Source organism: Puntigrus tetrazona, chromosome 9 (assembly GCF_018831695.1).
Source record: "Puntigrus tetrazona isolate hp1 chromosome 9, ASM1883169v1, whole genome shotgun sequence".
NCBI lineage: Eukaryota > Metazoa > Chordata > Actinopteri > Cypriniformes > Cyprinidae > Puntigrus > Puntigrus tetrazona.
Window position 1 is genome coordinate 18,003,071 of NC_056707.1, and position 72,089 is coordinate 18,075,159.

Genomic DNA, 72,089 nt, shown 5'->3' on the forward strand with positions numbered 1-72,089 from the left:
CATCAGCAGTCCCGTAAAAATCCATCAGATGAAACCTCTCAGTATTTAATCAATGACATGGATTTGGGTCACTACTGTAAACGTCCATCGTTCTTCACTGGGGTTGAATCAGTGTCATTCCAGTAATAGGATGTTGGCAGCTTACACAGGCTGGTGTTTTATGATGATAAGTTGCAAGTTTCCAACTAAATTTTACAACAGACTTTAATAGAAATACAGTAGCCCTCTTCCATAAATGATTTGCTGATGACTCAGTTTTAGTCATTTTACACTGTCTGGCATGATGCCCAGATCAGAGAGGCATTGTTTCTTTATAGTGTACTTGGCATAGTTGATATTTGCATTTAAACTATTCATCATCCTTACTCTGCTTCAACCATATTGATTATTAAGCAGAGTATACAGACTGTTAGAGAATATTATGAATAATAGCATTTCTAAATATTAGATTAGAATGGCTAAAGCCACAAACTTTTATGTTTTACAGTAAACTAATATACACATACACACAAATATATATATATATATATATATATATATATATATATATATATATATATATATATATATATATATATATATATATATATATATATATATATATATATATATATATGTGTGTGTGTGTGTGTATGTATGTATGTATGTATGTATAAGTATTCAGACCCTTTGCTCAGTATTTAGTAGAAGAACCTTTTTCATCCAATACAGCCATGAGTCTATTTTGGAAAAAAAGCAAAAAGTTTTTCACACCTGGATTTGCGGATCCTCTGCCATTCCTCCTTGCAGATCCTCTCCAGTTCTGTCAGGTTGGATGGTAAACATTGGTGGACAGCCATTTTCAGGTCTCTCCAGAGATGCTTAAGTCAGGGCTCTTGCTGGGCCATTCTAAAACATTCACGGAGTTATTCACGACATGCAGTCGTTCTGTCTCTGCAGCTGAAAAACACCCCCACAGCATAATGCTGCCACCACCATGCTTCACTGTTGGGGTTGTATTGGACAGGTGACGGGCAGTGTCTGGTTTTCTCCACACATACCGCTTAGAACTTTTTGGCCTTAATTCTATCTTGGTCTCATCAGAGCAGAGAATCTTATTTCTCACCATCTTAGTGTCCTTCAGGTGTTTTTTAGCAAACTCCATGCAGGCATGTATCTTGCACTGAGGAGAGGCTTCCATTGGGCCACTCTGCCATAAAGCCTTGAATGGTGGAGGGTTGCAGTGATGGTTGACTTTCTACAACTTTCTCCCATCTCCCGACTGGATCTCTGGAGCTCGTCCACAGTGATCTTTGGGTTCTTCTTTACCTCTCTCATCAAGTCTCTTCTCCCTCGATAGCTCAGTTTGGACGGACGGACAGCTCTAGGAAGGGTTCTGGTCATCCCAAACGTCTTCCATTTAATGATTATGGAGGCCACTGTGCTTTTAGGAACTTTAAGTGCAGCAGAATTTTTTTGTAACCTGGGCCAGATCTGTGCCTTCAGGCAGTTCCTTTGACCTCATGATTCTCATTTGCTCAGACATGCACTGGGAGCTGTAAGGTGTGTGGCTTTCCTAATCAAGTCCAATCAGTGTAATCAAACACAGCTGGACTCCATTGAAGGTGTAGAACCATCTCAAGGATGATCAGAAAAAACGGACAGCACCTGAGGTAAATATATGAGCGTCACAGCAAAGGGCCATGTGATATTTCAGTTTTTCTTTTTTAATAAATCTGCATGTCAACAATTCTGTGTTTTTCTGTCAACGTGGGGTGCTGTGTGTGTTCATTAATAAGAAATTTTTTTCAAAAATCAAAATTTTTTGATGATTTTAGCAAATGGCTGCAATATAACAAAGAGTGAAAAATTTAAGGGGGTCTGAATACTTTCCGTACCCACTGTATACACATACACAGTAAATATAGTATAAATTATACAGTGTATATATATCTCATATACACAGCTAATATTAGTAATGCCTTATTTATAGCAGTAAAATAGCTAAACCATAGACTGAGAATTATCATAGTTTGAGTCATTTGCTTTGTTGGACATGTCATTTAATTTATGAGAGCAGAGGACTGCAAGCAAGTATCTATCAATCCTACTGATACATGTCAGCGCACGAGTCCACAGAGGCTAATGAAAGTGTTTGGTGGAGACTAATGCCAAACAAGAAACCCTGCTGGATCTATATATAGCAGTTTTGCATTTACCATCAATTCCTAATGTTTTCCAACTGGCCTTATTTCAGGACCCATTTGGCAACAACACCCGTACAAATATTGCACTAAATAAACAAAAATGTCTTTGAAAACAAACACTGAAACTAATTAATATTAGCATGAGCTATACAGTACAGGTCCATCAATATATGTATGAAAAGTTATTAACATGCATAGAAAAGCACCAAAAATTATATTTTACCTAAAGTTCCGCTCACATCAAGGTAACTAGCGATAATCACAACTTATAAAGTATTTTATAATCAACTTAATTATGTACAAATATACGGTCTACATCAAAACTTGTTTATTTTATTAACTTCATTTTGTACTGTACTGTATTTTGTTGTCTTAAGCAATGGCATTCAATCAAAAACACTAACTATTCAGTCAGAAAAAAAATATTACTGTAGCCATAGATGACCTGACAGAAGTTATTGCCAAAGTAACTCAAAGCTACTGAGCTTTTCATGCCACACATATTGTTCGGTCACATGAGGCTATAATCAATTTTGGTGATGGATCAGTATTGTTTAGCCATGAATTTTTACTTTTGGCTTCAGAGCAAATCTGCCTTGAGCCATTTGTTATTTCTATGTGTAAAACTATCAAGCCATTGTCTTCTTCTGGCACAGCTCACCCCTCTTGGAATTCAATTAGATTGACTTGTGGATAAAGAAAAAAAAGATGTTTGAACAAGGGGCATCCAGCTAATGAATGATTAGCAAAAAGCCATTTATGTATTTTTGAGTGGTTGAAATCACTGTAACTACAAGGCAAGAACAAATATTATGGAGGAAAAATACTAGAGAGATGTTAACATTAGCACCCATTTAGATAAAGATTACTTCTCATTTAATCAAAAGAATCTGCAAGATAAAAATGACTTACAATAAACATTTCAGTACTGCATTAATAGAGATTAGTAGGCTTCTGCTACATATATATATACACACACATATATATTTATATATATGGTTTAGATATATATAAATCATTCCATAAAATGAATATATATATATACATTTTTACATTTGTAAGGAGTGATTTTTACATATAAACACAGACAAACATGAAATATGAATATAAATGCATTCAGTTTCCAATGTTATGGCTAACTTTTATTAAGTTACCAAAATAAATGGTCAAAGTTTATTTAAATTTGTATAGTCCTTATACAAAAGGGTTACACAATAAACACTTTTTTATGCAACAGGTGGATATTGTATGCTTGAAGAATCTTACAATAACTAATTTTGAATGTTAAATGAGAGTAGAACTTTCCACCCTGAACCTGTCTCCTATGGAATCTCATGTAAAGTCGCAGCTGAAACAGAATAAAATATCCTTTTCTAATTTAACTTAACATTAATAGTGTATAAAAATTTTAAAATATTTGAAATATTCATATCTTTTTGCAGGGGTGGCTGCAAATTTAATTTAAGAGGCTGCAGTATGTGCAAAATTCAGCTGCTTGTGTTTTAACCTACACAGTGTAGCTTTCTTAACTTCTCAATCACGTATTGTTTTTAAAGTTCTCATCTTATATTCTGTATCAGCCTTGTTGTAAACTTAAAACCTATGGGAGGGGGATCATTGTCTCGTACTGCTCCCAGGTGGTGGAATTGTATGGCTTTAAGAAATTACTTAAAACATATATCTTTAGTGAAGCTTTAAGGTTATAATCTCATAGTTGTTCCAGTTATTGTTGTGTTGTTATTGCTATTATGGAGTAGTGTTGTTTCTTTTATAGTTGTTGTTACAAATAAAATGTATTATTATTATCATCATCACATGAAACAATCTTTGTAATGCATATATATTTAATATAATAAAAAATAAACTCAACAACAGACTTTTTGTGTTCACTGCATAATATAAAATGGTACTCCTTTCTTGAAACGACCCGCCTACCTGTGCCAGAGAGTGAGCAGATCTTTGCAGACAAATCCACGCTTTAGGCTATCACACTCTGGTTTATACACCGAACACTTGGCTGATGCACAGTAAAGGGGGAAAGACATGAATTTGCTAAGGAGCAGCCGGTAAAAAGCCCTGCAGTCCAATTGGGACACAAAAACTGTCCAGGCCCATTAAAAAAAAGACATGTTTTCACTTAAAGTGCTCTCACTACAGAACCGCTGCAGCCGCCTAAAGAGTTCACATATATGGTCGGCCGCATTAACCCTTAATAAAACAAGCTTTGACAAACTCACATGCGTTCAGGAAAACATCCACCTACCTTGTAAGACCATGCATTCATTATTGGTTTTTAAAGCCAGCATACTTCTTATGATTGCCAAAAGCTCTTTAAATCAAAATACTAAACCTTAACAAGCAAGAGATTGAAATCAAATTATTTGACTTGGATGATGATTTATGTTCTTCGTAAACCCATAAACAACTGCATTCAAAAGCCTACTGTGGAAATGAATAAAATAGAGCACATGGTGGTTTTGTGAAGAGGTCAACACATGCTATAAATCAGATGCCTCAAGCATTTAAACATTTCACGTATATACTCACATGACTGATATACTGGTAAGTCTTGTTGGATAAAAAACTCTGCGGATAGCAACTGAGCATTTGGATTGCATGGCCCTGATTTTTTTAAACCCTTCGCTATTTCTGCGGTGATTGGTCGATTTCATTTGAAGTAGTGTTTGTAAAACGACACATAGTGGCAAAGAATGAATTAGCTTTTTCATTCAGACTAACGCAAAAATCAAGCTTTCGCAACAAGTGGGAAGACTATATGCTAATGTTGTGAGTTGACGTCAACATGAAACACTTTGGTTTGGGATTTGTTTTAAAAACTACTCAATTCAATGTTTTTTAGAGTCAACTCTTGATTTTGAGAGACAACAACTTTACATTGGTGCACTTAGAGATTTACAGCTTTGTAAGATGTGAAATCCATAATAGGGGCAATATAACTAAAGTTACGTCATTGTAGCATCATCCCCCTAAAACTGCATTCATCATAAGTTTTTGTGCAAAATTGGCACTCTCTAGCAAACTCTGCCACTGCTCAATTTTTATTAGTTTTTTTTTTCTCTCTCAAAATGATGTTACACTTTATGGTTTATAGTTTCATTTAGTAGAAGGACGTTGCCTGTTTATTAACAACATTAGAAAATGTCAGTGTGGTTGCTCACTTAATTATGAGTTACATGGTTTTTCTATTATCTATAGCACAATGATGTTTGGTGAACTTGGGGATATTTTGCATAACAGCAGCAACGCCTCATCACAACAAGCAATGGAAATTGTCTTAGCAGTCTATGCAAATAGCCAGGCTTATGAAACATCCCAGGGTTCAGCATAATTGTTCACCAAGCACTCAGTTGACATCAATTTGTGTGACAAACTACTTGCTCCTCTCTCATCAGGAACCTGCCGATCCTTTGATTCCACAATAGAGGGCCGTCTGCATCAAATAGCTTCACTCTGGGTGTCTATCTTTTCACATCACTGATGAGCGCAGATGCCTACTGAATGCTACACTAGCTGTTAATTTATCTGACATTACTAAGATTTAGTAATTGCACGGTTGATTTGGCTGAAAATGGCAATCAAGGGCATAAAAAAACACTTGCAGAGCCTCGGTTCACTAATTAAAAGATGTTCCGTTGCGTTTTTGTAGCGTGACTCAACTATAGTCTATATCTTCAGACTTTGTGAAAAGAAACATTTTGATTGGCATTTAATTAAACATTTTATTATTTTGGTGACCAGAACATATATAAAGAAAGTAATGAAACTGAGACCTATGAGGCTGAAGTTACTTTTTTGTATTATTACGGATCTAGTATGCAGCATTCTTGCTTCTCAACATTCTTCTACTGCAAGTTCATGATGACATTGTGAGTTGGTAATTTGATAGTAATGAAATTCTCAGCTTCCAAAGTACAGTAATATTGTTTTTAAGAATGATTAAGTCATAAAACTTACCAAAATGTACCAATAGATTACCTCCTTGGTATGTTGTGTGTTCAAATTGAATTAAGAAACTAATTAAGTATCATCTGCACATTTTTTCTAATGAGACAGTAGTCATATCCAGTTATAATTTAGTTTGTCTGGTAACAAATTGCTTTTTCAAACAGGTAAAATTGGTTAGCTAGAAATTTATAAAAAATTAACCAAACACCTATGCAGAAGAATCTATAAAATTCGTAATGACTGGTTTATAATAACTGACGCACTAATGTTAACAAAGGGCCTGTTTACACCTGGTCACTTTATGTTTTCTCTGAACAAACAGATGTCTGTATAAAAGGCCATGTGCAAATGCCCTCCAAAACACTTTCAAAATGGATTTAAATCCAATCTCTAAAACCACTTCAGCATTCCAGACAAAAACGAACTCTGTAAAATTTGCGTATAGCGCAGGAAGATTTAGATTTGTTTTGCAAACACACATTTACGTGCCCAAAAGCTTTTTAACAAATCAGATAGCTATCCGATCAGAGTGACACATGCAGTGACAAAATGTAAAATGGCCTGTTCACACCAAGCACAATACTATAAAGATAACTATAAATTGAACGGTATTAGCTTACACACCAGAGAATAATTTATTCTAAGTGCGTACGTCTAGCGTTTTTTTCCAGCTCGTCATAGTAGGATGAATATGGATTGGAAGCCAATGTTTGTATCGTTCATCAGCAGGAAATAAATATTCCGAAAGTGATTTCAACAAGATCTCTCTGTACCTTTATTATTAAAGTGGTGGTGTGGACACTGAGAATGATTTTTAGAACTATATCTTTATTGTTATCTTTATAGTTATTGTGCTTGGTGTGAAATTCACATTCATCTAATACCATATTATAAAACACCTGAATTGGTCTAAACCAGCCCATGTCTGAATGTGTCGCTTAATATATAGTTTTAATAAGAATGGCAATGAATTATTCTTTAGAGCAAAGACATCAATCAAGAAAGCCTGAATTTTACACATCAACTCTCACCACAGCTCATTATACAATATCTGACCCGAGCCGTGAAAGACACGCCCCCTCTAAGTTTCAGGAAGCGTTTTTTAATGGTTGATTCTTAAATTTGGTCACTTCAATCATTCTGTGCGGTAACGTTCTTGTGTCTAATGTAGCTTGAAATTGTTTAGTACAAGATGTTTGATTTAGCTAAATCTTGCATCATTGAAATGTCTTCATAGGCTACTCTTCACAGACGACACAAATACACAGCTTCTCATTAATTAGCTAATTAGGTAGGTAATTTGTTTGTTTCTTTGTCTTCCTCACGCTCGTTCCATCGCTCCTAGACAACGAAACACACACACAAAAACACGCATACTCACAAACATAATGAAAAAAAGATTCAAGACGGTTTTCTGGTGTTGTCATGGCAACTGTGTCATTTTTTTTACACAGTTTAAGTGACAGACCTCAGGACTTGAACATGCAGACCTTCACAGGGACTGTGAAACCTCACGGATGATGCCATTCTCTGGGCACGCCACACAAGCCTTTCCCACAGGAAGGAGAAGCCTGAGCGTGATGTTGATTGACTTCAGCTCAGCATTCAATACCATAGTTTGCCTCAGGCTTGTCATCAAGCTCAGGGACATGGGTCTGAATTCTTCATTCTGTCTGCGAATCCTTAACTTGCTGACAGACAGATCTCAAAACGTGGACATGAGTGGGCAGGTGGGCAGTTGTTCTTTTGACGACTTTTATCTCATACCTCACACCCCTACTATATTAATACTGTAAAAGCACTATGGTCAATACAACTATGTGAATTTTTTAAATTCACGTCACTATTTGCCATAATCAAATCTTTTAGTAAGTTTGTGAATAAATCATTCAAACAGGTTTTATAAACTGGATCAAGCGCTTTACTGAAAGAAAAAAAAATGACTCAAAGGAATAATTTGATCATGAATCAGACATCTGTGCCTGAATTTTCACAAATGTACCAATTAGAACAAAGGCAACCCTGCTGGGGAAGAAAAAAGAAAGATGTTAAAAATTCTACGACAAATACCATTACAGTCTCTACAAACCATCCACCGTTAACCGTTCAAGCCATCCAGTACCAGTGTTCACCGTTGTTTAACTGAATAAGGCTACTTGCAAACAGTTTGCATAGATGAATATTTTTGCCCATGTTTTTCAAGGATTAACATATTGCATAAATTGTAATTGATTGTAATGTGTGCTTTGAAATATTTGATATATATTCAATGCTCAACTATGAATTATGTGAAGGCCTTTCATTTGTTTTATGAATACTGCTTTAATGTTTATAATTGCTACTAGTGAAGTTGAAAATGTGAATATTTTAAATTTTATACTCATGATAAAATATGTATGGGAATCGCATATATTTGAGTTTTTTTGTTGTTTGGATTGGATCATTGAGCTTATTTGGGGCTTTTGATTGGGCAGTCATGGCCTAATGGATATAGAGTTGGACTTGTAACCTGAAGGACGTGTGTTTGAGTCTCAGGTCTGGTAGGCATTGTGGTGGGTGGAGTGAATATTCAGTGCATTCTCCACCTGTATTACCATGACTGAGGTGAGAAAGGCACTGAACCCCCAACTACTCCCTGGATGCTACAGCATTTGCTTCAGGTGTGTGTGTGTGTGTGCACAGTTGGATGGGCTAAATGCAGGGCACAAATTCTGAGTATGGGTCACATCACTTTCACTTGATTGACCTTTGGGCTGGTTTTACTACACAGACACTGGCAACCTGTCAAGTGCTATTTTGGGCCAATTTTCCATTAGAATTTAGTACGAATAAATCATGCCAACAACAGAAGGCAACAAATTACCAGTAGAGACTAATACAATTCCCATTAAAATCATTACAAATTCTATAAAGTTTTCCAACAGGGATATATAAACATTTTAACAATTTAAATGTGAAGCTTTTATGTCAAAATACATGCTCTTAATTTGCTCACAGTTGTTCATTGGCTACTATCAAAATGCTATTTTAGCCATGGCTACTGTAGCAGGCTGAGAGTCTAGTCTGACTTTATTCTCCACAGGCAAGCTAAGCTTACATTTTGTTTCATAATTAGAGCATATCCTTTTTCCTTTATTTGCCCCAAAAGAATGGAAGCGAAATGTGACAACGTTGTAGCATTACCATATGAAAGCTTAAAGTGTTATCTAATCTAATGAAAAAAATATATACAAGACAAGCTAAAATATTTTGTCAAAATAAAAAAATTAACGTCTTTAAATAAATTAATGGTGTTTCTTTTATGAATAAAAAATACATTTTGGAGCCTGACAACGAACACGCAACAGAATGCTTTACATTTGTTTAAAAAAGTTTTTTTTGAAACTTTACTCTCATTCTTTATTCAACCATTTCACATGGTTTATCAATAAAATTCATGAAGATAAATAGAGTAAATTACATCACTAATGTCCTAGGATAGCTTAGTTTAATAATACCAGGGCATATTGTAATGCAGAAATACACTTTTGCTATGGTCAAAAAAATATTCAGTGATATCTTAAAAAAAAATTAGTAATACTTTATTATTTAACTACTTCCTTTATGAACCATATTACTAGAATATTCACACATATTAATGCCTTATTTCAATGACTTTATTCTAAATGTGTGTTACAACTAACCCTATGCTATATTTTTGCCCATTGCCCATCATCCTGTTTTTTGAAACCGAAGTTTGAGGTCCATTCCCATAAAGTCTCATAAAGGCAAAAAGTTAAAAAATAGCTTGCATTACCTTCTGATTTGACCACTATATTTAGCGATATGAGATAAATATTAGCCTTTTTGATATCAATGTAGTTTAATTAACACGACTGGCTGTCTCACAAGGAGTGCACTTCCTAACATGGAAGACGTGATCTGCCATGTGGACTAGGACAAAAGAGAATTATTAAAGCTGCCCAGACAATGGTCTCTTATTGCTACCGTAGCAGGGAAAACACTAGACCACAGCTTGAGGGCCAGCTTGGAGAGAGGCTCAGGAGGAATTACTAGCCTCAAGCCATCCGGAGCCTAAATAATGATGCATACTGCTCACTGACCTCAGCAGAGCAACACAGGCTACAATTTCATTCTTTTGCTGTTTATTACCATTTCTACCATTCTTAACAATAACCTTTAGACACTTCACACACACATTTTTTAAGACTCATTAAACCTTGAACCTTTAGGATTTTAGATCAATTTTACACAACACTAGTGTGCAAACTCAGTCAACAAGTATGTGAGTCAATCTACTACGAAAAAGAATATTAAAAGCAATAAGCCAGTTACATTTATTCATATTTATAACTATTTTACCAAGTGATACAGCGGACTGAATGCTGTTTATGGTGGACAGGCAATGTAGCAACACTGGCATAGAATGAGAGCTCAAAAATTAACATTTGTCTACTTATTTACAATAATTTATCCAATCAGAATGCAGATTACCCCAAACGTTAATGAGTTCCCTTGAGTTTTTAGACTAAAAATTTTAAATTAGAGTAAAATAAAATTAAACAAGGACAAGTTGGCATAATGAAATTCAGGTATTTTAGGAATATATGTGAACTCCTTTTTATTATTATTATCATCATCATGTTTTCGTTATTAATAAATTAAACACACGTGATATAAATATAATTATGTTTTTAATGTTCTGGAACCTGTTTATTTCGCTTAGTGCCTAAAGCAACAAAAAGTGAACTACTACTAATTTTACCAGAGCTACTTTATGATTTATGTATTAGGTCAAGCTGATTTATTGCACTGCCTTTCTGGCATAGATTCCTATTGGTCTATGGCGGCGTGCAGCAGCCAAATATTTCTAAATAATGACCACTGCCCAAGGCAACGCAATATAACTGACCACACATCTATATAACTGACCACTTCCTATTTATTTTGCGATAACGATCACCCGACTGTACATTATGCCACATATTTCATACTACAAAAATACAGTTTGTCCAGTTTTCCTACTGTGTTGAATGCACATCTTGAAATGAGCCGTCTCCGCTGTTGTTTGAAGCACACGGGCAACCCCTATTGGTAATCTCAGGAATAAAACAGAGATAGAGAAAGAGAGAGAGAGAGAGAGAGAGAGAGAGAGAGAGAGAGGTGCCATGTAGCAAGTGAGCAAATCAGGCAGTTATTCTTCATGCAAATACTTCCAGCACGAATTCAAAGTGCTCTGAATGTGTCAGTAAAGCCAGTTTGAAGTCCCTAATTACATTTGAACGCATGTACAGATAGCTCCCAAGACACATTCATAAACCCACTTTCAGATATCATGAAATCATATTATTGGATTAAAAAAAAGAGGGGACAAGGGTGGATGTTGAAGCACTTGGTGTAGTGATACATTTTTAAAATTTCTACAGGGAAAAGATCATGTCAGAAAGAAATATTCCCGCCAGGGTCAAATCTCACAACCGCTCACTTTGGTGTTAGTCATTGGTATGGAAATCACGATTTGCAAATATGCAAATGACTCTGCCTTCTATGAAATTGTGAAGGGCATGGCGACACCGAGAGAAATGCCAGAGAACTGGGTCCCTCATGATTAAGATCCGCATCTTTCCCCAGGTGAGTTGGTCTCTAGAGACTTTTCATCTTACTGATGCTTTCCTGGATGCTCATCGCCGGCAAATGACAAAAAGCATCCTGAAGTGGCTCTATGAGCGCCGCATTTATTTATTTCAGGGACGTGTTTATTACCACAGCCTTGGCTACTGCAGGTGTTCAAATTTCCTCTTTGTCCTCTAATGGATCTCCTCTCAATGATTTACTGACAAACAATTCCTACCGAGGGACATCCGTGATTTATTCTGAGATACTCCCTTGCAGATCACAAAAACAGAAAAAAAAAAAAGAATCGGCCATTCGCTGTGTGTTTTTCAAGACAGGAAGGCAATGAGCATGTCCGACGAATCACTGCTGAGTTTGCCAATTAGTTTGTTAATTCAGACCTAAAGCAGAAACCACTCACACTACGTGCCGACATAATTAGTATCGCTCTCTCTCAGAGAATAATTGTTTCCTAGCACCCCGGAGGATTTCTTTATCCCAATACTGAGTGACCTTTACGCAAATGCAAGTCATGTGTGAGACAAGGGCCGACTCAGAGCCATGCATTAGAAGACTCACAAAGCCTTTGTGTGAATTCAGCCATGCAGCAAATACAACCACGGCTGGTTTTCCTTATATCACACCGTCAGAGGAACCGTGTCAGTGTCAACCACACGCGTGGTGAGCTTTCTGTGATCACAAATGCTAGGAATGTCTAATTAGCACCAAAGAGAATAATTCAAGCGGAGCACATGACAGCTGATGAGTCCATTATGGATTCTTGGCTTTTATACACTCAAATAGGAAAAATTCCTGGTGAGAGTTTGATGAAAGGCATTCATGAACAGGCTGCGTCTATTAGTAACAGGTTTGTCAACTCAGGACTGATTTGAAAATGTTTTCTGAGATAATATACAGGATGTAGAGTTGTCATTTGAATTTAAGTTAATATTTAGTAACACTTTGAGAGTACATTTTACATTTCATAGCAAGTAACGTTGCAACTAGATGTCAACATGGTTTATATGGGTCCACAACATATAACATACTGACTAGTATATGAAAACCTATTCTACTATGCCTAAACCTAACCTAAATCTACTTAGTAGTAGCTAGTAGACATGTAGTCGCAAAATAGTTGGTAGTATGTGGACTAGCCAAATAAAATGTAATCAAATAATTAAAACAATTTTAATAAGAAAAGGAAGGCTTGGCTAGACAAACGTTAACATTTTGCAAGTTTTAAAAAAGAAAGGTTTAAACGGGCTTGGATGAATAAACATAGATCATAGATACTACAAAACTTAATGGACTTAATTTATGCAGTCTTAGTTTTAGATAATATTTAAATCATTTATTAGCCAAATGTATTTCTATAGTATTTTCAGCAAATTAATGATCACATAAATCCATTACTAAGTGGATTATAATTCTGTAAATACCACGTCCTGTAACTCCTAATCAAATTTATGTTGCAATTTCCCCTTTAGAAACTTTAACATTAAGTTAAAATGTGACAATGTCAATCATAGCATTTGCAGACTGGTAGGTTAGGGTTAGTAGAATTAGGTGACATACCAAGACTGTAATTACTAGTAGCTGATATGTAGTTAGTTACCTAAGTTACTAGTCAACAGAATATCTAAAGAGGACCGTCAAAATAAAGTGCTAGCCTAATTTCAATTCAGCTGTCTGTGGTACAGGACCAATAATACTGAAATTACAACTCAGTAATCACAAGCGAGGAAGCCATTTTAGAATTTTGTCCAACCCTAACAGACACTAAAAGCAGGATATGTGTACATGCAATACATTAAATTGAAATACACTCGTTTTATGACAAATATTGAAGGGCAAAGCAAAAGCAGGCCAACTAAACACCCAAACAAACATCTCTATTTAAGTTAACTTACTGATTGACAGCTCTAGTCTATGAATGATTATCAGTATACAGCACACTACCTGGAGCTCTACCCTTTCCGATTAAGTCAAAGCTGGTGGTAAAATATCAATCACTTCCAAACAAACACTATTAGTAAGCAGAGTAATGGAAAGCTAACACAGCGATGTGTGCATGTATCTGTCTGTCTGTGTATGTTATTACTGGTCATAATTTCTGTGTGATAACTCCCTCATCCCAGAGAACGTCGATTTGAGATTGCTTGCCATTGTTTGCTCCCCTCTAGTGATCTGCTTTTAAATTGACTCAGTTTGCCACGTGACCTCGGCCGACCTTTTGTCTTTCCTAAGTAGGAAATTCATGAAAAACACCAAATTATCGATATCATTCGCTGCCGTTTCTTGAACCCACAAGAAAATCGCGTGACTTATCGACAAAGGGGGCTGATTAGTTTTGCGAAAACATCCCTGCGTTTCATCACGATTGATTGATGTAGCGGTTTATGCTGACGATTATGAAGCCAACACCCTTAGGACATTCAATTACATGTTTATGTTTGTAATATTGATTTTAATACTGAATCAATTACTCATTTTCCATGACTGACATCTAGTGTGCCTCTATGTGCAGCTGGCGCCGTTGAATGAAATCGTCCGTAATTTGAGAGTGCAGAAAAAATATAGCATGTTGCACCACGCTTTGTGATTTATTTATTTTTTTCGCTTTATTTCATCCGACAGAGGTGTAGTCTAGGCTATCTTCCCTCGGCACAACCGTCTCCACCTCTATTACCCTGTGCTGTCAGGGTCAACAGTTAAAGGCACCTCTGTTCATTCCTCTGAGCCACCGTAGCCCCCCATTATGTGTTGCTCGGACCCAGTTTCAGTCCAGGCCATTTGTCACATCCAACCAATAACCCACAATCACTTAAAGTCAAAAGAGGCATTGTGCATGGTTGGTTAGCAGTGACCATCAATGGAACTTTCTGTAATGATGTTCAGAGGAACAGGGTCTTGATTCCATATCTATGCGACATCCTTCTCAAACTTCGGTTAAACTTTATTTAGATAGTCCACTTTAGACAATATGCTATCTATAAGTCCACCCCTAAACCTACCATCTCAATCCTCTGGATGCGGATCCAACCACACCTCCTGAACCTTTTGTTCTGCAGTGAGGGGCTAAATAAAGTGTTACCCAAACGTCTTCACATTTTAAGAAGAACAAGATGTTTCAAACTTGTATTAATGCACTTTGTTGCAACATAGATGGAACTCTAAGTAATCACTGCGATGCTGACTTGGGCACATATATTGAATCTTTCAGGTAAGCTTGACATACAGTGCAAGTGCAATCTGTCAATGTGAACTTTTTATAAGATGTGTTTTTTTCAGGTTTATTTTGAAAAGCTTTAGTGTTATACTAAAAAAAAACATCAGGAATAAAATCAATATTCTGTATCAATAAGCCAATAAATAGAAATTCATTTTAACTGAAGATGTACCAATTTTAACATTCTAGTCAACGCTGATGGGCTCATTTTTTATCGTTTAATTAAATAATTATATGGTCAATAACTGAAACTATGAACACTGCAGATTTGTTTAAAAAAAATAAAACATTTCAAACTAAAATTTGAATGTTACACCTGGACTTTGAGCATCATAACATTGTACAGTATGAAAAATGAATAATCATTTTAAGATTTGCTAAATATTTAACTATACCAACTAAAAAAAAAAAAAAAAAAAAAAAAAAATATATATATATATATATATATATATATATATATATATATATATATATATATATATATATATATATATATATATATATTTATATTAATATTACTGAATGAATGTATATAAAAAAATATATACAAAATAATATATTGCTGATTTACTACAAAATATTGAATAAGTCATATGCAATAGACACTTTCCTCATATTGAAAATCGACTTATATTATAATTTTTGTAACTTTACAGTGAATACAACACTCAAACTAGCTATGAGTCATAAATGGGAAATCTCACTACCCTGTTGCCATGACTTCAACAAGACTAAAAATCCAAATATTTTAATGTTTTATCAGTAAACACTTTATTATTAAACACCATCACACATATTTTCTTACATGAAATGTGTAGCTATGCAAACAGTAAAGTGAGATTTAGGAATAGGTGTTAAGCTTTGTCAGCTTTTGTGTTAAAAGAGAAACGAATTGAGCGTTTCTATTAGCATAGCTATAAGTAAAATTGTAGCGCAGTAAAATATATATGAAATGTTGTTGTTTTTTTAATAAATATATACTGCATTACATGTTCCAATATATATACTCACGTATATTTTCGCCTTGCAAGGAATGACACCAATATATAGTGCATCCAAAATTTTAATTAGATCCGCTAGTTATTTTCTCTTCAAATCAAATATTAAAATACCCCAAATATTGACATCTGAATGGGATCATATGCTCTGAAGGCTTGACACCAGCATTAGAAATAAAATTAATATTTGAGATGCAAGCACACACAAGGCGAGAGCCAGATTAAGATGCTGGAGACATCAAAGTCTGCATGAAAGGCTGCCTAATTCTTTATCATCACGTTACAACAAGGGGGAGACAGATGCATGCAGAGCTGTTCTATCAGTCAGGTGATTACCTCTCCCTGAGGAATAAACCGCTGTCATACACAACCACCCTATGACTGCAAGATGCAATTAAGACCACCACAGGGTTCTCCGACTATCATGCACTACACCACATAAATGTATATTTTTATACCCACAATAAGTCGTCTGAAGTCAGGTTGATTTTGATGAGTAATCACAAATGTATTTTTGATATATACGCATAACCGGTTAAAATATGAATTAGAACACAAGAAAAAAAAAAAAGATGCAACTGGTAAATATCTATTTACGTTTAACAGCTCCAAATTGAGACGATAAGGATGGAAGCAACTATGGAGGGATTTGTAGCTGTATGTTTTGTTTAAGGATACAGCAAAAAATTGACAGGCTGTCAGTTTCCACACTGTTAAAGGGCTTCAGCAGTCAGTGAAGTGACAGCAAAGAACAGACTGCATTTGTATTCAGCCAAAGTTTAAGCTACATAATTGGTTGGCTCTGTAGTGAACTTCTGTATCCCATGGGACGTGATATCTCTCACAAACTACCACTTTACCACAGTGGACACAGGAGAATAAAGACACATTTGGATTCTTGTTTAGACATTGTATTACCTCTTTCTTTAAGGCTAATTTAAGGCCATATTTAAAGACCACTTAAAAAAGTTAATTTTTTAAGAATTTAATTCCAATTATATATATATATATATATATATATATATATATATATATATAAATATATAGTCTAAAGAGTAAATTAACCAGTCTAAATTTTTATAAAGGATAAATGAACCAGTCTAAATTTATATATATATATATATATATATATATATATATATATATATATATATATATATATATATATAAATTTAAGACTGGTTAATTTACTCTTAATGCATTATGGTATGAATGACAAAGCTCTATTTAATGTGATGTTATAATGCATTTTGAACATTTTGTGTTGTTAAAATATGTATATGGTGTATATGCATGTGTTCTTTTTTTTTTTTTGGAAGTTGATGATGTATCTATCGCAAGTTGTTATTATCAATGGACCTTTGTAGTGATTGGTCACAAACCTGTCGTTAAATGTGATTTATTGCATTGTAATTTCTCTTGACGCTAATCTGTGGTGATTTGTGCGATTGGTCTCATTTAAGTTTTATCGCGCCTATAATGCCTGATAAAACAAAGTTTGTGAGTGTGCTGTTTTATGTACAGCCTTTATAGGGGAAACGGCTATACTTACTCCCTCAAAAGCTCACCTAGTGGCAAAAAAAAAAACACAATTGCATTTTCATTCAAACCAACCTGAAAAGGCCAACATATGAGAGGGGAATATGCTAATGTTTCATTTGACTTCAACATGAAACGGCATGAGATTCATTTTTAAAAAATGACTCTTTCTTTTGAGAAACAAGAACTTCATATCAATCGATATGGCAATAATATGTCCATTAACGTTTGAAATTAAAACATCTTAATGGGTTTTTCCACTGATAGACTGGATTTATGTGGATTTTGATGTTTTTAATCCGTCATTGTACTCTCGTTCAGACGGCACCCATTCACTGCAGATGATAAACCGGCGAGCAAGCGATGACAGCCATATTACAATCTCCATGCAGACACAAAAAGACACATCTTCATCTTTAGCGAGTTAAACTATTAGCACTACTGTAGCCCTAAGATGCTTATCATTGCAGAAAACAGTCATTGAAATGTTCTAGAAAATGATGTGCTTAGACTGGGAAAGATGTGAATTATGCTGCAGGTGTTGCAAGTCCTACAATATTCCACTGTGGTCTGTCAAATTTCACCATTAGTTGCCGTCATATTCGAATGCCTTAAGGTCAGGACTACTCTGTCAGCCGGATTTATCACATTTCAAACCCATCTAGATATATCATCCGACATTCCTCCAGGAAATTTAACATCATGGTAATCCATTATTTTTGTGCTCAATCTACATCACTCCAGTTTTTCGTCAGCCACTCATCCTGCCTTTGGAGGAGCGCCGTGCACGAAACTTCCTCCCCGCTGTAAGTCTAGCCCAGCCAGCGCGTAATGACCTCCTCTGGGAGCAGGGCATCTGTCCGTAATGCCTGGCTGTTTGCTCTAATAGGAGTTTGTCACTCTGTGTGTTAACACTAACAGCTCTGACACCCTATAACGTGCAGTCCACCTCTTCTTTAAACCTTCTGATTGGTCTACAAGATTCAGATGAAGAGATGTCATTACACACAATCTCGCTCCATTAGAGTGTGGCTTTCAAAGCAACGCGAATAAGAGGGCATCGCTTTCAAATCGGAAGGTGGATGAAAATTTAGACAGTGTGGGGAGGACAAAATAGAATAAACACTTGAAAACTTGGTTGCAGTTTTGTTATTCATGGAAAAACATGAAAAGATGCTGCATTTATCTGTACAGAAACGCTTTCATGGAAGACTTCCAATTAATTTAGTCCACTGTCTTATATATCTATCAGTCATCGCAAAAACTAATGACTAAAACTTTGACATGGTCAAGCACATCTCGGCTGATTAAAGACGAATCCAACGAGTAAAAAGCATCATTAGTCTCAAGGCGCTTTTGAAAGTTGCTGTCAAATATCCTTTAAAAGTTTCTGTTTTGAAATACTAAAATGAATAAAGATCCATTAGGATCAGCTAATGAGTCTTCACTGACCCTTGATAGTTAATCAAAAAGCATCACATTTACTCTATTTTTTTTTTACCAAAATGTAAACTTTACTCCATGTTAATAGTTCACTCTTTAATTATATCTTATCGTAAGAGGTTTTCAGCTCGGACGACTTGTGCTTGACCTTATTGTGCGGGTAATTAGCAGATTCTCTGAACACTGTTTATGGGGTTGTTGAACAGGTCTGTGCTCCCAGTGCTGTGTGCTGTAGCTCATCTCTTAAGTCCTCACAACAATAGTGAACAGCGTTATGAATATGCAAAGGAGCGGGTCCCCTCCAGGCCTAATAAACGGAAGCAGTGAGCTCCTATGATTAGATTTCCTCCTCCCCTATTGTGGGGGAGTCAGCAGAGGCATGATCTGAAGCTTAAGAACAACAATTAAATGAACAGATGAAATAGTCACTTTGAACTGAAGGACAATATTTTTTATCACTTTAATATTGAGATAATCCTCAGACAGAATTATCTAGAGACACTCCAAATAGTGCTGTGCATATTTGCTGAAGCATCATCGTTTAAGATCGTCCGTTTAGTCTTTGTCCAATCCGGAGTTTAAAGTCAACTCCAATTACCGATTCAAACCAGGTTACGCAAGATAAAAGTGGAACAGGAAATTCAGAATATAACGGTATATAAGTTTGCTAAGAACAATGCTTTTTGGCATTATTTTGATCCTTAGATACACTTTAGACATTCTACTAACAGTAAGTAACTTTGCAACTAAATGTCAACTAGCAGTCATTAGAGTATTAGCAGACTGTCTGCCTAATAACTTCTAACACTTTATTTTAATTGGTCCACAACATACTAGCTTTGCATGCATTTGTCAACTTATTCTACTAAACCTACCCCACATAACAGTCTGCTCTGAGAGTTAGTAGACATGTAGTTGCAAATTAATGAGAATTAGCCGCCATGTAGTTACTTATAGTTAGTAGAAATGGACTATCAAAATAAAGTGTAATCTGATGATATTATAATTCATTTATATTAGGAGCAGAATAATTGTGATTGAGAATAATTTATGCAAAAATACCATCATTTATTTAACCTCATGTCGTTCCAACCCTGTATCAAAACTTTACATTCATATTGCAAATAAAACTATCATTTACAACAAAAGCAGAAAAAGCAATGAAGCGCAACGATAATTCATCCAGGCAACGCTGATACCCTTTGAACGTTGGTGTTGCTACCGACGTCGCTTCCTTTGAACTACAAGATGAGCTATAAAAAGAAACAATGAGCTCAAGAAGGTGCTTTTATTAGACTAGTAATGAAAAACATGCAGTGCCTTGAGTTAGCTCTGCATCTGACCTAATACCAGAAATCTCATCTAGCAGAAACTCTGAGGTGTTTCATTGTACTTCTGTGAAACTTTTAAAGTGTCAAAGTCTTATCGGCTCTACTGTTCTACCGTGCCATTTCATCCTCCCGGAAAGAAGTGGTCAGAGGCAGTAACAACTTACACTATGTCCCAGCAAGACCATGCAGGCCTTCACATCTAACATCCGCAGGGCTTGAGGCTCTGTGTGACAGTCTCCAGACTGAGCGCCGATTCACTTTTTCCCTGCTGATATTTCCATCTCAGCCGCTATCAGTTAATGAGGCTCAGACTGTGGTTCTGCACCTGCGGAGAACTGCAGAATCAATCTGGAGGACTGCTGGACTACAAAGAGATCTTCAGCACCACGGGCAGAGATTCAATCATCGGCCTAGAGCCTCATCTGTCCCGTCTGAGGAGCTCAAAGGAGTATTTTGCTAAATAACCAACTCAGGAAAATAATGAAATACACAGACAACATAAATACAACTGCCTAATGCACAAAAGCATACGCTAGGAAAATTGCATTGCTTTTTAACGGCAGTAAATATTTTACATGTTTAGAAACGTGGGATTTTAGCAATCATTTAGGGCATTGTTTATTTATCAGATGATGACAGACAGGTGAACAGACTAGATTGATAAACACAATCGTAGACAGAACGATAGTTAAGACAGACGGATATGGACATTGTATAGGCTACTTCGTATTTTTAGAGTGCCTCGCCATTGACTGCTTTGCGTAATTGCATAATTTGCATAATTTCTGTCAAACAATGCAGACATCATGTGCAAACAAACGACACAATCAGCGAGTGCAATTCATTCTTAGCGATCTCCCCTCTTAGACCGCAGCATTTATCAGTTCTGTTTTAAGATGAGCAATTTGCAGCTTGTGAAATAATGGCTTTAAGATTTATTCGAAGCATCAGTCGGCGAAGAAACCACAGATGGAATATTCCGTCTAGAAATATTAGGATATTAGAGAAGGATATTGCTTTCTTTTGCAAAAAAAAAAAAAAAAAAAAAAAAAAAAAAAAATGGCTGCAATAATGCCGAACATAAACAGCTGAAGTTTTTTTTTTAATAAGAGTCTAATACAAACATCCAAGTGAGTGAATATTAAGAGCAGCGCCACGGATCCGCACAGCGATGCTGTGATCCTGTGTGATAGTAACATGGAAAATGTCATGTGCCTTATTAGTGTCTACCTGCAGATAGATGAGGATCGGTGGCTGACCTCTTTGCTTTCCTGAAACTCAAAGTTAGTCAGAAATCATTACAGAAAAAGGCACGATCAATCACAGAAATATACTTTCAGAAGACAGAAGCAAGTGGAGAAAGCAGGACGCTTTTGTGCTGAATGTGACGAGGAAGAGGAGGAAAATATCCTCTATTTTCATATTTTTTAAAGGTTCACTGGCTTTGGGAGACATAATAATGATATGAGTGCATAAACTCACAGAAAACTATAAAAAAAAATGCCCAGAGGGAGACATCTTGAGACATTTGGTTGAAATGGAAAGACAAAATTCTTCTGCGTCTGAACTGTAACCACAAACACAAATGTTCCCCAAGATTGTATTAAAATGAAACTAATACTCACAGTTTTCAAATCTTGCTTTTGTTGTTATGGTGGCTTTAAACAGAGAGCTCCTATGAAAATCTCCTGCTGATTAAGGAAGTTTGATTACCTCTGCAAGGTTTATGAATACTCATAGTGCAAACAACGAATGCATTAGACATCTGAAAGAAGCCAATTAAACAAATCAATAAAGATTAAATACTTTCAAACTTCACCACACGTCTTACATTTTTATTTATTTTTTTTATAACTTTCTCACTTATTTTGTTGGTCTGTATGGGTCTGTACTCAATTATTTCACAGCACGAATAATAGGAAGCAGAGACCTTGTCCAAAGCATAATAAAAGATCTTTCATAACACTGATAATAAATAAATAAATACATACATACATAAAACTAATCAAATTCTCCTTTACAATGTGAATTTTGCAGATGACTGTCAATAACCCTGTATTATGATGCAATTTCTTATTCTGCCTCGTCTCTGCGAATGTTTCAGCTTCACCCTGAAATACATGAAGAGCGAAACAATTGAAAAACTACTTTGAAATAACCGCATAAGTGAAGGTTATTTAAGAGTGTGAATAAATGTGAGATTATTTGGTAATGCGTAACGCCAATACCACATATTCTGTCACCGATGTCACTCCAACGGCTTTAAAGGATGTAGAAAAATTCATACTGCTACCGGCAAGAGGTTGATTTCAGTGCTAAATGCTTGTTCTCAAAACTTAATGTTTCTTAATTACAGAAGAAAACTCCAACGTCGTGTATAATCACGCATAACCTCGCCTAATTGTAGTCACCATTAAGGCCAGTGTTACTAAATGCCATGTACTTGTAACAAATGGCAGGCATTAGAAACCACTGATCCTGATCAATACGTTCAGAAACAGCTTCATGTTGCGGCACGATCTGAACGTGTGTGGAAACACCGTGACTGCCATCCAGTGGCACACTCAGGTTTATCAGCCCTAATGATCCAACAGAGTTCATCTATTACTGTCAGTAAGAGCACAATATTCAGGATACAGCAGTAAAAAAAATAAAAATAAAAAGCAGTACTAACCTGATTAATATTTTTTTGGGAAATGTTTATATACCCTGCCTCTCAGATTTGTATTTTTTATTTGCAAGGCAGACAGATAATACCTGCTGGTGATTTTGAGATCCAACATGGAAACAGATTAAGACTTTAGTTTTCCTAAACGTAAATCCGTGTTGCCCAAACTATTAAAATAAAACAGTATAATAAATGCTATTGCTAATAAGAATAACATAATAATGCAATGATAAATATTAAACAAGACTTTATATTTATATATAAGGTTATATACAAATAACAACAACAACAGCTATTTTTAATGACAATAATTAAATAAAGCATATGTAGAAATATTAAATTATAAAAATAATTATAAAAATCTTTTTACATTAACATTTTGGCTTCACGTGTTTTGAAAGTAAAGAAAATTAATAAAAAATGGTCCTTGAATGGTTTGCCATCTGTCATTTGTGGAATCGCACCTATATGAAGTTGTTTGAAAACAATAGAGAAAGAAAAAAAAAAAAAAAACATACAGATTTCCTTTGGGAGAGGGACATTAATTTAGTAAATAAGTTAATTTAAGATGTTATTTAACTCCCTTAACAAAACAGGATTAAACATTTGTATATTTTCCTGCTCGCTCTTTTTGGGTAATGATTAATGGCTTAATGGTTCTGCATCTTATCTTATTCACACATAAAACATTACCTCTCAAATGAGTTATGGAGGTAGACTAATTTGCATTATACAATATATACAATATTATTTATTCTATTAGAATATTCATTTATAAAAGTTTTTTTTTCTCATATATACATATAATAGGAATGACCCAGAAAGTTTTTAAAAAGCTTTTTACCAATTCCTTATTTTATTACTTTCTTGTATGTATGCATGCATGCACATGCTCTATTGCCAAAAGTATTCGCTCACCCATCCAGTTAATCAGAATCAGGTGTTGTATTCACTTCCATGACCACAGGTCTATAAAAATCAAGCACCTAGGCATGCAGACTGTTTTTGCAAACATTTGTGAAAGAATGAGTTGTTTCAGGAGCTCAGTGAGTTCCAGCGTGGAACCGTGATAATAGGATTGCACCTTTGCAACAAATCCAGTTGTGAAAATTCCTCACGCCTAAATATTCCACAGTCAACTGTCAGCTGTATTATAAGAACACTGAAGCGTTTGGGAACGACAGCCACTCAGCCATGAAGTGGTAGGCCATGCAAACCGACAGAGCAGGGTCAGGCTGCCAACTTTCTGCAGAGTCAATCGCTACAAACGTCCAAACTACATGTGGCCTTCAGATTAGCTCAAGAACAGAGAGCTCGTCCGTGGAAACCCATTCCATGAAGTAGCTGCATCCAAGTGCAATGCAAAGGGTCGGATGCAGTGGTGTAAAAGCACGCCGCCTGGACTCTAGAGCAGTGACGAATCGCGCTTCTCCATTTGCCAATCTGACGGTTGCCAGGAGAAAGGTACTCGTCTGGTTGCATTGTGCCAAGTGTAAAGTTTGGTGGAGGGGGGGGGATTGTGTGAGAGTGAGAGGAACTCTGAATGCTTTAGCATACCAAGAGATTTTGGACAACTCCATGCTCCCAACTTTGTGGGAACAGTCTGGAGCTGGCTCCTTCCTATTCCAACATGACTGTGCACCAGTACACAAAGCTAGGTCCATAAAGACACGGATGACAGAGTCTGATGTGGATGAACTTGATGGGTCTGCCTCAACCCGATAGAACACCTTTGGGATGAATTACAGCAGACTGAGAGCCAGGCCTTCTCCTCCAACATCAGTGTGTGTGACCTCACAAATGTGCTCAAAAACGGCAAACAATTCCCAAAAACACACTCCTAAACCTTGTGGACAGCATTCCCAGAAGAGTTGAAGCTGTTAAGCTGCAAAGGGTGGAACGACGTCACATTGAACCCTATAGACTTGGAATGGGATGCCATTTAAGTTCATATGTGAGTCAAGACTGGTGAACGAATACTTTTGACAATATAGCATGCATGCAGACACTCTAATAATAATAATAATAATAATAATAATAATAATAATAAGCTATTGTTTTGAATTTAACAAAAAAAAACTATTACAATTGTTGTTAATAATTATAAGTGAAACAAAAAGTAATGAACAATGATAATACTATGATAGAAAAAAAATAAATAAGAATTTACCATACTCTGTATTGTATTTAACTATAACCTTCCCTTTTTGCTTCATAAGGATCTTATGAAAAACATTAAGAAATTGATATCCATGTTAGGTACAAATAGTTCAAATTCAATGAGTCCTAGAAGTGAAAAACAAGTGATACAAAAGGAGAAGAAAATGTTTATTTGGCAACATACTTCGAAGTTTTTCTTCTAAAAGCCAGTGGAAAACTACAATACAAATTGCAGTCTAGGTTAGGTGATATTTGTATAAAAGAGCAGTTTTAAATTACTGGTGAAACCGCAGCTCCGAGCTCAGAGTGCTAAACAAACGTGTCTTACGTTCTGAAAATGCAGCGAAGCGGTTTTAGTCATGGTGCTTGTTGGCACATTTTCACACAGAATACATTCTTCTCATAAGACAGTGGTGGAAATGTAACAAGTCCTACAAAAATATTTCAATTAAAACACGAAAGCATAAAGGCAGATCAGTTCACAGAGGTTAGTAACTTGCAATTAGGCATGAGGACTTCCTGAAAAGATATATTTATGAACCACCGGGTGGCACTATTAGTCCATGCTTGGGCACTCCGTCCTCAATACCACGTGTGCTTTTCAAGGGTGTCTTTCATAGAGAGTTTAAAAACCACAGTACTACCACAATACATCTTGATCTACAAAAACTCTATGCATTGATGGTGTCAACAGGTGTTGAAATAAAATGGTTAGATTTTAAAAAAATCTAACAATACTCAAAAAGGCGTGCAAAAAAAAAAAAAAAAAAAAAGAAAGAAATACCTTTGCCCAATAAAGAGGATTTCTACTTAAAATTGTAAGGGGCAAGGGAAAGATGGATTACAGAGCAGTAAAATTAGTGTTGGGCGCATGTCGGCCAACTACATTTTAAGAAGTCCTAAAGTGCCACAGTCGTCGACCAGTAGCCATATAGTGGTCATCTTCCATTAAAAAGTACGCATACCATTCAATCTTAGTCTAGTTATTTGAAATGAACTAAGGGAATGAAAGACTGTGATGAAGGCTTACCTTGACAAGTACAAAACCTTACTAATCAAGTTTTGATTTTAATTAAAAAAAAAAAAAGTCTCTGATGGAGTTTCCCCTCAGAGTTGCAAGTAGATTTTATGGGGAAAAGTCCAAGTGTAGTTCAAAGTAAACAGCATCTCTCTTTGAAGCTCTTCTTATTCTTCTTATTTTTTCCCTTCCCGTTTTTGTCCTTATTTTCTGACATCTTTTTAGCACGGACTTCCCTCATTAGATCAAAAAATACCTTCGGAAACACAAAGGGTTCATTATTGCTCAGTATGACAAGATTAAGATTAGAGGGGAAAAAAACAGAGCAATGATTAAAATATTTCTAGAGAAAGCAAAATTCTAGAGAAGCAAACCTTTTTTGCTGTTCTCTTCCCAGCCCAAATTTCCCTTAATGCAGAACAAAAATGTATTATTGTTAAGTGAATACAAGCAGCTAAAACGCATGCTTTAGCAAAACACAAGTTTGCAGTTGAACAATTTTTTTTTTTGTGGCACCAGAATACATATTCATAAAATACTTCCATCAGAAACTGTATTAAATGGAAAATATTAAAAAACTGGATTGCGCTACATTTAATAAACCGTAGCTACTTATATCATGCGGTCGGTCGGTCATCCATCGTTCTACATTTTATAAAAGCAACGTTTATGGTTATGAACAGCAATGGAACGATTTGTGTTACTATGTCACTACACAGGAAACAATACTTCAGTATTACCGTTTAGTTATGTTAATAGGATAAGGGAAAAAAAATCAAATAAAATAAACAGGCTCAAATATTACCTTGTCCACATTGGCCCTCGTCTTGGCGGACGTCTCTACATACTGCACACCCCATTCTTCTGCTTTTCCTCTGGCCTCGTCCACTGAAACCTGCCTCCGATCCTCAAGGTCTGACTTATTTCCAACCAAAAGCAGCGGAATCTTATCCTCCTCGGCTTTAACCCGCAGGATCTGCTCCCTGTAACACACAGACGCGTTTAAAGTTGAGCGATCCAATTTTCCGACTACGCTAGGTCACAACTTGAGATCCAATTTTCAGATTGTACTAGCTTATGCTTCAAGTAGCTTGACTGGTGCAACACCACTGACCTGAATTCTGCTGTGGCCGTGAAAGACTCGTGCTCCGTTATGGAGAACACCAACAGGAAACCCTCTCCGCTACGGAAATAGTTGTCTCGGATAGCCGCGTAATCTTCCTGCCCAGCTGTGTCCAAAATGTCAATCTGCACCTCTTCTCCATCCAACACCACTTTCTTCCTGTAGCTGTCAGCCTTTGTGGGCTCATAATCTTCAACGAACTGAGGGACGGAGAACAGCAATAATCACTATTGGTAAATAAACCAAAGCAATGCATCTCGAAGACTTTTTGACACTTAATAGAATGAGTGAAGCACACGGAAGAAGAAAAAAAACTAAACAAAACACTGTTTGTTTCGTTGACTTACCTCATCATACATAAACTGAAGGGTAAGAGCAGATTTTCCTACGCCTCCACTGCCCACCATAATGACCTTGTGCAGGGCGAGAGAGCTCTGACCCTTACTCTTATTGGCTGCCATGTCTAATAGCCTTCCTCGGGTACACCACAAGACGCCCACAGACAATCTGGCACCACCTGTGGAGAGAAACAAAACCCATTATGAAGGTATGGATTCGTGATTCTTAAAATCATACAGTGAATTAAATTGCATCACGATGGATCCACAACATTTTAACAAAGACATTCAATTGTAATCCAAATGGCTGACACACACACACACACACTTTGGGTACATTTTATGAGACATGATATACAATGTATTTTAATGACATGCTGTATTATATCAGTATCACATGGTACAAGGTACACACATCCTCTTCTGGGAAAACACTACTATGTGAAAGTAAGTTCTAGTTGGTGAAAAAGCCCTGGAATTTTTTTTTTTTTTTTTGATCCTTTCCCCATACACATCTAAAACTGAGTGCAACTTAAACAAAAAATAAAATCACTACCATACCACAATGTGGTTTTACCCAATGTGGGTTCACCTTGTAAAACAGAAGACCAATAGTGACGCAAATCGTGTGCTAATAAAGCTTATTTATTTGAAACATAAATAAGCATGACTGTACAATCTTCATTGGAGAACCATAGCTGATGAGGATAATACGTAATTAGGCTTAATTAAGTCTGAAATCCAAACAGCTGGGCTAATTTTGCATCTCGCTCTGATTTAGAAGACAACAATTAGGAGAAGACCACTGAAGAATGTTCAAACTAGCCTTCTTAAGCAGAGGAAAGGAGAACATGACCCACTGCTTCCAGCTATTGTTACTGGTGGTCCCACAAAAAAAAAAAAAAAAAAAAAGCCTAAATAGGAAACTGGGGCACTGTGCAGGAAGCTGCAAGAATCTGCTAATGAAGGTTTATTAAAAACAAGACAATTTAAAGATGCTTGATGTCTCAACTAGTCATGATGGGGGTAAATAAATAATAATGAAGCAGCCTAACTGACTGACCAAACACTTTCGAAAATAACCAAAATTGGTTGTAGATGCCAGCACTTTCGAAAGAAAATATGCGAAAATAGCCCAAAAATAGATTTAACTGCTTGAATCCAAATGACAAGGCAGCGCAACACAGTGGAATACATGCAGAAAAATGCCAGTTAAACAGGATTAAATTGGGGCTGGGCATACTAAAATGATGGCAGATATGACCTACATATGCACACTTCTTAAGTATGGCCGGATGGCGACCAGCTTCTGAAATATTAATGACGGCCATCCTCCTCCCCCGGCTGGTGGAATTCATTAGGATTCCCTCAGTACTGTCCACATTCTGCTACACTCGTTCATCACCAGACCCCTGCGAGCAGGGCCTGTGGAGCTGCCATGCCACTAAAAGCGATGAGTGCTCTTCAGCGGTGTCACTGGTTAGAAGCTGAGATCAGTGATGATTCTATTCCCATGCAGCACAGATTCTCTCATTTTTAGCCGTTTAAACGGATGCCGGTTTAGAAGAGGGTCACCGATTTCATGCACAAGAGAGGGTGATGCCCTCTGCTTGAGTGGAGTGGCAAGCTGACCTATTCGCCCTCACCCTCTCTGATTGCAGGCCTGCTGGGGACAATCATGGCACACGTCAGGAGCTCAGGCATGGATAAAGAAGAGCAAAGCAGAGTAGCTGACAGTGCCAGCATTGGTTCATATGGCACACTTCATCCACTGATAAAGCTTTCATAGGATAAAATAACAAGACCAAAAAGATCTAGTATGAGTTGCACAAAAATAAAAAGTAGTGTGTAACTTCTACTGCGCTATTAGTTCACGTAAAGAGATACTAACGATTTTCATCTCACATTTATTCCTTTGTGTAGTTCCTTTTTTTAGATTTAGAAAAGATTGTACAAAAAGGAAGCAATTGTTCCACTTAATTGTGTTTGTCATTTTTACAGTGGTTCCTTTGGTTAATTCCAACCACATTACTGATAAATACACACCTTTGTTGCATTAAATATTAAACACATATGGAGTTAACTTAAACTGAACTGTGTTTGCAAGTAAGCATTTACAAAACCGAGCCAGAACCCAAGGTTTGCATTTTGTTAGGGATGTAAAAATTTATGCTAAAATTAAAATGTATAAATGTTTTTGAAAGAAGTCTCTTATGCTCAAAAACAAAAGACAGAACATAATGAATTGTGAAGCGTTTATTTGGTGATCATTATATATTTTAAAAACAGTGTGCCCAGTTTTGTGGAAACTGTGAAAGATTTCTTTTCAGGATCATTTATTTTATAAATAAAGCTAAATATTTTTAGATAATTTTTAACAAAGTAAAAATTCAATGCATAAAATGTTCATTTAAAAAAATACAAACTCATCTTAAACTACAGTGTTTAATACAGATTTTTACTTAATGCAAACTTTCTTGCAAAAGAAATATTAGAGAGTGAGCTATAAATTATTTTAAGATGAAGCTGTAAATCTGAAATTAATTCTCTACACACACACACACACACACACACACACACACATCATTTGACACACTACGCGAGAGGAAAAATCTGACCTACAGGAAACCAGATGACTTTTTTCGCTAAGCTAGGCTTGTTTGGAACTTCCTGCCAGATTGATGGGAAAAACAGCGGGAAAAACTGGGCCAAAGCCTGACACAGCTCCAAACATCTCTTACTTCCCTGCATACTTTCCCTGTGCGCTCTCATACCCTTGAGACCAGTGCCAGCTGGGAACAGACAGCAGAGATAAGCTCTCATCTGCTACAGAGACCTAAGCCTAGAATACTGCAAAAAAAAAAAAAAAATGTACAGCTGAGTAACAAATACAGTATAAATAAATAACATGAACCAGTTCAAACAGGTTATAAGCACTGATTCTGCAGGAATGCACTAGTGAAGAATGAGAAAACAAATAACGCGTTTTGTATATTACATATACACATGTGAGAGACAGAAAGCGCTTCTTCTGGTGAGTGCGAGTAAAAGCACGCATCTAAATATACATGTTATACATTTCAGTAAGGCCAAAAGCAGTAAGCTGTAATACACTAGCAACAGAGCAATGACAAGCCAATCATCTGACATAACCGTTTACTGATATGAGCCATTCCTCTGATGTGTTCATGGGACTTTCTTGCCAAACTTCATAATAGGCTTGCTGTGATAGATGGTGATACCACTAGCCCACCGTGACACCGTCCCACACCATCGTTATGATTTTTAGCAATAAAAATAATTTTGTTAGATAAGAGAACAGACAGTTAAAACTGAACATGGCTGCTCAAAACAGTGCATCGAACGAATGACAGTCATGCATGGATTGGGTAGATTTTATTTATCACGTGAGGAGAATGAGTCGAGCTGGCTGACAAGAAAAAGAGAAGAGTTTCAAAACTAAATGCAAAAGCACCTATTAAAATATTTGTACACTTATTTGAACTGTGTAAGTTATTAGCTATTTAATATTAGACATGGGGTAAGATGTATTACGTAGGATGCAAATAAAATGCACACTATTCTTTTTTTAAACTAGGCTACTAAAAAGCAAAGGAAAGTGAGGGAAAGAGCGAGAACAAAAAGCAAACAACTGTTTGTTGCCAAGTTGCTACAAAATTTAAGAGCGAAAGTAATACGCACATGGCCCTTTCAGGCCTTTTAAAACCAAAATGAAAGCAAGGAAAAGATGGAAAACTCAAACGACCCCATACCACGGTAATACCGGTATTACCGGTGTTGTCACAAATCGATTACCATCAAAATCCTACAGCATAATCCCATTTTTTAAACTTCTGCCCTTACAGAAGGGTGCAGTAAGGCCAACTAAAATGCGATTCTTCCTCTGGTCCTAAAACATATGATGATTTAAAAAGAAAAAAACAGGAAGTGTGTTTGTTTAATCTCTGCATGTTACGTTTCAAACAACGCGTTAGTTTTAGGATAGAATTTAATGTAGATAGTACATTCAAATGTTTTAACCTATTAACCTTTTAGCACCACTTACTGGTCTTTTTCACTGGTCCTGCTGCTATACGTACAAAAACTTACATAAAAGCTGCCAGATACAAAACGGCAAATTTGATCTGCAACGAATACACTACAAATGGGTGCCTAGTCTGTGCGAGAAGGCGAAAGGGTCTGTCGTATGAGAAGCTCGTTTCTCCTTTACGCTCAAGGTAAGCATCTCTGCTGAATACTAACCATCTAGAGCTGGAACACAGAGGCTTCATTCAGATATATAAAGGCACTGGTGAGGAACCGGGACCCTACAGCCATGTTGTTATCCAAAACGGGCATGGAGAGACGTTAAGCTCTTCCAGCGCACAGCTACTGAAGAGTATTTTGAATAAACTAGTGAAAGTAGCCATGATATTCGCCTTCTGAAAAGCAGCAAAAATGTGAACATTTTATATCTTGCCCTCTTTCCTCCCCGTATCAAATCATTTCCAACGTGCTGCTACTCCCTGCTCTGTGGGAAAAGGTGGAATTGATTTCAACAGCACTGCGAAAACACTCTCCGGAGCAAGTGAAATAAACCGTTTCACGTATCTCTTCATTCCATTTAAGGAGGGAAAATTATCTGTTAGTCAGCCATAAAGAATTTTCCATTCAAATAAATTGCAGTTAAAAACCGTTGACAAGCTAAATAAAATGTCATACTAGATATTGTTAATGAGAAACTAAAGGTGAAAGGCCTTGGTTGTAATTGAGATTAATTATAAGATTTTTTTTCCTAATAACGCATAAAATTTGTTACTGGTCTATAAGCAACGAGGAATTCGTTTAAAGAAGAAAGCAGTAAAGAGTTTTAAAAGAAAGCACTGGCAAATACCTTCATGTAGAGGTCTAGCTGATATACAAAATACTCTATCACACAACCCATAAAAGATGGCCTCAACCTCACTGTTTATCTCAAACACTTTTAATCACATACCCAGAGACACAGACTCCACTGGGCTCTCAAGGGATATGAAGGGCAAGAGAACCATCTCATGTGGGAGCGTTTAGGAGCACAAAGTCAAAACCAAGAAACAAATTATTGAACTAACTTCTGCCTCCACATTCCCCACTGACTAGTTCATGATCTTCTCTAATCCAGATTATATAAGAATAACGAATTCTCTTAAAAATATCAAAGCATTAAGCCATTATCAGCGCTTCTCGTCTACGAGGAAGTGCACAGAACTTGCATGGCCTAATGACACTGGTATAAGATGGTCTGTAATAAAAAGCAGAACTTGCCCTTTATTCGGTGGTTGGTTTTTTTCATTCAGATCACATGGCCTGGCAAAAAAGAAACCGATCTAAGGGAACGGTTGAGATTAATAAACTCAGCTAGGTTGATACGTGCTCATTTAAAAAAGCACCCTCATTCACCTGTGCAATAAGTAGCACTGATGAGACTTTTCAGGGGAAATGCACAGCTGTGAAACATTAAAGTGTGCGTTTAACACATGAATCGGCCAATATACCAATGCACTATTCAAAAGTCAGTTTCTCTTTAAAATAAATGCTTAAAAAAAAAATGAAGGATTCAACAGTTCTGCCCATATTTTCCCAGTAATTGGTTGAAACACCAACAAGGTCAGCAAAGGTACATCTGGAGCATTTTATTACTAAGATATTGGGAATGTTTTTGCTCATTCTTCTAAAATTAGGTCTAATCCTATTAAGTTTTAAACTTAATCCTATAATGCACTCAGTGGAGTCAAGACTTCACTGTTATAGCTGCATATTTTGCAAAAGAACACTGAAGAGCATCTGACTAGCAGATTACTTTTATTCTATTATATTATACTATTTATTCTTATTCTACAGTTATTCTCAAACTGTATAAAAAAAAAAAACCTTATCAGTGGGCCTAAAGAGAACCCCTTCAACACCAAAGCACATATGCGTTCCATTCTGTAATACATCTATAGTATATTGCCAAATTTTATAATGACTCACAGGCTTGTTTGCCAGGCCACTTTTTTGCCATTTAATGGGATCCAATGATATTATCTAGTGCTAAAGGTTAAGTCATTTGTACGGTAAAATGTAAACACTAGAGACCTTAACAAATATAAAATGTCACCCAACTCACAGTCATATAGATGTTAATAAGATATTACTACAGGGAACAAAGACTCAAAATATTTGCGAAAAGCTTATGAAACCCGCTTAAGGACCCTCTAGAATAAACAAACCTGGTGGTAGAAACCACTGATCAAATCACCACCGAAAAGCCTCTAAACAGAGAAATACAGAGCTAGCTAACTTGAACCGACATCAGTTCAGTTGTCCAAGTCATACTTGTCTGAAAACTAAGTACAGCAAACAAATTAAATGGTACAAGCTTTGGACAGGTCATTAGTATACTGAACCCAGAGGCCTGCTTGTTTCCATTATAAACTAGACAATTCAAATACAAGCCACCTAACAGATAAAACAAAAACCTGTTTCATTGGGATGCTATCATTTCAGGATCATGTACAAATACGTTCCTGTATATAATATACACACTGTAGGTTTTAGGCTAAAAAAGTACTATTAATCAAGGATTTAAAACATAAAAATATGAACAGATGCGATAAGGAGTTGATCATATATGCATATTTCTACAGTTTTATAAAAAATAAAATAACTAACTACGCCTTGACTTCAACTGCTATTCTGAAGGTGATAAGGGCACAGCCACTACAGGCAGCGAGGTTACACCCAAAGACTCTAGAGACAAAGAAGAAAAAAAAACATGACCACTCAGAATACGAAATAAAAACAAACCAAACCAAAGTACTGACATAACAGATTCTGCTGAAGATAGTCTACATGCAGGCCTGCTGTCAAGGGTAATACGTATGCTGGATACAAGGGCATCTGAAACCAGATTTCAAACTAAAGAGATATATCAAAAATAAATATCAACTTTACAACTTCGGGTCAAAAAACAATATGGATTGCTAGCCTAAATATTAACTTAAATAGGTTGTTAAAAGTAAAGCGCATTCAAAGTTGGATTGTATCGTGTAAATATAATGGGAAACAATTGAGATGGTTTAAAAGGAGAAATGTACATTGTGCTCTATTTTTACCCATATGTAAATTATAATTACATGTTATTAGGTGAATATAGGAAGTAAAGTAAGGCTCGGAAGTTACTGAAGGATAAGTTTGACAGCAAAATAAAACACTCGTCCCACACATATGGAGCAAATCTAATACATATTAGGTGGGGCAAAAAAAAATATATTATTTTATAAACTAGGTTTTCACAGTTTTGTTTTCATTGTGTATATTTGGTGTTAAAAAATTTAACTTGGGCATGTCCCCCATTTGTGCAACAGAGTCTCTTACTGAGATTGAACAGAAAACAGGGTCACGCAGGCTAATATTTTAATTGACCCAGTGAGGTTAATGAGCAGTATTTCCGGAAATATTAACACCACAATTTCACCTCGTTTGACGAAAAGCAAAACAATTCAAGGGAAACGTTCCGCAAGTTAATCTATTTAACAAGCAGCACGTCCACGTTGGGGCTCTGCAAATAAACGTCCACATCAAGCAAACGCGCGCAACATCCGCAGAAACGCCCGTCTCTCGTGATCGGCCGTCCGCCGGGTCAAACTAACCCTCGCAGCCAAATCATCATAACGGCTGAGTAAAATATACCCACGGGGGACTTGTGATAACTGCACCGGTAACAAAAGCTCAAGATGGAAGTCATTTTTTAATTCATAAACAAACAAAATAATGAATAAACAGTGGCGTGTATAAAGACGCGTTACCTCTCGGTGACTTTGTCCTCCTCTGTCTCTTATGCTATCTTGTGGAACGCATTAATCGCCTGTTCCGACTCATACACCCTGTAGTTTCTCCGAAGCTGTCGTTGCTGCCATATACCCCACCCTCAGGACATGCAAATGAACGGGATATGACGTCGCCCGCCGTAAACTCCGCCCACTGGAAGCGCGATTAACGGAAATGATATCATATACAGATCATATGCTACGCTACAGGATATACTATCATTAATATTTTATACTGTTTATGACTCTAAAGAACACAAAAGTGTATGCAAATTCTAATCATACATGTTTGCAAACTTCTAGCATGATTTATCTCGTTAACATTTAGAACACAAAGTAACAGAAACAGGCTAACAAAAACTGTTAAACGGCTGTGTGATGAGATATTAAATGTCCTTATATTATTATAATTATTATTATTATTGAATAATATGATTTTCAAACCTTTATGACAAAGACTTCCAGATATGAGGAAAACAAAGTAACAAAGAAAATATAAAGAGCATTATGGGGGGAAAAAAGTGAAAAAGTGTGTTATAAATTAGTAGGCTGGTGCCCCCTATTGTTCAACATCAAATTAATAAATAAATATGTCAAAAATGAATATATGAATGAGTAAATAAAAACTGATAGCAGTATCAAAAAGGCAATTAACAATATGGCATTTATACTTTATATACAAGTAAGCTTAAAGATAAGAATCGCATGCCTGTCTTTTTCAGTCTCCGTTGAAAGTATTTGCTGGGCTTGTCTTGTAAGGAGGTGTTCTGGCTAAAGAAGACTTCTGAGGAAACTGAACCGGAGGGAGTGGGTTTCAGACAATTTCCTGAAGTCAACGATCATTTCATTTTGTTTTACATCATGAAATGGTTGGCTTTGCATGGCCTTAGGTTTCTCACAACCTCGTGAATGTTGATGCGTAATTAAACCTGCTAAAGTTTTGATGCGTTCTGAGAGCAGGCTGTGAGGTTCGCCGTTTACAGAGACTAACTGCTTGGAGTCTGTTAGTCAGGGAGTTAAGGATCCACTTACAGAGCGTGGTGTTTTAAGTCCAAGTATGGATCATTTTAAAGCAAGTGTCTAAAGCATGATGGTGTTCGATGAAGAACTAAAGGCAGTGAACAGCATTATGACAATGTCTTTATTATGCAATAGTGAGAGGGCCAGGTGGATAACCCTCTTGATCATCCACATTGGAGTGGCTCTATATGTATAAGCACCACACATATAGGAAAGAAAATGATTGCATTTTAGCCAAGGCCTCTGGATTGTTGTGTATTTGTGCGGCTACGATATTATCTTACTGAAAGAGCATGTGACAGAAGAAACATCTAGAAGACAGGTTTCAACATGTACTCCCTTTTCAGACATGTTTTCTCATTTCTGGAGTAACTGCTATGCAGCAAAAGATTATGCATTCTGTTTATGTGCAGACATACGAAACATCTGACAAAAACATAACCTAAGTTTTAACCACAGTTTTAGCCAAAGACACGTGATAGAGGTTTAGTACTTTCTTCACGCTGGTGGTTAAAGCCTAACTATTTTGAATTATCCCTCAGGCTGAAAATGGACATAATGAAGTTCACTGAGTGCAATGTGAGACTCATTATTAGTCAACACTTAAAAGTTAATAGTGAATTCTCTCATTAGGAATGTATCGTGTTTTAAAAGTCATGCTGTTGTAGATTCGGGAGGGGGTCTTTTAAAGTAGCTGTATTAAATACCTCCTATATAAAGTAAGTGCTGATAACATACCGTCTTTAAGGTTTTCAGCAAAAGTTCTCATTTTGCACAGCTTCAGAGCAAAGCTGCTAAATTATTAGCAAAATATAAATAATTACAGGCCTATACAATCAACAGAGTTAGTATTACTTACATGCAATCTAATCAAGATTTCAAAAATGAAGTTCTGGCAATTATATTAAATTGAATTTTTTTTAAAAATACTTAAAAATTATTACTTTTTATTGAATACACATATTCACACAATATGAATTCAGTTAACTGATTCTTGCTAATTCTTTATCTTTAAAATCTTCCTTTCTAAAACATCTACATGATGTGCACGTAAACAGTTTGAATTAGTGTAGCCCTAATGCTTTATTCACTTGAAATACATTTGATACAGTATAATACAATATAATCAATATGTGATATCAATATGATCCAATAATATCCTAACCCATTGTGATACCTAACAGGCATAAATACGATTTTTATGTCATTTGGAATCAGCAACGGACTGGAGTTTGTAAGTAATCTACCTATTCTGAATATAAACGTGTTTAGAGTTCCGTGTTGGCAAGTTTTATTTTAAACGTGGTAGTGCGTTGTGTTGTGTTCAGATACAGAGTCCCTGTTGATAGAGGCTTCTTCGCCCCTCCTTCTCGTGTACTGGCACTGGAAGCTACACTTCTCATCACCGCTTATCTTTTCGATGCGGATCGAGGGAAGGGCAGACGCTCAACGACGAATGCAAACGGTAAGGATTTTTAGCACTAGATTCACTAACGACGCGAGCTGAACGGTTACAGTCAGCGAAAATAACACGAAGGCGCGCGCTTCTCTCTTGAGGACCTCCACCCGACCGCTCGTCGCTTTCGAGATTTCAAGCAGTTCTTCCTCGCGGTCATGTGACGCTTTCGGGACTTTCTTCAACAAGAAAAGTCACATATAAACTTCTCGCAAGCAAGTAAATAGCCTACTCAGCGACCGCCGTAAAGCCAAAAGGAAACAACGTTTCTTATTTACATTAATGCAAATGACCGTATAACGGGATACGATATTATCTCTGGGAGTTTACGTTAAAACAAATCATACAGTTATGCTAACGTATTCTCTTCTTGCATTAGCCTATTTTATGTAGTAAAATAACTTTTGCTGCGTTATTAAATATTGTCTTCACACGACGAATCCCTCATTAAATGTCACCTAACAGTTAAACGTTTTTAAGAAGATCTCCTTCGTGTATTATGATGAATAAGAAATATCCTATACAGATAGGCCTATGAAAACATAACCAGTCACATTCAGATTTCACCTGTAACATGCTGCATTACTGATATAGCCTACCACACATTTTTGGAATTGTTTGTTTTAAAATATTTGCAGGAAGTAATATTTGTCTCCCAGTCTGTTGGTAAACAATATATGATTTGTTCTTATTATGCGTGTGCAGTGCCCGGCACAGTTCAGTTCATGCCCTTTTGAATAAAAACAAAAGATGCATTTTCTTAATGATTACTAATTCAATTCATGGAAAGATAAAACTGAGATGTTTCAGACATACTTGGGTCATTCCTGGTATCCTGTAATATTGACTTTAGGGACAAGGTAAACTAAGAAAATAGTAAAAAAAAAAAACATAACAGCAACATTTAAAATATTTTGAGATTTCTACAATTTCATGATTTATATTTCTACTGGAAGTTGATTACTTTGCACCGAGGATATGATAAAAATTGAACGCATACATCAATAAAAAGGTGTGTAAAAAACAAAATTATATTTTGAATGTCTATTATCTCTGTTTAAGTGATAAGACAGACCAAATATATATCATTTAAACAATTCCTTATAAACATGTAACTATTTTAGAGAAAAAAAGTGGTAAGTAAATCACTATACAGTGAAGTCACTGCAGAACAAGAATGACCCACCTAATAAAATATATGTTATACATATCTGTAAAACGAGTTAATTAAGGATTGTGGAAATTACTACACATTTTAATTCAAATAATATTCTCCATGATTTATATAGTTCTCTGACCCTACTTGGCACTTATTGTGCACACTCATGACAAACTGTCACATCTGTCCTGTTTTAACTCCTGGAGGAATTACCTTTTTAAAATAGAAAAAAAGTATTGCTACAGAATCCCCACAGGTGCTTGAGAGTGTTAAGATTGAGTAAAATATGTGCTAACTGAAAGATTTTTTTTGTTTTTTTTTAGCTTTTTCCAGCTGAAGCACTAGTTTGGTATTTATCCTACTCTTTTTACCTAGAAAACAAATCACCCGTCACTAAATGATTGCTTATACTGAAGGCCTAATTATTTCAAGAGCACTGTTTTTGAATGTTTGTGTGATTTTGCCGCTTAAAACAATGCTTGGTATTCCTCTGTTGCCCTCTTCTGTGCCAAGCAGGGAAATCTCCTGACAGTTCTCGCCCAGTTGGTTGTTTTGTTGCACTTCAATGGACTCCAAACGGCTGAAGGTTAAAATTGCAGTTTCAGTGCAGCTTCAAAGGGCTATAAATGTTACCGGACGCCGAATAAGTGTCTTATCCAGCAAAGCAATCGTTAATAAAAAAAATGTATATGCTTTATAAACACAAATACCTTTCTCTGCGATGTGCACAATGCATCATTACGTTGAAACGGTCACTCTTGACATAGACGGAAGGACCGAGTCAGTGTTTACAAATGTGGAGGAGGTTGCTAAATGTTCAGTGACACGTTATTCAAATATTTTTGTGTCAGTTTATTGTTTAAAATTTCATTTCGTATGCGTATCCTGGATGACTTTTCACAGACTTCCACCTACGTCGAGCTTGGCCTTTTCAACGTAACGACTTATTACATGGAGCGAGCATTTGTGTTTATAAAGCTTTTTTTTTTTTTAAATGATCATTTTATTAGATACGACGTCTGGCATCGTTTCTAGCCCCTTAAAGTCGCACTCGGGTGGCCATTTTGAATGTCCGACCGTTCGGAGTCCGCTGTTCACGCAAACCTGGAATGTTTTCATCAAAAACCTTCATTTATTTTTGAGCGAAGAAAAAAAATACATATCGGAGCATGTGCTCCTTTTTTTGCGACACAGCATTTAGTGACTTTAACAAGAAAATCTTTCTTAAATGAATTAGAAATTTCTTTCTTATTAAACGTGGAAACTTAGCTGAATATGTTGACATGCTTTTTTGGTGATCGATGACACTTGCTAAAGCATTATATCTATAAAAATGAATTTGTAGAGTTGTGAGTGAGTCAAATCATTCATTTCGCCGAGGCATTCAATCAGTTCTGCTGTTCTGTTTTTATTGAGAGAGAAATATTTAGTATAAATGTAGGTTATAACTTGTGTATTGAGCTGTATACAAGCAATTTTATTACGTGGTACAAAATCTGCAGTGTTGTTTACTAGAAATGCGTGATTTCTAGTCAAATATTTGCTCGGCTCTTATCTAATGTATTACTTAACTCCATAATAAAAATTCCTTTAACTGCAATACTCTTGTTCTGCTGTTTCTGTACTATTCTAGGAATTGTTGTTAACATGACTTCATTAGCAGTCCCTGTGTATTTCATGCTTGCTTTTCTTCACAGAAATTAACCCATGAGACTCTCAGCGCCTGAGCATGAACAAGGGGAACGGCGCTTGTTTGTGGACCTCAGTGCCTCAGCACTGCCCTGCACCATGTGATCGTTACAAGCATGCGTCTTGTGCCCACAGAGGCCATGTTTACGTACTCGGTGGAAGAGAAAGACGCTTATTGAGAGATTTCTGGAAATATAACGTGGGTAAGTCGTTGGCGTTTACCTGCAGCTGCTTGCTTCTTCGTACGCACTTCAAATTGCGATGTGAATGGTTCTTGCTGCGCTGATTATTATTTATGGAAGATGTATATGTTTTTAGTCTGTGACAAGTGGGTCGAGCTTCCTTGTGATGGTGAAGAAGCGCCTGAAGAACTGGAGGAGCACACAATGGTAGCATATCAGGTAAAATTAAAAAAACAAACAAAAAAAACCTCACAATTGAGTATAAAGGGTCCACAAATTATGACAAACAATATGACACTGAATTTATCACATTTTTAATTGTTATTATTTCCTCCACATATGGCAAATATAATGCTTGTGTGTGTGTGTGTGTATATATATATATATATATATATATATATATATATATATATATATATATATATGTGTATATATATATATATATATATATATATATATATATATATATATATATATATATATATATATATATATATATATATATATATATATATATGTATATAGTGGTATACAAAAATTTCCAAAAAATTCCCAATTAAACTAATTAAAAGAGCCAAAAATACAGTATATACTTGGTTATTTCCACATATTACTTTAGTAAACTATATTTGCACCAAATAGATTTACCTTTTTTTTCTAGGGACTTCTGTATGTCTTCGGAGGAATGCAAGATTCATCATATACCAACTCAAAAATGCCTCTTTGGGTATTCGATACAGGTATTTTTCACTCAGTGTATGTTCAGTGGGTCTCCAAAATGTCTAAAACGAGTTCACTAAAAAAAATAGAAGTCATTTTTACTGGAATTATTTTTTGTTTGGTTATGCTTTATTGACATTGGCACTTGTGCTGCATGAATGCAGACTGTGTTTGACCACACGTGGTAATATGCCTCTTTCTCCTTCACAGTAAAAGAATGCTGGATCAACTGGAAAACAAGGAGCGAAACTTTACAGGTAAACATCTGTTATATCAGAATTAGAGCTGAAACATGCGGCCCTTTTATTATAGTGAACTGTTTCTGTAGGGAGTGACACCAGCAAACAGAAAAGGGCACAGTGCTGTCATTTTTGGGTCATCTATGTACGTCTACGGTGGATACATTGATATACGAGGATCAACAAAGGAATTCTGGAAATTTGATTTTGGTGAGCGTTATCGAATTGGATTTATGTTTTTAATCTTCTAAGACTGAATATTTGCAATATTTTGTTGAAAAAGTGTGACTGTTATGCATATTTCTAAATGACCTTACCAAATAATGATATTGTCTACATGTTAGATTCCAGGCTGTGGTCACTGCAGAGCAGCGTACAAGGTGGGCCTGGTCCCAGACATGGTCACTCAGCTATGACATACCAGGACTCTATGTACCTTTACGGCGGCCTGCAGGGCCTGAGAGAACAGAAGGACCTGTGGAGCTGGAGTTCTGCCAGCCAAACCTGGAGCTGCATCAACTTCCAGTGAGTTTCTTTATTAACATCCGTCTATCCATCCCATAACCCCTGATTTGGTCCGACTTAGATTTTCCCGCAGATGTTTCTTGTTGCCGATCTATTACTGCATTGTATTTCTGATTAATCCCTAAATGAGACATAAAAACATAAACTGTGGTCGGCCGCTTTACAGCATTACTGCAGAGTCTTCTGGTTTAACAGAATTTGTTTCTTCATCGGAAAGGATTTTGAGAAATGTAGCATTACATCACTGGCTCACCAAGCATCAGCATCACAAGCATCACAATAATCCACAGGTTATATCCTGTCTTTCCTTTAATGTTTTGTAAAGCATTTCTGTAATAAACGAATCGCTACATTTGCTTCTGGCCAAAATACCAGTTCATAAACCTTAATAGCACTTCCTCTGGTGTTGCCCTCTTTCATCAAATTTTTTTTTAGAACCGTTTTAGATTATAAATGGTGCTTGATTTTTTCATACTTCTCACTGAAAAAAGCAATATTATGGATAGAGGTGCAGTTTGAAGTTAAAAACATCTTAAAGATGGATTTGTTCCTTAAAAATGCAGGGTTTGCGGATTACATACAATATTAGTGCAGTGTGCGTTATTGTGATGTTAAGCGTTTGTGGTATAGATAAATCTTGAACAGTTTTTCATATAGAACTTTTTTCTTTCACTCTGCAGACCTGAACTTTAACACTGACGCCTCTATGATCTCTTGCTCTGCAGTTCAGGTCCTTCTAGGCTGGTCGGTCACTCTGCCGTACCGTTTAAAGACAGCATGCTCATCTTCGGTGGTGGTGAAACCCAGAGCTCTCCTCAAAACGGCTTGTGGAGGTTCAACCTGACAACGAAAACCTGGAAGAAGCTGGCGTTATTGCCTGGATCTCCCTCTCTTTGCCGGATCCATCACTGCAGCATTGGCATAGGCCAGAGTTTCCAGCCAACATCAGCGAACGGCATTTATTTAAGGAAAATTACTACATCTTACAACATCAATAACAAGCTAAGACCATTTAAGAACAAGTGCCAACCATCCCGCCCCATTTTGCAAGAGCCCTGTATTGAGCTCAAGACTTTCCACATGGATAATAAGAAGCATTTACCAGATTTGAGTATTGCAATGAAAGACACAAAGATGAAAGGAAGCTGTCTCACTTTTGAGAACCAGGAGGCTATTAGCGAGAAGCAGAATAGTGGCGACCTGGCTGAGGAAACGGAGGACGATATGTTTCTCCATATGCCTGACTTGCTGTTAGTGCTGGGTGGGAAACCTCTACAAGGACAGCATGTGATTTCTGTGTGGCATATGACAATGGCATAAATCTGCTGTTTTTAGTGCATTCTACTTTCTCTGTGAGAAATTAATGGGCCTTAGCAACAAACACCTATAACACCTGTGGCAGAACAAATTAAATTCAGTCATGCACAAACCTTTTGCAGAGTCTGCAATTATTGCCTACAACCACCAACTAGGGTTTTTATCATCCACGGGATATGTCATATTTTATTTTATTATCAAAGTTTTATATTAAAGAACTGCTAAAGTGAATTTTATTACATGCTGGGAATCAATCCAAACATTGTCACGTTTTGTACTTTGCTTTGTGTGTGTTTTGTTGGATTCGTGTATATTGCTGTCAGAGCGCATTCGTTTTCCTGCCTTCACACTGTTTCAAGATAACCGAACTCAAATAATTGAATACGTAATGCATTATGAGTAAGGTTTTCATTGGCTATGATTACAAATGTTACAGTGCTAACGTTAAAACCAACACTAGTCTGCATTTATTTTTATTTTATTTATTACAAAAAACAGATATTGCTAGAAAATTACATTTGTATATATATAAGGATCTACATATACACATAGACTTGTTTTCATTATATAATAAACGTTGTACTAAATATAACTATTATTTTAAAAATCTGCAATAAAAAAAGATACAATTAAAAAAGTAAATAGCTATGCCTGTTAAACACTGTAGATTTCTGCATGCATGTAGTGTTTATTGCCACTGGAGGGCGACAGACTTCGCAAGACACGCTACACAAAACTTGAAGAAACGCACAGATCATACAGATACATATCATAATCAACATTCATTCAGCCAACGCATTTGGTTTATTCTACACATTGAAACAAAAAGACAAAAACAGTTCAGAATTGTAAACTAAACGGATGAATACCATCATCGGTATCAATGTTACTAGATAATATGCAAATGAAAATGTCTCATTATGAAAAGTGTCCACGAGGTTTCCCCATGGCAAATGACAGAAGAAGTGGGGTAATGATACAAAGTGTTCTTTTTTAAAATTGTATTGAATCTGTAGATAATTCATTGTAATATATGGACAAACCACACATATACGGCTAGAAAAATATAAAGGTAATTTGTATAATCTGGTTTGTTCAGTTCAGACTGCAAAGATGGCTTTTTCTCCAATATTTTACGCGGTTCGTTTAATCCTTTGGATATGGCATAATATCCAAGAGCAACAATTGTAAAAAAATTTTTTAATTAAATTAACGTTTCTAATATTTTAATTTATGAATACAGAAACCAAATATAAATATTTGTTGTATGAATATTAAGTCGCATATTGCAATTAAATACAAAATCAAATAATAATAATAATTACATCAATGAATACTTATTTACTTTATATATATATATATATATATATATATATATATATATATATATATATATATATATATATATATATATATATATATATATATATATATATATATATACACATACATTATATATATATATATATATATATACACATATATATATATATATATATATATATATACACACACATATATATATATATATATATATATATATATATATATATATATATATATATATATATATATATATATATATATATATATATATATATATACACATTTTATATATATTTATATATATATACACATTTATTTATATTATTTATAAGACAACATTATTAATTTTCCATGAGAACGAAAGAAACCCAAATTAAACAAACTGTACGCCTCGACATGAACGTGTCCATATCATTCCCAGAAAATGTAACGTGCATTTATTTTGATATCGCGATAGAGGGCGATATATCACTTCAGAAAAAGTTTGCAGCGCGATAGTATTATCCGCAGCACAAAAAGTCGATTAATAGCCTCCAGAAATACTGTCCAACACAACGCGACACTTGAGGATTTTTTTTTTTTTAATTAAGTTTTGCAAAAGCGCATGCATTATTTATTACAGAAACTGACCTATAAAAATAACTATATAATCCTCATGAAACCATGAATGTTTTGGTTTGTTTTTAATAATAATAATAATAATAATAATAATAATAATAATAATAATAATAATAATACATGTATAAACAAGTACTGTAATATATATTATACTTTATTGTCTTATTTTGCTCGTTGAAAGAAGCGGATTTTCCGATGCGTTACGAAAGCCCCGCAGTCTCGTATTTTCACAATGAAAAGTTGACGTGAATGGCTCTTACGTGTCACACACAGATCCAGCGGTCATGCTCGCTCTTTTTGGACCGATGCGGCTCCGCGAGTGAGCGTAACCTGTTTTAGCGCATAATCTCTCGCTCGCAGTTGGTCGAGCGTCCCACGTGGTTTGAAGTATAAAAAAGTTTCAGCGCGAGGTGCTTTAGTGTCGTGATTACACGAGAGAAAAGACCAAAGGACAACATCCCTCCCGAGGCTGAAGAAATACGCAAGAACGTCCACAACTCAGAGGAGCGCGAGCCGCTGGCATCCGGTGGAAAGACAAAGAGCCGAATTTTGTCTTCAAACGAGAAAGAAAATTTTGACTACGCTGACCTTTAAAAGGAATAGGAGATCAGTGACCTGTTTGTTTTGATTCTCCACGCGCGTCAATTTGTCAGTTCCCTTGGAGATGAGGAGACGTTTTCGTGCTTTTATCTGCTGAGCTTTTCGCGATTAGTCCTCGTTATCACTCAATGTGTTTACCGGGCGATACTACACGCGCTTTCTGTGAACGTCTCGCAAAAGTGACCGCGAGCGTGATGATGAATGGACATCTGTCAAAGGAGGTTGTTGGAAGTGCAACTCTGTCCTGTTTATAGGTCAAATTGTTTTACGGTAGGAATTCATGAACTGATTTGTTTGTTGTATGGACACGTTATTTAAGAAAATGAGTATTTCCATCCTCTCTGTAACCTGTTTAATGGCTTGCATACTCTCAGTTCAGTGTAGTCTGGGAGCTGAGACTGTGTCTCATGAGTCTCAGTGTGCCTCTTGTGGACTCGGGCATCCGGATGATTCGGGGCGAATGGACACAGACTTTCTGGAGGCGGTTAAAAGGCACATATTGAACCGACTGCAGATGAGAGAGAGACCAAATATCACTCATCCCATTCCCAAAGCTGCCATGGTAACGGCGCTGCGCAAACTTCACGCGGGTAAAGTTCGGGATGACGGCAGGGTTGAAATTCCCAACTTGGATGGACATGCTGCCCACAACGAGGTGCAAGAAGAAACGTCGGAAATAATCAGTTTCGCTGAATCAGGTGTGTGCAATATCTACAGTATTCCAGAAATGTTGACATTACGCATTTTATTCGTTAAAAAAAGTAATGATATTTAGGCGTATTTGATATTTTGGAACACCAAACCTGCATAACGTCACAATAGTTTTAAGTGTACAAGTGCAAATTGTGGAGTATGTTTATTTTTGGGCCATGCATTTATCACAAAACGTGTTTGTAATTTACATATTGTACAAATATTACAATTCGTATATTTAATCAAAGAATTATCAATGGTGTTAGTAAACGATCTTTACCTGTGACTTTAGTTAACCGTTGCATACAGTGGTTCTGTTCCAAAACCTAGTGAGATGTTTTGCTGCCTACTGCCTTCATATGCAACATACTTCATAAATGACTGTTTTTTAGATCTGAACTATATACATAACAATGATTGAGCCTTTATGTTAGTATTATATTTATGATGCCTTAAAATTGGCTGACTTGATTTTGAAACAACATCTTTTCAAGTTCTTGCTGCAAATACGATACAGTTAACTGCAGTGCAGAACATTAGCGAATTGCTTTCAACAAGTGTTGCAGTTTTCTGCAGTGGGTCTTTGAGGGTTAATGAGACATACATCCTTGATCTGATATTTGTAACTGTACTTACGAATATCTGTAACTGGAGCAATTAGAACACATGACCCTTCTCCTGACATATAATTAGGTATGCTGACAGAAAATAAGTAATTTGTCAAATTATGACCTGTGCTAGGTGGGTGTTGAGGCAATTAAAATCCTAGAACTTCCCCGGGAACGCCAAGAGAGCATCAAAAACATCGCAATGAAAGTATTACAGATAATTAGTTAATAAGAGGGCAAGAACATTATCACGCCTTTTAACAGACAATGCAGACAAATTCTTTTGTTAAAACCAATAAAAACAAATGCCTTTTACTGAAGTATACATTTCTTTGAAGTGACTTCAGGTTTCCCATGGTCACGAACAAACTGGAAATATGAGGTCTGAAAAAAGTAATAGAAATATAATGAATGTAAATACAATTATTGTTATTTAATTGTATAATACTTGTGCGGCAACCCTGAGTAAGTCATTAAAATTTGTTGGTCAAAAAGGGTGGGAAGTGATGAAGCTCTGGGCATTCGTGTCATTGAGCAATCAAAGTTTGCATGAGCAAAATTACATTAATACTAGAATATGGTCATGCAGAATAAGGCATTTATATTTGCTTTAAAGAGGTTCTGTGCTAAAAATATACAAGCTAATAAGCAACTGGTTAAGAGTATATATTGTTCCCTAATCCAGATTTTATATAGACAATCATAATCATAATCAGGAAAGATACTTGATATGCAGATATGTAAACGTTAAACTGCTTTTTTATAGAATCTTCCGATATCTAGGTTTGACACATGTAGGCTTGTAAAACTGGCTTCTTTATCTTCGAGTCTCGCACACTGTGCAGCACAATTAGCTTGGACATTATCCGAACTTCTTGCTCCAATAAGAATGATCTGAACGCACTCATGACAGCGCAACAAAAGAAGGCAATTATTGAGAGAGTACTGTGCGTTCTTGCTAAACCCAATATGTCAACATTGGGAACAAAAACAACAATAGAAAACAAAAGAAATCACTCAGAATAATGCATGAGACATTTGAGTCGTTGTGGGTGACAGAGAGGCTGGGGTGGGGGGATGGCCTTCTTATATCCTACTCTGAAAATGCATTTCAAATATCAAAGCTCGATCAGGCCTCTTTGCAGTGTCCCCTATTATTCACAACACCTTTGAACCAGTGAGCAGCAATGCATCATGAAACTGGCTCTCCGAACCCCCATCTGCCTCAAGGCCAGCTGGCGCTAACCCCTCAAGCGAAGGCTGCCAGCCAGGGCATAGCATTAGGACAACCCTAGATCCATTCTGCTCAGAGGTACAAAAAGAGGAATTTGTGAGGTATGCAATGTGCAAATCACTGCAGCTGCAGGCACTTGGGTTGCCTCACGTGTTGCATGCTCTTCCCTGCTGTTATGTGGTATGACCACAAGCCAGAAGGTGGCTCCTAACTCGCTCCCTGCTTTAGGAGAGCAATGAGAAGAGGGCTGCCAAGGTACAGGAGAGGACAGCTGCCAATTTCAGGTCTCTATTGACACTGTCCTATGGGCCATTTCAGAAGTATTTGGTGTCCCGTAGCCACAGGAGCGAAGCGGTAGATGCTCGCTTCTCATTTGTCAGCGTAACCATTCGGACTCGCTGAACTCTTCAGGACCAGTTCAGCACGGGGTATTAAGACTTCATTATTAGACGTTATTCAGCGTGGCACAGTGTCCGTAAGGTCAAAGAGCCAAATTGATCTCTTTAGAAAATCTTTGTTTTTTGACATTCGATCCAGGCAAAGAAATTAGAGCCTGTAGTGTTAACTGATTGGCAGACGGTCAAAATCTAATCAGGCAGCATGCCATGCTCTTGATCTTATTGATCTTCGACAAGCAGTTCACATTAAGCATTTAAAGCATGAGAGCAATCTAAAGAAGCAAAGCTAACGCCCATTTTCTCAAAAGTTAATTTGCCCATGCTCTGTTTGACAGGATAACAAAATAACAATTTCAAAAAACTTAAAATACCTAGACTGCATGCATGGCTGAAATTAGTATTTGTCAGGTTGCGTACCTTTACACAGAGAAGATAAAAGTCAACCACAACAGGAGAAGCAAGCAAGTGAACTAGATTAATTAGATATCAAATTTTAAATATCAAGATTTTGAAGTGTACCACAAATAGATTATTATTGTGCAAATATGTTGAAAGAATTCTGATGTAGGTAAGTATTGATGTTTATGGCGATAAAGTAGGCCACAACACTGACTACTGATCTTGTCTACCTGTTCGCACAGCCTTGGAAAATGCAGAGTGGACAAAGCCTTGTTTGACTAGATTCACTTTAAGCAGGAGCTGTTGAGACAGGTTCTGAAACACTTGAGCACATGGCCATACAAGTATATTTGTATCCAGGGGGCATATAAAGGAAGGTAACGAGGTAAAATAGTGGAGTAATCAGTTCAGTGAACGTGTTCCCTATCATCATAGGACATACTTGTTCACACCTGACACCTCTCCAGGGCTTGATTCTCTGTCACTGATGAACTTTGACTGGGTGTCTGCACTGTGGGATATAAAGGGCTGGGTTCCCAGCAAAACGAGTCTTGACAGCCTTGTTTAAAAAACAGCACTGCTTGTCATCAGTATATGTGTGTGAATGCTGGTCTCAACTGGGTATCATAACTAGCATAAGTACACATTTTTGTCAAACCCCTTCACCAGAAAAGTCATCTAGGTTGATTCACTAGCTAATATTATATAGCTAGAAAAACTATAACAGCATTTTAAAGGTTGACGGCATACTGTATGACCAGATTTTTACTGATTGATTTGTAGCTTTGAACATACTTTCAAGTCTAGGGAGAGTGCATATGTGACTACTACTGTATGTGATGTCAGGCTGAAGAAGCCACTCTCTGTGGCAAGTTGTTGACATTAAACCAAACTAATCTGTTGGCAAACATGGTGTTACTATTTCGAAACCTGCCATAATTAAACAGCTCCAGCATTCCAACCTGGATTACAGTGAATATGATTCATGTGCAACTTTTAGCAGAAGTTAATTTCTCTAATTTTCTGGGTGGTCAAAAAATCTTTACAATCACAACAACAGAAAAAAAAAAAAAAAGCTCTGTATCGTAGACTTTCTAAATACAATTCGTTACACAGTTGTATTTAGAAAGTGGCCAATGTGATGTAAATGCCTCATGCGTCTCATTTGAAGGGCACACGCTCAATGCTAGGCTGTGCCACAGCAGTCTCCTAATACCTCTTGCAATGCATTGTGTTGTCAGTCTTTCGGCTCCAGAAGCTCTGGGTTTTCACAGTACTCCCTGTGAACTCAATGAACCCCCTTGGGCAAGGCCCACGTCCCACCCCCCACCCTTCAACACGGTCCAGTATCTTTAGCCCAAACCATGAGTCCAACTGGACTTGGGCCCAGAGAACTGTGGCATCTAGTCTATCAGGAGAAGTTAAGTGGTTTATGTCAACGAATGTGGCCAAGGAGAGGCAGCCGTCAACAGAATCACGACCTGTTTGTGCCGAGAAAAGACATAAACAAGCTTATTTTGTAAGAAAGAGTCGCTACTTGAGAATTAACACATTTGTTTGGTCTCTTACAGACGATGTGACTCCGTCAAAGTCCAGCCTGTACTTCTTGATTTCCAATGAGGGGAATCAGAACCTCTACGTGTTACAGGCAAACCTGTGGCTGTACTTCAAGCTGTTGCCAGGTACTCAGGAGAAAGGTCTGCGAAGGAAGGTGACGATGAGGGTGCACTCCTATGAGCCTGGAGGGCAGAACGTGCACTGGCCCATGATGGAAAAGCGCGTGGAGTTGAAACGCAGTGGCTGGCACACTTTCCCTGTGTCCGAGGCCGTGCGGGAAATGCTTGCAAAAGGAGGTCGCCGACAAGACCTCGACATTCACTGTGAGGGCTGCGAGGCCGCCAACGTTCTGCCCATCCTGGTGGACCCAAGCGATCCTTCACACCGTCCATTCCTGGTGGTACGGGCCCAGCAGGCAGACAGCAAGCACCGTATCCGAAAGCGAGGCTTGGAGTGCGATGGTACCAATGGTGGTTTGTGCTGCCGGCAGCAGTTTTACATTGACTTCCGGCTCATTGGTTGGAACGACTGGATCATCGCACCAGCAGGGTACTACGGGAACTACTGTGAAGGCAGCTGCCCAGCTTACATGGCAGGTGTTCCGGGCTCTGCCTCATCATTTCACACAGCAGTAGTTAACCAGTATCGCATGAGAGGCATGAGTCCTGGTTCGGTCAACTCCTGCTGCATTCCCACCAAACTCAGCACCATGTCCATGCTCTACTTTGACGACGAGTACAACATCGTCAAGCGTGACGTGCCTAACATGATCGTGGAGGAGTGTGGCTGTGCCTGAGAAAAATCCACATTAGGACATGATACGAAAGCAGTGACAGTCATATTTATGGTCTTTCTGAACCACACGCATATAGATTGTGTTAATATTTGCGCACTCACAACGTACAATCACACACACGTTTGTGTGTGTGTGTGCATCAAGCAGTAGATCATCAGAGGTATGACAGGTGGGTTCTTATAATGAACATAAAGGCTTTGGGATGATAAGGGAAAGGGAACACCAAATGGTTTATCTCTAGTTTGCCATTTCTAGACTTAAAAAAAATGGCCCAATTATTTCCTCTCCAACAGCAAAAAGGAGACAAACTGGTGTCACCCTTTGACATAAGTACTTAGAGACTATTGTACAAGCACTGACATATCTCCTACTTCAGAACACCAGCACTTCAACAGCTTGTTAAAGACAATATGACAAATCATTCCAGCTGATGAGGAGATTTCCAAATAGGTGTGTGTTATCCTCCCGGTCATTCCCAGAGGCATTCCCACAGCAATGACTCCAATTGTCTGCGGCATTGTTAAATCCATTGTGAGGCTTCTACTCAAACTGTAAGCACCTCTGGACAAAAACATCTTGAAACTAAAACCACTTCTGCCGTTCTACTAATGTGTGCACGTCTTTACTGCATAACTAGATCTTGAGGTCTAACCGGTACAGCGCAAACTTCACCGCTTCCTTCATCTGCACACTTCAGTGGCTGACAAACGCTTGCAGCAGTGTGCATTCTGCGGAGCCGCTTTCATTCTGTCCAGCTGGTTTACAGGGAGTACAGCACTTGCGAAAACTCTCGAAATGCACAATTTAAAGCACTTGCATATTGCAAAGCCTTCAAAAGGGTACATAGAGGTGGACCTACCCTTGCCCATAGTCCTTTTCATATAAAGTGCCGCACGAACTATGCAATGTATAATAATCCTGAACTATGTCAAACAAACTGAATTCTTCTTTCTGCTTGTCTTTAACTCTTTATCAATACTTGAAATGTGATCTTTCGCTTGCTTTCCAAAGCGGATGATTGTTATGATGTTTGCACTGAATAGTTGCGGGATTAGTTAAAAGACAAAAAAAAACAACAAAACAAACAAAAAAAAAAAACTGCCATTGAAAATGTTATTTTTGTAGTAAAACTGAATTTTGTGAAAAATGTATTGTACCTAATTAATTGTACCAAAGAGGCCAATATTTTAGCTATTATAATAAGGTGGCAAGGCCATTCCAATATTTGTAAAATAATTATTGATACTTCTCAAGAGGCCTAATAATCAGGGTACAACATTATGGATTCCATTTGTAGCTCTGTCTAATTTTTTTATACTGTGTACAAAACCGATGAAACACAATCTCTCCCTGTCTTTAATTCTCCAGTCTTCTATTTAATAAGAGTTATTTCCTAGCTTGTTACAAAGTCATTTAGTTAAACAGATGTCATCTCTGTACAGATTATGTAAAATAAAAATATTCTTTCTTAAATATTTTGTAACTTTAAAATAAATTCTTACTTTGCATCCTTGTGAACAAGTTGCTTTTAAAAGTGTAACACAGATGATTCACTGACTGTCCCACTCTTGCACGCATTCAAAAGAATATACAATTTATGGTCACACTTTCTTTTAAGGTCCAGTTCTCGCTATTAAGCTTTGAATTTTTCTTCAATAAATCCCAATCCTCTTATTAATAGTTAGTAAGGTGGTTCTTGAATTGAAGTATTTGGTAGGATTAGGCATGTAGAATATGGTCGTGCAAAATGTGCTTTATAAGTACCAATAAATGGCCAATATGTTAACAATAGGCATGCTAATAAGCAATAAGCAATAGTGAGAATCTATCCCTATACTAAAAGTGTTACCCAAGTTAGTCTGTATATGTTTATAAGTCTTGTAACTGCAGCAATTCTATGTAGTGTTCTGCAAAGCCTGCAAAAGTGTTTTGGCAGCTTACTGACAATACATGCAACCCCACACACAGATATCGATCAACAAACAGTGATAGCATCAGAATATTTTTTTTTAAATACACACCCAGTAACACGTCGCACATAAATGTAATGATTGGGATCCATGGTTTCAATATTTGTCATTCTTAGTACATTCTTGGCTCGGAGGCAAGAGGGCTCCCACTGCACAACATCTATGCACAGAAACTGATTACATCAGAGTGGGTCCCCTAGAAGCACTATCAATATGTACTACCTTTTCTGAGCCCTAGAGGTAAAGACACAAAACACTAAGATCCCTTAGGCAAATAAGAGAGAGCCAGGCCAACGGTCGGGGCGTTTCAGTCGAATCCTAGTACATTTTTGCAAAACAAGCGCTTTCCAAAACATACCACATAACACAGATAATTACCTGAAGTGTTCCTGTCTTGCATCTGTCAAGAAAGGCAGATAAAGTGGTGTGAAATATGACATGTTTGTAGAAGTCCTCTTTAAATGACAGCACAAGAATGATATGAGTCAGAAGTGACACCCACGTGTAACAAAAATAAATATTCCGGTTTTAGTTTCTAAGTTATTGAGGTTGGTATGTGTATATATGTATTTGTTTGTGTAGGTGGGTGTTCGGGTGTGAGAAAAAAAATTACAAGAGACGTTCGGAAAGAAAGTGCAGCATGGTAGAGAGGTACAGGCAGAGCTGTCTCGTCATGTAGCGGAGTGTTAACGGTGCCGCCATGACTGCTGGAATGTTAATGACACCATAGCTACGCTGCAGGCAAACTCGTGAAGCCACACACACAAGTTAAGAAAACACCTCAAACCATCTCACATGACAAAACACATACAATACAATCTGTACACACCATCTGAGGTTAACAGGTGTCAAAAGATTTATGGTGACTAAATTGAATGTAGAACAACATATAGACACATACTTGGCATAATTCCTCATCAAAATGGCCATTATTATAAGTAAAAATTGCTTATAATTTAAGAAGCCCACATACGGTTCTGCTTGGTTCACATGCACTTGAAATGCACACGTGCACACTGAAAAAAAAAATTATGTGAAAATTACGGTGAAAAACGGGCAGCTGTGGTTGCCGGAATTCTACTGTAAAAAATACGGAAACAATTTCTTAGGTTTTAACTAAAATATACTGATAACCACCAAAAGCAGGTGGTGATGAGAAAGTCACGTGATGAACCAAAGCCCATCACATACTTTTAAATAATAATATATATAAGAGGTGTACAGATGAGAAGGTGAGACATATATATATATATATATATATATATATATATATATATATATATATATATATATATATATATATATATATATATATATATATATACATATATATATATATATATATATATATATATATATATATATATATATATATATATATATATATATATATATATATATATATATATATATATATATATATATATATATATATATATATATATATATATATATATATATATATATATATATATATATATATATATATATATATATACACACACACACACACACACACACACACACACACACACACACACACATATATATATACAACCCTAATAAACATAACTGATGAGAAGAAACAGTGAAGAAAAAAAACTCAAATTCAAACAAAATGCAATTCAGAGAATTATGGAAACGTCAATTTACGTTTTTTCACCTGTATTTATTTATTTTTGACAAAAAATTAAATATTGTATTTCTTAAAAAAACTTTTACTAAGCAATGGTGCATTAAAATTAGCAAATTTCAGTAAAGAATTTTACGTTTTTGCAAGAATTTATTTTGAATATCAAACAGTCCTGAAAGAATGCGCATCACTGTTTACACTGTTTTCCACAACATTGATAATAATTAGAAATGTTTCTTGCATAGTTTTAGAATGATTTCTGATCCAGGAGGATCACGTGACAAGACTGGAGTAATACCTGCTGCAAATTCATTTTTGCTATCACAGGCATAAACTGCATTTTAATTAAAACAATATTCTTATTTTAAATATATTTCACAACATTGTCGCCTTTACAGTATTTTTGATCAAATAAATGCAGCTTTGGTAAGCATAAGAGATTTCTATCAAAAATAATATAAACTGTATCACCCCCAAATGTTAAATGCTAGTGTACATTTTTAGAATAAAAAAAGAAATTTAAATATGTGAAAAACATCATCCCAGAAACTGCACTTAACCGAGGAGCAACCTTTAGACTTTGAACGCAAGCGAGGCAAAAAGTATGGAGGTTTGAGAGAATCTAAACAAAACCTAAAGCTGATTATTCTTACCCCTTTTTACATCAAGTTTAAATGCTGGTTGAAATTTTGACCCTAGAATTGACCTGCACAAGGCCTGTGAACTCTCAGAGGGGGATTACAGGCCCGGGTAAAAAGGCTTGGGAACATGAAAGCATGCTTGAGTGGCCCAATGAGCAGAAAGTTCATTAATCTGGCAATCCTCCAACGTCTGTGCACCTATGCTATTACAATCTTAAAAAAAAAATAGATTTTGATTTGGCTTTTAAAGCTCAAACCTGAATCTAAAACCGATAATTAAACAAATAGATCATTCCCAACAGTCACGGTCGAAGGAAACACATTTTACTCCACAGGGAAACAACCTAAGGTTTGTCACTCTCCACCTCCCTCCTCCCCTCCACATTGACCCCTTGACTCCTTGAGCACTAGCGTACATTCAAGCCCACAATGCTTTCATTTGTGCCGTGGTTCTACCTAGTACCGGCTGGGGGATCAGGGATCAACGAGGGTCACCTCTATAGGGAACCTAGGAGAGAATTGCCACTGTGAAAGAGCTGATATTACAGTGTAAGGCATGAAAAGGGCACACAGTCAATCACCCCTTATCCTCCGTCTGGCAACCAAAACTCATTTCATAACCATCACAGGCGAACATACGATGTTGACGTTGGCTTTGCTCTGGCCATTGGCTGAGCTAAACGAGGCTGCTTTTGTGGCAGCATTCTGAAGGATGGGATTATTTTAACCTTTGGAGAACGGAAGAAAGACAGAAAGAAGACTTGTACTTGGGGAGTAATTCCCCGCGCGTACGCCGCAGTTAAAAGCGGAGCCAAGAGCAAACAGCTGGCCTTTTGTTCAGCCAGGCAGAGTTTCTCCTCGCATTCATGTGACGTGGTGCATGCAAGAACTGAAACCGCTGACGGTGATGGTGACAATGATGAGCACAAGTGAAACTGCAGCACGGCTCTGCCTTCAAGTTCACAGACAAAGGCCTGCGACTCTCTGATCTCGCAACACAAGGAAAATATGGGGGAAAATAAGGGCATATTTGGATCGCCGAACACACTGTGTGTTTGTGAGAGGGGGAATTCCATTGGAGGGGATTTCAGGTGTGGTTGTACATTCATCGCAGGCCACTTTAAAGCCAGCCATCATGCCTGCGTGGTTCATCACGGCTGACTGATGGCTCATTATTTAGCAGGTGCCTCATTGTTTTCCATTGTTCGGCTCTGGGGGAATTTTACGATTCGAGGAAAACAGCGATGCTGAGTGTGGGCGTCTCAAGATGCTGCCGTCTCCATCACGTACTGAAGAAAGAAGACCTTTGTGAGGAGAAACTGATGTCGGAAGAGACGTGTAAGAGAGAAGGGCAGTGGAAAGAGTAGCGGAATGTCGCTCTTGGGTGACACGCCTATTGGTTAAAAGGAAGCTAGAAACAAAGACACAAAGAGAGAAGGCAACCTGATCAGATGAAAAGATACACACACGGGCTTGACATGCTCTTCTGTGCTAATGGATGTGGACCGAGTCGATATACAAGATACATAGTGAGGGAATGTTTCATATGGAAGGCAATATTAGGTATTGCCTCATAATCAGAATGTGTCCCGGGACATGTATAAGCCCTCATATTTGACGGATCAACTAAGCACTTGCTTTTCCATGGATGAAGCCTCATTAATAAAGGCCTGAGCTGTGAATTATAAATGAAGCGTTGACTGACCTAAACTGAATGAATCCCTGAATCTTTGGCTGAACCTCTCACATAGGGCAGGTTAAAGTGCTTCCAAGATTATCCTACAGTTTGTTGCATTGTACACAGGATTGTTAGGTCTGTGGGCCACTGTAATATAGATACAATATAACAGCAAAGGAGATGATTACCCCTGTCTGCCATAATTACACATTCATTTCTACAAGTAAAATGTAAGAAATATTTTATCAAGCCGCCAATTTTTATTACGAAAAACATGCGTAAAGTCATATGTAAACGTTGAAATATTGACCTAATGTACATAACTTAAACATGGGCATATCAGCAGCATCTCTATAACAGACAAAAATCAATAAATATTAAAACTGATGCATGTCAAAAAAAATAAATGCAACAAAAATCAAGATATAGGTAATAGTTTAATGTAAGTACAGAATAAAATAGTAATGAAGAAAAAATTACGTAGAGCATTCATTTAAAAAAAAAATAAATACATTTTAGTCTTTATTAATATATTAATAAATTAATTTGATGTTCCATTAGTTCATAGGATATAGGATGGTAACAGGTCTACATTTTAAACCTAGCCAAATATATGATGCATTAAAAATTGTATCGAACAAAACACATCTGAAAATAACAAAAAATTTCTAAAGTAGCCAAACAAAAACATGCTTTGTAGCAAGCGTGTCAAACTTTGACAGATTTGCTGTTATGAGTTTGACAAAGCACTCAACGTTCATTTTATGGCCATATCTGTAAATGTTTGGATTCCATGCTTGTATTTACTTTTTTGCATCTGCTCTTCCAGCAACAACCAACAAACCAAACCCCAACAAACTGCAGTGACTTCACTGAACAAGTTTGAGGGTGAATACAAATGCACATCAAAAAAGTGTGCAATAATTCTGACTACAATATTGATTTGGCTAAAGAATTAGTTCCTAGGCTCTACATTTGCAATGTAATGCCAACACGATATAAAATAACAGGCTTTTTTCAGATGCTGCTTTAAATAATCAACAATAATCATTAGTTGCATCCCTAATAGCAAGGCATCAGCAAAGCCGTATCATGACTGTTGACACGTAGTAGGCACAAGGAACATTTACTGCCAGTTGGAGATATGAACAATGTTTATTTTCTGCCATAATCGGATTCAACACACAAAACGATCAAAAAGATGTTAATTGGACAGGAGCGAGTGACCCAAGGACAGCACGGCATCAAAGAAAGGAAAGTTGGACCTCTGAGGGACTAGATATCTGTCAGACTTCAGGCTCTCCCTCGGGGTACAACATAAGTCAAAGGCTACGGTTATCACCTGATTCAAATAAATTTCACAGAGTGCTGAGTCAAAGAGGGAATGAGAACCACACACAGCGTGCGGTTCTCCGATGCCTCTGATGATGATGCCTTGGCTCGAGATACCATCTAAAGTTTTTCCACTCTCAAAGGCTGCTCTATGCGAGATTGGAAGCTTGCCCGTAATCTACCACCAGGCAAAGTCAACCCAACAAAGCCTCTGTTTTAATATGGATCCCATTGTGTGATTTAATGTAAATACTTTGATTGATGACATTTTCAGGTGCATACTGAACATTCCAGAAGCCCGTGCCAGAACCACACCACAGGTAACTATTTAATGGGGGGGAAAACAGAAACAGGAATGTTGTGAAGAGGGCATACGTGCAACAAAACAAGAGAAGAGTTTCTATTTAGGAAATGTTTACCTTTGAATGTTACATTCTTGTTCGTTGTGCGGCCTGTCCCGGTTTATTCATTAATAAGGTGAGGCATAATAACACAGTGATTCAGATTGTTTTCTTCTCACTCTACAGCAACCAAAGCTCAACAACGGCCAGAGCATAAAACCACCTTATAAAGCACATGCCAATGTTTAAAGCTGTTTTTTTTCCAATTCCACAATGGTGACATGATCCATATGCCCAAAAAAGGTGGTATTGGGCGTGGATTGCTCAAGTGCGCCTGACTGAGGTAATGACCATGGATTCCACACATCTTACCTAATGCACTTAAGCACTGAATAATCCCTCAGTTATCTCAGCCACTTCCTCATGTTGACCAGTTATCAGCTGATGTGAGGGCCAGCAGTCAGGCGGCCGAGTACCAGGCCAGAGTCAAGATTAGATTGGGAAGTTGGACAGCTGTTTGCATCCTGAGAGCCAGTGAGAAAGATTTGAGAGCAGCAGGCCCTTTCCTGTAATATCGGTGCTGACACAAACACACTCGCAGAAAGAGCAGACATCGCCTCCAAATGCTCTGTAAAAGTTTGTGCTGCTGTAATGTGTGTGACTGGAGCCAGACCTGGTATCTATCTGATGCAATGTTATCCTAAGGGTGGAGTGATCCTTTGGGATAGGTGGATTGCAGGTAGGGAAACCTCTAGAATGTTATAGGCATGTCTCCTTTTAAAAATAGCAACTGTAATAACCTTATACAGTCATGCTTACGCATGTTAATTAGCAATGAACATTTAAGGTATTTAGCGTTTAGTGCTTTTAACAATACAGACTGTATTAAATCACTGAACAGTATCAAATGGGAAAATAGAGTGATAGTGATGTGTAATGACGAGATAACGCTTAATTTTTTAATTAAATGCAGGTCTCTGTAATCAAATCGACCATAGGCACTAGAACTTAAGTTTTCCCAACTAAGTAAGTCAGAGGCGACATCTGTGAGGATGGATGTTGGAAGGGACGGATGGATGGATGTATGTTGGGAGGTAGAGAGGGATGGATGGATGGATGGATGTTGGAAGGGAGAGATGGATGGATGTTGGGAAGGAGGGAGGGAGGGATGGATGGTTGGATGCTGGGAGGGATGGATGGATGATGTTGGGTGGGAAGGATGGATGGATGTTGGTAACGAGGGATGAAGTGACTGACTTTATAATGAGGATTTTTAGGATTATTAAAATATATATTAAACTATTATTCTATTATTAGCTAACTATTATTATCTGTGTCCCTGTGTGAGACTTCAAAAATCTGGTCATCCAGAACAAATGTCCAAAATCTATGCCTTAGCTTCAACAAATCATGAATAAAAAAGGGTGTGTGAAACGTGTAAAAGTCCATATATACCACTATACCATTTTGCTTTCCTGAACCCAGGAGTGACTGAGTCAGTTTCACAGTGAAGGGTAGAGGACTCGTCACAACAGATGTTCAGCTGTCCAGTTGTAAAATATGAAGACTGGCAACAACAACGGAGATAAGGGAAGGAAGTCCCATGACTCACCAACAGGATTTACTCATCCTTGCGCCAGCAGACCATAGAGAGTGCCTGTAAAGAATTCTAACCACTAACTGACCATAGCGACCAAGGCTTCCACATTGGATGTGTGCCTTGATTACTGCTTGCTTGGAAGATTATATCATGATATCCCTGAATATGGAACATTGTGGCTTCTTTTTACATTCGGTAAACAAACAGGAAGAAAAACAGAACAAATGAAGACACTCTGCTCTGGGACAGAATGTCAGGTTTATAGCGGGGATAAATCACACTTATGACTAATGGCATTTTAAAGACAGGAACACTAAGACACAAGTAAACAAATCATAATTTTTCTGAAATTAATTCTGCAGACATCTTTATGAAAAAATAGACAAGCTCAAAAACTTAAAAACAAGATTCCAGGCAAAAAAAAAAAAAAAAAAAAAAGGCACTGGATCCTAAAATAAAACATTGCAAAGAAAGGCAAAATTGCTCAATAGGTTAAAAATTAATAATTAAAATTATACAATTGTTTTTTAGTTGTGTTCTTACCATAGAAATAGCACTGTAAGAATGATTTTTGTATATATAACGTTTGTGGAGTAGTGTTTTGTATTTTCACATTAATTTGAATGTGTTACGTGCTGTTTCTTTGAAATTATTTGTGGAAGATACTAGCAATTTCTGATTTAAAACTGTTTCTATATCCATTTTCAATGTATGAACAACTTTTCAGTACATAGACCAGTGTAACAGTTCATTTCGAATTGGACATAAGTTAAAAAAAAGGCTAAGTTTAGTCAATATTGGGCCACTCAAACTAACGCAAATGTTAAGGCACCTTAGAGCCAGTCTGCAAATTTAACGTCAAAAATGTTCCGTAACCTTTGACTGTAAGAATTTTACGACCATATCTAAGCACAACCGCACATTATATATTAAAGTCATCGTGGTACCCAGTGCTCATCAAACTCTAAACTTCTAGCTTGTTTACTTATATGGTGAAGGTCTGTAAAGAAGAAAGTGAAGGCTGGAATTTGCTCCAGCACCTGAAGATTAGCTCAGCATTCCTGACTGGGGCTGATGCCGGAATGGTGCAGCCATCCTGCCCTGATCCGTAAAAAAAAAAAAAGAAGCTCAGACAGGACCCTGTTCCTGCTGTTGCATGTTCACTTCAGGTATGGTGAAGGGCAGAGCGTACAGCACTTCTCGGGGTCAAGGCCCCTGTGTGCATTTGACTAATCTCTTGGTATGAGTGATTCCATCAGTCAAGAAGGCAGCCGTCCGGGCCCACTGCACGGTGCATTTCATTAAAGGGCTTATACAAGCTCATGGTGGGAATGCCGAATACTTTCACCCGCTTATAAAGATTTTCCTCGCTACTTTAAATACGTTTGTTTGATTTCTCCGAGGTCACATTCCTGTGAAATTCTTCAGTAAGTCCGTTTCGTGGCTGAGAATGTTGGCTGAGAAATTATGCCATTTTCTGGCTCTTAACAATGGTATGAATGAAGAGATCAAATCAACAGGTGTAGATCTTGTTTATTTTCTATGAACTGTGTACCCACTTTCACTGCACCACTAGGTAATCGATATTTCAAAAGGTATTTGACGTTTTTGTACAGCTTTGTAAATCAAATGGACAGCTCTCAGATCCTCAACAGTTTCACTGATTTTGATTTTCCAGTTTTATAGAACATGCAAATCCATGCAAAGTTTCAAATCCAATACTGACATCATTTACACAAGATGATATCACTTTTGATGGTTTCAGATAGATACATAAATAATACAGAAAAAAAATATTAATACTGTCAAATAATATTCAAGCTCAGAAAAACGGCTTTCTATATTTATAATTATTAAAATGACATTTATTCCTGGTGACAAAGCTGAATGTTCAGCAGACATTACTCCAGTCTTCAAAATAATTTTTAATGATCTGATTTCGTGCGCAATTTATTATAATTATCAATTCCAAAAGTTGCTTAATATAGTACTGTTTCTTGCTATCAATGCTGAAGGCAGATGTTTAATATGTTTATGGAAACTAATATATATTTTCAGGATTCTCTGATGAATACAAACCATTTAATCAAAACCATTTATTTAGATTTTTTGAATGTATTATTTAGATGCTATTTACTGTCGCTTTCGATCAATTTAATGCATCCTTGTTGAATAAAAGCGTTAATGACCTTTTAAACAGACCCTTTTGAACTTTATTCATGTTAGCTGTCTATAATTTGGCTGTCTTCACCACTTTCAAGTTAAATGGGCATCAGTGGCTGAATGTGTTAACACTTTCCAGGGTCAGGGTCTAGATATCTCAGACAAATAAACAAACACAGAGCAGACCCTCCACCGCCGATGTCAGACAGGGTACTTCCTCTGTAAACGTCTCTCCATTTCATCCCTCCTCCATAACTGTTACCGGCTTCCAGCAGCAAACAATAACTCAGCCGAACCAAAAACACAATTAAAAGATAAGACACAATATCAGATCTACATCAGAGTGTGACATGCATACTGAAACCATGAAACAATACCATAACAACGATCAATGACATGATAGCAAGTCTTTATCACATTTGCCATGACATTATACCACAGGTATGCATACAAATTGCAAAAACAAACCATGCAAAACTGCCTTTACTGTTCATAACATCTATTTTAGGGCAAAACTACAAAACTACAACACACACACACACACCAGCAATAGATAGATTCCTCAAATTCCAAATCATTTCAAACATAAACCATCTTTACTCTCAGGATAAACTAGTGCATAAGAAATATTTGCTGAAAATAGATGTAAAACCATTAGGTCAAACTGCAACTGACAATCAATATCTGTCAATACACAGTGCTCAGGATTCCCAGAAGCCTTCCATTATAATCCCTTACACTTCACTGACTCAGAAAACAGAGCCATAATTGATAGATTTTGCTTTTCTTGGTGTCCCATCTGCGTCAAACAGTGCTTTTCTGTCAAACGAGGGCAAGTTAGAACCAAACAAAGAGCAATTTAAGTACAACGCAAGATGGCGTGGGTAAAGCCGCATGTACACAAACCTAAATGTGAGCTTGTGTAGAAAGAAAAGTGCAACTTAAGAGAAAGCCTGTGGTAAATTGAATGTGAGGGGGGGAAAAGGGAGAAGTTGAATTGAACACCGGTCCTAAAAGGCCATCCTTCAGAGGCTGGAGCGTGCTGCGAGGGGAATACCAAGCTCTGTGAACAATGACTGCAGGTCAGGGTCAGCTCAGCCAGGCTTTCAGAGTGGTCCACACTGGTGTAGAGGGGAACAGAGACCGCCAAGGCAGACTGAATAATAGCTCTGACCTGAAACGACAGCACTTCTGAAAGAAATGACATTCAGTCATCTATTGCGTTACGAAATCCATGTACTTTATTGTTTGCACGAAAAACATCAAGAACAATCTAGAATAAATATAGGCCATTTGTCTCTCGTATACTCAAAATTAAATACTTGATATAGGCTACTAAAAACAAAGTATGGAGCCAGAAAGAATTGAAAAAAAATATATGACTGTTACCAGACAGGTTTTCTGTCAAACTGCCATCAGCTGAATAAAGAAGAGAACTGATTGTGTTAGACAGCATGTGAATGAACTACCAAATATGCAGGGTAAAAAAAAAAGACACGAGAGGACCAGGAAGTTAAACCAAAACATCAACACAAAAACAAAGACATCTTTTCACAGGTATTGTTGTAAGTTGACTGGAATGCTGTAACCCATTGTGCCGTTTTAACGTTAATAGTTTTCTGTAATTTACCTACAGAGTATTTATTTACAAGGAAATTTTTCCAAAGGGTGTTTTATTTCAGTTGAGCAAAATGTATATAAATAGTTCAATAGAAATCTCTATATGATGTGAAAACACTTCTCACTCTGTGTTGGTGTTAAAAAAAAAAAAATATATATATATATATATATATATATATATATATATATATATATATATATATATATATATATATATATATGAATGGAGGTTTATTCACAAACAGTGGTAATACATGACATAATATATATATATATATATATATATATATATATATATATATATATATATATATATATATATATATATATATATATATTATAACATATAGATAACTTAAACTTAACTCAAACTTTAACTTTAACTTAAACATCAGAAATATAACTTCAAATAATAGTCATTTTTTGTGTTTGTTGCCATTTTATAAACTGATGTTGTGACACTATGCCTCCTTTCGAACTGATCAGTTTACACAGAACACTCTCTGCAAGGGAAGTTGGTAACAACTTAATAGAAATGTTCCTTGTTTCCCCCCAGCCCTGTCCATCTCTCTCTCTCTCTCGGTCTCTTCCTCCTCTCTCACTGTAAACACATGCTTGAGCGACACTCCCTTTAATTTGTTCAGCCCCAAACTCTTTGAACGGATGAGAGACCCTTGAGCCTAGCTTTATATTTACTCTTCCGCAAAAAGAACTTCGTATTTATATGCAGGCCCCTTTATCATTAATCGTTTTTTTTTTTTTTTCTTTCTTTTTTTTATGTTTGCGGTTTCTCCTCAAAGCCTCTGCAGAGATCCAAGAGTTGTAAAGCTTGTTCTTAATTACAGTAATTGCTTTGCAACATTAAAAGCTTATGGTCTCCTCAGCAATAAGAAAAACATGTATTGTTAGAAGTACCTTTTGATCTTGACACTTTTAAAAACCAGAACCTCTCTAATGTTGACAAAAGAGTCACTATAAGGCCTCTCTCTGGAATGGCAGCAAACCAGAATGAGAGGACTTGAGTGCATCATGGTGGGATATTCGTGTAAGTTTCCCTTCCTGTTTGGATGAGGTTTGGATGATGGATGCCAAAATAATTAGGTGCTGAAGAAACAAAGAGAATTGCATTTTAATCCTTGTTTTACCTTATAAAACGGCAGCATCTCACATAATATGGAAAACTTCACCCACAGCATGAATACAAACCATGAGTAATAAAAAATAAAGTCTCCAAAAGGGAGTTTTCACAGCGATTCCCAACAAGCCTTGCAGTTAGAAATTCTTAAAATAACTTTTTTTCATTAAGAGTCTAAGAACCTTTGACATTTTAATAAACATTTTCCAGTACACAGAAAACTGAAGAACTTCTAAAGACGTTATTTAAGATACTGCATAAAACTGAATTGAGTTTAATATCCACTTCTACAACAAATATAAGCAACTTCGATTAGATGGCATAAGAGGTGGGTTGTCTTAAAAAATGTCATCAACTGAAGGCATTTTATAAAAAATGTAAAAAGAAATTACAAATGCATGACAGCTGTATGTATTAGGGATGAATTGTGGATTAAAGCTTGTAAATAATAAATCACTTCAACATCTATTATTGTAAAGGAAAGGAAATAACAACTAATAACTAATTTTATAATGTAATAGATCAACAAGAACAATTCAGAAACTCATTCTTTCATACATGTTTTCTGGTTCTGTAAAAAGTAATATAATATACAGAAGGTCACTTAGTCAATAGTAAAAATCAAATGATACCATGTATATATTAATTAAATGTAACATGTTGTCTGAGTTTGGATATATATATATATATATATATATATATATATATATATATATATATATATATATATATATATATATATATATATATATATATATATATTTGCACTCCATAAAAATAAATACCTCAGGTTGTATCGATCATGTTTACACACTGCCCCCTAAAGTTTCGCTCATCATAAGAAAAAAAGAAATTGGACCAGGTTCGATTTTTTTTTGCATTTTCGCATCCGTAGCAAGCATTTTGATTTGATACATTTCAGACTCAGCACGCGCAAGGACCTTAAATCCTGAAAATCACTTCACATACTGTATAGGACAATCAAGGATAAAGTGAACCAATCAAAATAACACAAAACATCATAAAAGGAACAGTCCACTCTTTTTCTGCAACAATGCCAGTTGATTCATTTCTATTTCCAAGTACCCACCAGAGACCAATTTATGTTTGGCCCAGCCAAGGAGATATCGCTGGCTAAAAATAATTCATGCAGTATTCTGTCATGCTCTTTTCTCCCCTCAGGGTAATTTTTCAACAATAAGCTCTCCTGTGAATGACAGAACCTCCTTTGTGGTATGGCTCCTGGGAGGGCCCAATTTCTGCCAAGTCAAACAACGGCTCAGTGCTCAGGGCTGGTAAAAATGAAGCGAGGGCCTCACAAGACACTAGGGCTGCATTGCACACAGCAGGTACCTGGTTACACGCAGCCCAACCGTGGTAATCAAGACATCAATCAATACAGAGCACAGACAAAACAAAGCACTATTACTTCAAATCAAAATGAATCAGTTATAGACTTACACAACTATCATCATGTAATCATTTGCTCATACCTATGCTGAGCCAAACCTAGACGATTTTTCAATGTTGAATACTAAGAATTTGATCAAAAGCTTCTCTTTTCCAAAAAATGAAAGCGGATGGGAACTATCAAACAAAAATAAACAATAATATTCAGTCTTAAGCTTCTTGCATTTTTGTCCTCCATAGTCGTCATTCTTTCCTATCAAAACATTTGCTACGTTTGTTTTTATTATTATGGATGAATGTTTCAAAGCCAGTGTGTAAAATGTAAAGGACACAAGGTCTTATTTTTTTAACGTGCAACAATTTCAGACTCAGTGTGCATGTACTCTTATTTTTTATAAATGTATAATTACAGTATTTACTAATCTATTGCTTTTTTATTTGTACACATTTTAGTAGTTTATTAGTTTTTGTTGTTTTTAAATTTTTCTATTTATATATTTTTTTTTACAGTAGCTTTAGTTTTTAAGACTTTTAGTACTTCAAACGTACTATATTTTAGTTGTTCAGTAAATTCATTTTTTTTCATTTAGATATCTGGATTAATTGCAATGTCAGCTTTATTTCAGTTATCATATATTTTTATTTATATTAACATATATTTGTTGGATAATAAAAAAAAAAGTCAACGTCTTTAAAGATGCCCGTCACGCATTTAGGTCACAACTGTGGTCACCATTCACTATCATTGTATAGAGAGCGCCTTAAATGTTTCACATGACATTTTTTTTTTTTAGAATCCAAACTCGATCGATAACCATTCTGTTCCAGTGTCTGCATTTTCTATTCATTTTTAACAGTGAGGCCTGTGTGAATTCACACACCTTGACACAGCAGGTAGCCGAGAAACTCAAGAACGAGCCTCTTTAAACCAACGGTTCTCCGTGCGCTTATTCCTGCCTTTGCTTGTAAAGATCAACAGGGACTGTGTCAACACTTTCCACTGTTCTAATGTGGTCAGCTTTACAAGCTCATTTTATGCCATTTTGCACCATTTGCCTTAATAGCGAACCTCAGCTGGAAACAACAGCAAATCCTTCAAATTAATCACCGTGCTGCTGCAGGCCGGCAGTCAAAGGCTTTTTTATTATAAAGTTTTTTTGCTAATGCATCTGGAACATGGCCTTCAGCAACAGGGCACATTCCTCTAAGTGCCCTCTGACACAGCCTTGACCATATCAGGGGTCACATCCCTGGACATGCTTGCGTCCACACAGGTCAATGACGAGCACAAAGCGGGTGTCAATAACTGAGCATTATCAGTTCCTGAAAGGGTTCGTGATCCACGCCGTTTGGAAATCATTCTAATTCGTCTCTTTGGGAATCTATAAAAAAAAAAAAAAACACATGAACATAATCCTGATCAACAAACCCATACCTTGAATTGTTGTGCTCTGTAAGTCAGACCTTGATAAGATCACCATCAAAAGATTCGCTTTAAGCTAAAACAATATTTCTTGACACATATCTCAGGTGACAGCAGAGTGAAAAGATTTCCAAGAATTCTAGCATAATATCCCTGAGCTGAAATATTTAATGAAACGGCACATTCAGCAGTTATCAAATAATCTACATAAGCTCCCGCTCATTTAATGAACTCTGGTCTGCGTGTCACAGCCTGTGCTTAGGTCAACACTAGACGGTAGATTCAGTAATATGACCTCTATGACCAAACAATGAATTCTATGTGGGAACGTAACATCTGACAGGTCTAAAATGCCATGGGCAAATAAAATATGCATGCTAGGATAATTAGCGACTCAATTTTACTACTAAAATGCATCAAAAAATTTTGTGTCTCTATACAGACAGCTTACACAATAAATTTCTTTTTAGAAATGGCATAAACGCAATCCAACAATTTGCTATATAATGACAACTATATAATAACAAAACAAGAATGGTGGTGTAATATTAAATTACTTCATTAATATTTAAAAACGACTGACAAAACAGCTTTAATCACAAGTCATAGTCATATGAACAATCATTACACAGATTTGTTATTAGCGTGTCAGAGATTTATTAAAAATAAAATCATTAAAAAAAAAATTTGATTGATTGAAAAAATATTGATATCTATATTTAACAATAAAATGTCTAATAAAGTATTTTTTTATTTCAGGTTAAAGGCCAGATTTATAATGGAAGCCAGTTTCTGCCACTGAATACAAAATAAAAAAAAAAAAAAGTAATTGCGACTTTTTAATCTCACAATTCTCACTTTTATTTCTAACAATTATGACTTTGTATTTCGCAATTCCGAGAGAATACATTTTTTAATTCTGTGGCAGAAATGGGCTTCCATAGTTCCATGCTCCAAAGTGAAAGTTTCCTTAACAAAAGAAATATCTTCATTAAGTAGTTGTAGAATATCTTATATCTGAATATGTTAAATATGTTAATTAAATAATTTCTTAGTTTCTGCATGTTCTAGTGAGTGATATTTTTTTTTAACAAACAGGTTTGTTTTGCCTGATCGGTTTTCTATAAATATATTTATTTATTTTAGTTTAACTTTAACTTTGGAGCCTAAACCTGGTTTTAAAAATATACACACATCTCGACGATCCACTGAATCCATACATCTCAGTACATCCAATAAAGCATGGGAAAATATCACCATCTATATTTTAAAAAGCCAAAACTGAGCTGTCTTTCCTGACAAAGACTTCTTTAGTCATGGTTTTGTCAAGACACACTTCTTAATAGGACCTGAAAGCTCCCCACGAGGGCCTGTTTAGCTTCATGGTCTTTTATTCTGACGTAAGGAGTAGAAAACATAATAATGACAGACTCATATATGATGCCCTTTTATTAGAGGACGACAATGTCATAAATAGGATTAAAACAGGCCACCGTCTGCTGCTGGAGCCTTGCATCCTGCTTTATGTAAGGCCTACTGTATCATGGTTAACCACATGTGATACAATAGCCAAACCACATGTGAGGGAGCATGTCAATAAAAGACGCATTAATCAAACGCTACAGCTCTGTGTTGTGTTTGCTGAGGTTTTCAGCATCTAAATGAGAGATACGAGGAATATAGGTGAGGTTTGGCAAAAAGAGACATGTGACACTCCCGTAAGTCATCTTTATAGTCTTTCATAGCAAAGACAGCGAGGAAATGGTTCATTAATGATTGAAGAGGAAATGACGCTGCATTTTAGGTTGCCAAACAACCCATTTCTCGTACAGTACAATAAATACTGAAGAACGACTGAACGTCAGATACTTCTAAGGCACATGCGGTCTTGACCATGCAGACTTTTGACCGTAAACTCTCCCTTGATCTTTCCACGATCATGTGGATCCTGAGGGTCCTAACAAACCCAGGTGTGATTAAGAGAGACTGACTGAATAGATGCAGAAAATAGCCCTCATGGCCCACATACAACTGGCTTTCCGAGGTAGCCAACACCTGGTTCATCTCTCCTCTATGAATATGTGTGTGCTACGACCCAGCTTTGAACTCTATAACCTGCCCAACACCACTGATCTCCTAGTTGTTTACGAATAGTTGGTCTCCATTGTAAAGCCTGGCAGGCGGGGAAATGGAGTTTATCTTCAGAGAAGGGATATGATGGGTCTTGACAAGAACGAACGTTTGGAACGTGGCATGATGGGTAAGATGACATTTATTTGCTGGAAGTTGTAATGTTCTGACCTCAAAATCTTTCAAAACAGAAGTGTGTAGACTTACAGGCTAAACAGAAAAGAACGCATCTCCTTAAAAATCTCCTTCCACAATTGTTTCTTATTTTAACAGTAATATGACTAAATGGTGATTTTAGCCATTCTACAGACTTTTGTACAGTTTCTAAAATCTCTAAAAGAAAATTAGGAGAACTTCTCATCAGATTCTTACCTAATTAACTTTAGTGTGGGATCCACATTCATGCAACTCAAAACTGTAACTTTTTTATTCATGTATCTAAAGAAGATTCATTTCAGACATTGAGTCAAATTAAAGAAAGCATAACTGCATTTCTGCATTAATATTGTTTCTCTATGACAAAAATTACATTTAATAGACACTGAATAGACTACATTTACATCTCCTGCAGAGCCTTAAAATGTCATGTTTCTCATTTAGACTTTCAGAAGTTTTCTCAACAATGTCTCAAATAGATTTGCCAAAATACTAAAGTCAATCAAATGTCAACATGAACTCACTCACATTTCCCAAGAAATTCTTTCTAGGCAAGGCAAAGTACATTGTCCTCTGGGAAACATTATTTGCTTAAGCCTCCAAATGAATTGGTTCATTTTGTAAGTTGTGACAACTGTCATGCGCCTTCAACCAATCAAAATGGAAAAATCAGCAATGCTATTAAGCATGATTTCTCAACAGCTTTGACCAAAACAATTGGTTAATTAAACACTTGTTAACCATTAACTTTTTCACTCAATACATTCTTAACTTGCTGCTTGTTAATAGTTAGTAATGTATTTGTTAAGTTGTTGGGTAGAATTAGATGTAGAATAAAGAATTAATATGAGTTTAA

At 36.5% G+C, this 72,089-nt stretch overlaps 3 protein-coding genes across 6 annotated transcripts; 2 read left to right on the forward strand and 1 right to left on the reverse strand.

The window, feature by feature from the left end:
• Positions 1-25,283: 25,283 nt before the first annotated feature.
• Positions 25,284-35,598, reverse strand: ralba (v-ral simian leukemia viral oncogene homolog Ba (ras related)). The gene is made up of 5 exons (XM_043249540.1): positions 35,445-35,598; positions 27,625-27,794; positions 27,269-27,477; positions 26,960-27,137; positions 25,284-26,410 (listed from the first exon to the last, which is right to left on the reverse strand). Exons 2-5 carry the CDS (start codon positions 27,736-27,738, stop codon positions 26,288-26,290), a joined length of 624 nt encoding a protein of 207 aa, XP_043105475.1. The 5' UTR covers positions 27,739-27,794; positions 35,445-35,598; the 3' UTR covers positions 25,284-26,287.
• Positions 35,599-37,826: 2,228 nt separating this feature from the next.
• Positions 37,827-43,880, forward strand: si:dkey-3d4.3 (actin-fragmin kinase). Of its 3 annotated transcripts, none has more exons than XM_043248087.1 (9): positions 37,861-37,950; positions 39,424-39,449; positions 40,798-40,992; positions 41,108-41,190; positions 41,633-41,711; positions 41,902-41,948; positions 42,020-42,140; positions 42,275-42,455; positions 43,136-43,269. In XM_043248087.1, exons 3-9 carry the CDS (start codon positions 40,830-40,832, stop codon positions 43,146-43,148), a joined length of 687 nt encoding a protein of 228 aa, XP_043104022.1. In that variant the 5' UTR covers positions 37,861-37,950; positions 39,424-39,449; positions 40,798-40,829; the 3' UTR covers positions 43,149-43,269. The 3 variants fall into 3 exon arrangements, with proteins under 3 accessions (XP_043104021.1, XP_043104022.1, XP_043104020.1); XM_043248085.1 differs by having other exon boundaries at positions 37,863-37,950; positions 43,181-43,880; XM_043248086.1 differs by lacking the exon at positions 39,424-39,449 and having other exon boundaries at positions 37,827-37,950; positions 43,181-43,880.
• A 2,081-nt stretch (positions 43,881-45,961) lies between these two features.
• inhbb (inhibin subunit beta B) lies at positions 45,962-53,674 on the forward strand. 2 transcript variants are annotated; one of them, XM_043249585.1, is made up of 3 exons: positions 45,965-46,586; positions 46,691-47,014; positions 51,220-53,673. In XM_043249585.1, exons 2-3 carry the CDS (start codon positions 46,777-46,779, stop codon positions 51,999-52,001), a joined length of 1,020 nt encoding a protein of 339 aa, XP_043105520.1. In that variant the 5' UTR covers positions 45,965-46,586; positions 46,691-46,776; the 3' UTR covers positions 52,002-53,673. The 2 variants fall into 2 exon arrangements, with proteins under 2 accessions (XP_043105519.1, XP_043105520.1); XM_043249584.1 differs by having other exon boundaries at positions 45,962-47,014; positions 51,220-53,674.
• Positions 53,675-72,089: the final 18,415 nt, after the last annotated feature.

Coding starts and splice junctions, on each gene's coding strand:
- ralba (XM_043249540.1), bottom strand. CDS start 27,738: ATGGCAGCCAATAAGAGTAAGGGTCAGAGCTCTCTCGCCCTGCACAAG. Junction 27,478..27,624: donor TTCAGTTTATGTATGATGAG/GTAAGTCAACGA, acceptor TCCGTCCCTCAG/TTCGTTGAAGATTATGAGCC. Junction 26,411..26,959: donor CGAGGGCCAATGTGGACAAG/GTAATATTTGAG, acceptor GTGTTTCCGAAG/GTATTTTTTGATCTAATGAG.
- si:dkey-3d4.3 (XM_043248086.1), top strand. CDS start 40,830: ATGAACAAGGGGAACGGCGCTTGTTTGTGGACCTCAGTGCCTCAGCAC. Junction 40,993..41,107: donor TTTCTGGAAATATAACGTGG/GTAAGTCGTTGG, acceptor ATATGTTTTTAG/TCTGTGACAAGTGGGTCGAG. Junction 41,191..41,632: donor ACACAATGGTAGCATATCAG/GTAAAATTAAAA, acceptor TTTTTTTTCTAG/GGACTTCTGTATGTCTTCGG.
- inhbb (XM_043249584.1), top strand. CDS start 46,618: ATGGACACGTTATTTAAGAAAATGAGTATTTCCATCCTCTCTGTAACC. Junction 47,015..51,219: donor AATCAGTTTCGCTGAATCAG/GTGTGTGCAATA, acceptor GGTCTCTTACAG/ACGATGTGACTCCGTCAAAG.